Source organism: Pieris rapae, chromosome 22 (assembly GCF_905147795.1).
Source record: "Pieris rapae chromosome 22, ilPieRapa1.1, whole genome shotgun sequence".
Classification (NCBI taxonomy): Eukaryota; Metazoa; Arthropoda; class Insecta; order Lepidoptera; family Pieridae; genus Pieris; species Pieris rapae.
In genome coordinates this window covers 4,394,711-4,465,148 of record NC_059530.1, presented here as the reverse complement: position 1 = coordinate 4,465,148, position 70,438 = coordinate 4,394,711, and the positions used below count along the sequence as shown (strand labels likewise).

Here is a 70,438-nt window from a genome sequence, read left to right as displayed (position 1 = left end):
TACCATACCCTATCCTGATCAAACATGACTTGTGTAATTCTTGTATTTCCTTTTTTATATTGCATTGCCATTCTAGAATCCGTAAGCTTTTTAGTTTGTTTTATTAATATTTTATTGTATTTACTTTAGTTTAATCTTGTATATTCCTGTATATAACATTTGCTTATGCACTTCTTGCACTTTAGTCAACATATTTTTTTAGTTTTTCCCTTATTAGTGTTGCCTGGAACAGTTCGCTTTATAAGTATTATGTATTAATTTATTTATGTAAATTAATGCAACGAAGTGTTAATAAATAAATAGAGACTTCGGAAAAAATGTTTTAAATTAGACTAGTTTACAATTTTTATTTTGACATATTTTTATTTTTGTTAATTAATTTATAAATAGTAATAGTAAAAAGTCAACTAGGATACAATAAATGATTGATTGAAAACCTCGACTGATTTTTTTGCTTTATTTGGAAAATAATTTGGGGCCACTTCGTTCGCCCCGAGGTCTCCAAAGCACGAAATCCGGCCCTGCTTAACTAACCTTACTCTAGGGAAATGAAGACATTGTATACAAGCCTATATAAAACGTAATGTCAACTTAAACTACATAGTGGTTTGACATATAGCTCTTATTACCCCAAAAGACGTTCATAGCAAAGTTTTAATTGCTCCATACTAAACTGATTCAAGGCCTTTCGGGGGGTTAGGATGGTGCAACTCCCTAACTTCATTCATTATATCGTCGTGTTTGAGTTCACAGCGTTTAAACGAGTGTAAAGTTCCCTAGATTGACATCAATACAGCCTTTGTGTTGCATGTTTGAGACTGTGGCCTTAATTGCCTGCTTAAAATATATTCCTGTATATTCCTGTTTATATATAAAGATTCTTTTACCTGTTTTTGTTCTTAATTTGAAGTTACGGTTGAAGTTGCGTTCCTGGGCCACGTGTTGCGCCATGACCGCTACCACATCCTTCAACTAATTATTATGGGTAAAATCCAGGGTAAACGGCGTGTTGGTCGATGGAAGAAATCATGGTTTCGCAACGTTAGGGAGTGGACGGGTATTACAAATGCGGAAGAGTTGCTACATCTGGCGCAGGACGAGACGCGTTTCAGGAAACTGACGGCCAACCTCCAGTAATGGAGAGGCACTTGAAGAAGAAGAAGAAAGAAGAAGTTCTTTATTTATTTTATTAGTAGAACAGTTATAAGCGACCAAATGCGTCACCGGCCCTCTGTTAGTTATTTATTTATTTACCCTTCGTTACCATGTACCAAAAAGCACATGCGGTAAAGGAAGACACACAGTTGACAATTAGCGATAAGTATGAGTGCTGTGTATTAAAATTATTTTACAACAGAATATTACTTATTACTTTACTTTTAAAATAGAAATCTTCAGGGGCTAGATTCTTTGGTTGAAGCATCCATTGACCTTTTTAAATGGACTTTCTGTCAATAGATGTAGTTTTTAGTAATACAGAATATTTAGTTAAAAAAGTGTAATAGTGAATAACGACGGCATCCAGTGATAGTGCTGAACACCTGGATGTTCCACGACTGAGCATGTTTCTAGGTTTCAAATTCTGCTCAGTACCACCACTGTATGGAACCAGCTGGCCACTGCAGTATTTCTGAACAAATTCAGCTTAGGGTCCTTTAAAAAAAGGGCGTACCAAATCGTAAAGGACCGACAACGCACTCGCAAGCCCTCTGGGTTTGAAAGTGTCCATGTGTGGTGGGGGTTATCACACATCAGATGAAACTTCAGTCCTTGTTTGTTTTAAAAAAGAAATGCTTAGAGTAATCATGTATAAATCAATTAAATGGAATAAAGTTATAATATATACATTTAAATTTATAATAGCATAATTCTGAGCAAAATTTGTTGATTTGAAAGAGTAACGATAGACTGGTTCTAGTCCGTTCTACGCCCTTGATTTCCGATCTTATTTTAAAAGCATTATAAAAAATCCCTCTTTAATCGGCCCCTCATGTCTGAATGTCGTCAGCATTGCAACATCTGGTCAATCAGTTTCGACCGGTTTCTATCAAACCCCTCTCTTATGACAGTATACAATTTTAAGGTTAGTTATTAGGTATATTAAAATTACTATATGTAGAATAAGTTTTTTTTTAATTTCAAATTAATATTTGTTTTTTATTTGATTCATCTTAATGTCTGAAGGGGGGGAAAATTAACGGAGTCAATGCGGCTATTGTTTCACTAAGAATACTCTAAATAAAAACGTCGTAGTTCCGTCTGCAAAAGCAAAGTCAATAGGAGTCTTTATAAATATTACTTAAATCCTTTACCCTAAGGGCGTTTGAATTAAATTCGTAACAATACCTCGTTACGAAAGAATTATGAAAAAAGAGCTCTCTGGAGCCGTCAGCGAAAAGTGAAAACAGAACAAATCTTCAAGTTAAATTACCTCTTAAACCGAAGAATGTAAGGGAAAAGATGGGATAATGTATTCAAAGCTTTGTTAGATTTCTTGTTGAGTACAAAGGTCGAATATAATATAATAAGTACGACTTTCAAAGCATGTACTTATTTAAAAAAGATCTAAATTCTAAATATTAATATACTATTATATACAACTTGAACATAGTTATCTATTTTCATGCCACCTAGAACTAACTTAACAATGTTGAATTCAGGTGTCGGTGTGCGCGCGCATCGTAAAAAATCACTATTATAATTTTTCTCCATCGCGCCAAAAGAAGTATTACTTCCAAAACGGATTGTTTAAAATGACATTATTTTAATGCAAACAGCAAGCAATAGCTAATACAGTTCTTAAAAACTATAATTATGTGATTTAAAAAGCGAGATATAGAAATGATAAGCTACTGCAGCATTTTGGAAAATATAGCTCTGCGAAAGTTGGGTTAGAGAGGTGGAAGAGATGAATTTCGGCGGCAAATTTATTACCTAACTTATATCCTAAAAATGGCAGCATTAGAATCTAGGACGGTTCTGCGGAAGGCCAAAGGCTTTGATAGGAAAATGAGGAAAAAATATTATCTTTGTTTATTGTAGGGAAAGGGTAATGATTTGATAAAGGAATTTTGCTTAAAAATTTACCTTTACGTAATTTACCTCAATCAAATTAAGCTATACATAAGATATTAAACATGTTTTTTTTAGATCTTAGAAATATGTTATATTATCGTAATATATATAAATTGCGCGACCCTTTCAGTGCATGCAGTTTCACCTAACTTACATAAAGCTTACTTGTATTTATAATTCTGCTGTATGTGTGTGCATGACTGAACTCCTCATAAATGGCTGAACCGATTTGCATGATTTTATTTGTATGCGTTTGGGTGAAGCCTAAATGAAGGTTGACATTCGAAAATCAGTCGCAGAAGGTGCTAAAGTCAATACTTTCATAGTTTAATATCCCAATTGCTTGAATAGATATCATTTTTAATTTTTATTTCTAACATACAAATATACAGTATATCCCAGGTTTCGGAAAGATTTGCCTTCAAACAGAGCTGGTATTTTTAATACTTTATGCACACATTCAGAGCAGTGTCGCCCTAGTGTCTTTGCGTCCGACCCTTATCTCTGAGGTCGGAATACTTTTACCAATCCTATGGTGAAGGCAAACATCGCGTGGAAATTCGAAAAGCTATGACATGTGACTGTGAGACACAGAGGATCACTTGTCTATAAGTTAAGGTTAGAACCTTTGGGGTTCTAGCGCCAGTTGATAATATTATTATTATTTGAGATACATATCTAAAGTTTGGAAAACGTTATAGCCAATCGTGCAAAGCGCTTGGATATATCAAAAGAGGAATGTCTTATCAGTCAAAGGCGATTTTCTTAGAAAGCTCTTGTGACTAAGCTACAAAGCACAATAAAGCTCGTACAAAAGAATCATTGTCCTGGAATTTAAGCTATATATATAAAAATATATGAGATAAGGTTCTATGTATGTTATACGATTTAAATTCAGAGACAGACTTCAGGGTAACAATTTCTGTATTAAATTTATTTATTTATTCAAATTATTTAGTATGATAGTACAAATTAAATATATTTTTACTATTGATTATTTCAAGCTTCATAAAAAAATTAAATAGAACTATTTTTAGCCTTTTCTGCTTAAATGTAAGTAAAATTGTTTAATGATAAGTTCAAAATATATTTATTAATTTAGATAGTAATTAAATTAATAGCCTCTAAATTTATATTGCCACACTTGAAATTAAAGTCATTGCACGTTATGTCAGCTCCTCTTAGTTTACTTGGGGGTATATTATATTTATAGTATATGATATGTATATAATAAGTATACAGCGTTTAGTAGTAAATTATTCTACTTACAGGCGCATTTCAAAAGTGTTACACCACACTATATAACTAAGAGACATTAAATGTATTATGTAATCACTAAACAAACGTTATTTCAAATAATCCAATTAATTTAAGAGAGACTAACTTGTTTAAACTAAAAAAAAAATTACCTTATTTGACTCAAAACAACTACTCTTAAGAATGCATCACATCGATTTTATTCTTCTGTGATAAGACAGCGTGGTTTCTTGTTTTTAAATATTTTATTTATTCTATATCTAGTAACAGCGTTGATATAAGAAAATAAATACAAGGCCTGTATAGAGTTCAATCATGTCGACATAAGAGTAATTCGAAATATTTTCAGTAAGATAAAGGTGTGTTCTCTTGGGAAATTACTGCCGAAATCTCACCGCCTGCCTATAGACAGCTGCCTTCCTCCTTTGTGCACAGAATCAATTCCCGGGTCTTATCTGCATATTTTATATAGCGAACGTTGCAATGCTAATGTAGATGCCGTAATTAACTTATAGGTGCAAATAACATCTAAGGTATCAAGCGTGCATACAGAGTACTCCGGGGAGTATAATCCTTCACAATTTTACTATTTCATTGACGTACTCATCTACAGTACGTAATATGACACATACATACATATATAAACGTAGTAATGATATGATATTATTATTGATTATTATTTTGGTAACAACGGTAGGTGATTTTTTTGCAAACAATCAAACCCAAGACGGCTAAAGCGGAAACTTAGTAAGGTAATCATCGAAAATGTTCATTATACAAGAAACATAATATTTTACGCATTTATTTGAAAATTCACTTAAAGAGAATTGTTTGATCTGGCATGTTACTCACACCAACGTACTCGAAGACAGGTTCATAATCTTGTTAACAATTTCCTGTTGTTTTTTGTTCAATGTGAAATATCATTTAGGTTAAATGATAATATTCCAGAGACACTCCAACGGTCGTAGATCTTGGTTTCAGATTTCATTTGTTTCTTTGAACAAACCGGTTCCCCGTGATACTTCAATCTATTGCTTTCCTTAAAGAAATCTCTCATTTATGTAGGTAGATGGACTCATTTTCCGCAGTTAGACTCAAATTTGGTCCGTTTTGCGCAAAGTCCTGGCTAATTTAGCCAGCCTATCTCCTTCCTGAAGCACAGAAGTCTCCTGGGTACTTCAAAGGCTTCACGGAGCGACCTCATTGTTCCGAGGATTTCCGTCCATTGTTTAGCCACAGCCTCGCATTCCAGGACTACGTGGGTGACTGATTCCTCTGCGCTGAAACAGCCTCTGCACATAGCTGTCCGTACCTAGTATAAAAAGATTTTTATTAAAGAGACAATGGACCGTTATTGTCCCTATCATTGTTCTGAGCTTAGAAGTCGCTTTGTCAGTTGCGGGTTCATTGCTAGCAGAGCCAGTTTGGACTGTTTGCAGTCCGCACTTCGCGATCATCGTTGATTCTGGATTTTGAAGGTTTTCGATGGTTGATACTGATTTGTGTGATTGGGATTATTACCACTTAGTTCGTATATCAATAAAAAATCTATTAATGTGTGTGTAAAATACCTTTGCTTCTGTCAAAAAGAATGCTTACTGTCGGCATCTTTTTACTATGAAGGAGCTCTTTGTGTGCAAAATCACGTTCTGTTTGCAGCCTCTGTGTACTTTATCGCTTCGGGGGATTTCTTTTTTACTTCGCAAATCACAAAACTTGTAAATATGAATATTTTTGTGTCATTTTTTCTCGACTGTATTGCGATGTTTCCTTTGTAGGCAGCTCTTTGTATCTTTATCGTCAATTAAACTAATATTTCAATATGCCTTCAAGGCGTAAACGTTTTTCATATTATATCCAAAACTATAGAAACAATTAAATCTTCCGCCGTAATATTAGGGTAGTGTAAAATTAAATATATTTTTAACATTTAAAGAGATGTAAATAGATGTTGTCCATTTCGCAGACCTAACACATATATTCACAAATTTCACCAAATTCGGTTGAGCCATTTCGGACGAGTATAATTACAAAATCGAGATCGAGAAATATATATATTAAAAGAAACCTATAAATTTCATTCAAACTAAAAGCAAAAATTTGCATGACTGACACAATAATTAGTTAATCTTATATTAATATAAAAAACGCATTACATTACGAAATGATTTATTTTCCTTAAACTTTAATTAAATAGACAAACTCGCGGGCAGCAGCTTGTGACATTGTAGCAATTATTTTACGCATTTCTTACTATTACGAATATTAATCTCCATTTTTAAGATTTATGCTCTCATTTATTTCGATAAAAGGCCTTGTTGCTCACTCATTTATAAATGAATGTCATTAGTCATCATTTAATTGTATCACACTACGAAAGCGTATCAATGGTCTCGTTTTATTTTTTAAATGAAGAACACGGAAGTTACATAATTGTGAAATGCTATTTTTGAAATTCGAATACTTAACATAGCCATATGAAACAAACTCTTCAAACAGATACTATAATTTTTGAAATTCGAATACTTAACAGAACCATATGAAACAAACTCTTCAAGCAGATACAATAATTTTCAAATTCGAATACTCTGCACTAGAAAAACGCCGTACGCAACATAAAGTTTCCTCGCAAACTTTCCTCTCCAGGTGAAATAAAATGTCCACAGATGGAAGCGCACGGTGAGTGCTTTCAATATTGCAACACACGTTCCGAGCTGTATACAGATGAGTAAAGTAGTCATACTTGGTTCGGTACAAAGCCCGCGCTAGTGCGATAAGTCCCGAGGCGTTAGCGCCGTTTTGTTGGTACCGCGTTCTAACTTTTAGAACCAACTGGTGCGAGTCGGCACCGCAATAGGATTACCGACAGACCTAGGAGCGTGCGCCCGCCAACTAATTCAATTTTATTGTCAATATCCAACTCTTTTTAAAGCTTTCAACTTTGCTTTTAGATTCAACACCGCACACCAAAAATATTTAAAGTTTAAGCAAATATTTGACGTTCCGTAGACATGTGGGCTAGGTCTTCTACCACAATTCCCATGGAGAGTATTCAGAGGAGTAGTTTGGATTGATGGAATCTGCACCTGAGTTTCATCATCAGACGTCAACATAAGAAAAAGAAAAGACACGCACTCGCGATCACTCTGGCATTGAGAGTGTTCATGTATTGCTCCTGCTGTTAGCTTCCTGCCCGTTAGTCCCCTATTCTATAAAAAAATGTATAATAAAACTGTGAAATAAAAGATAAGTTTCGTATGCAATAAATACAATGGACAAGCGAGCCGGGTACAGTACATGTTGAGAATGACTTTGTCAAATATTCAATTTCAAACGTGTGTCAGGACGCCTTTGAATTCGCCAGAGAATGGGCATGTTCATTTCTAGTACCGATTGCAGCCAATCAAAGCCTTTTTCGATACGAGAGCCGAAACAACAGAGGCAATGAATCGGCCCATCGAAGTGAGCAATCGTTGTTAACCAATACTAAACTTTTTCGAGTGTATCGCTCTGAAATTGTTGCTTCTTTTAATACACTTTCTCTTTGTGTTGTACTTCATTACTAGATTCGTGTTGTGTTAATAATCTAATAATTTTCAGTGTAGGAAAATTTGAATTTTGAATTACATTGCTTTATTTATTCTTTATTATTTCTTTATTCCAACGGACCTATTAAGAGTGTAATTGCGGAAACGGAGTCCCCCCCCCACACACACACAATACATTGCTTTAATTGTGTTTGATAAAATTTCTATTCTTACACGTAATATGGAATTGTGTTTCGATTCAATTTCCCCCCCCCCCCCCTCCCACGTCAATTATGCAAAAAACTGTAGTATTGCGCAGCCTGGATATACAACCCGTTTTAAGGAATTGAGTTGTTTAAGATACACATATAAGATATGGGTTTTTTCAATGAGCTATGTATTTGATGCTAGATTTTTTTTGTCCGTTATATTTAAGACGCTGTATGTAAATACAGGTTCACTAGGTTAACCCTTTTCTCATTTTCGTCTACATTTTCACCCTTTTCTAACATATTATATTATTTATCGTTTTATGTGTAGGCGTACTTTTGTAAAGAAGTCTCGTATTGATCTTCTGAAAATAGAATATTTTGACAATCTATAATCTTACTTCGTAAGGACTGACTTATCAAGTTATTTGTACTACTCCATTAAATTTGGAATACGTATCATGTTCCCGTTTTGTTTTCTGCAGATTTGCAGAAACAATACGAAAATATTTTTTTATATGAAATTTTTATATATAAATGACTAGTCACGTTGTTTATCCGCTATAGACGTCTAAACTATCGACACGATATCAATCAAATTTGCACACCATGTGCGGTTTCATCTAACTTAAAAGATAGGATAGATCTCAATTTATACCCGCAATTTTATTTTATTGTTTGATACAATTCTAACAGATGGAATTAAAGTACCAACGTTTCACATAAGCTATCTATCTTTCCCATAAGTTCTCCTACAGTTTCCCTTGAATAGTTTAGAACTATGTTATATAACAAAAAACCTTAGCCACAGCAACGCTTGGCCGAGTCTGCTAGTAGGTATATATGCCAAGCACATCTGTGTGTAGCTTATTTTGTTTTTAACGGACCAAACGTTGAACGTGGTGTCTATATATTAAAATGATCCCTATTTCAAATAAGAAAATCGCACAGAAGATAATAAAATTTAATTAAGTAATCGGGACTTTTGTTACAGCAAATTTGTTTTTCAATGTTTTACAATTCAAACTTTTTTGATGTATTATACAGATTGACATAACATTGAAGTCCATCAATCCGTCAAAGAGAAAGTAAGAAAAATTACTATTGTTAAAAACAAATGCTTCGATCGTAGTTAATGTAAATAAAATACGTTTAAACTATTTACAGTCGGTAATTGTTTGTGGCATTAATCTTGGTAAGCCATGTTTTTCACATGGTCAGTTATATGCCGCGTGTTCTGTGTCGGAATACGATCAAAACTATTTATATACGCGCCAGAAAAAACAACTAAGAATGTTGTATATATATTTTTTTCTCTCTTTATTTTACAAAATAATATAGTATATTACAATATGTTACATTAGAAAATCGCTGTGGTTTGTTTTAAGAGGGCCCTTCCCCATCTGACGAACTTCAACGCGAGCATGGCCAAAAAGCTTGTTGTTTCATCCAGCGCAATGTCAGAACAAGAGGTAAAGCGAAAAGACAGAGAAAGCGGATGAGCACTCGGGGGCGCTCGGGCGGTAGCGAGCCATTCATAAACATAATCTCGTATCGCGCACGTGCCTCGGTACGCGCGCACGGTTACTAACTATAGTTTTGTACATTTCTCTAAAATAATGCAGGTGTTGTATTTTTAATATTTTATATTTTTAATAACACACGCACACAGTGTTGTATTTTTACCAATCTAGGTACCGAACGTTCTATTTTGATAACATGGAAATTATTTATAACATAGTATTTTCGTATTTTTTGCATATACCTAAGTACCTACCTCATGGGCGAACAAAGAAAGTCAGACTGATTCTCGTAAAATCTTTCTAATAAAAACTGCGCTACTAAGATTCGGCCAATTCGCTGTAAGTTCACTTGGCGACACATAAATTAGTAAAATTATATTTATCTCTTTTTCACTTGCGATACTTGAGTCATGCCATCCTATTTTAGCGACACATCGTGATGTAGTGTGTATTGCAATATTTAGATATTCATGTGTGCGTTAGTGTGCCGAATGCCGATTTGAAGATAAAATGCCGTGTAGATAACTTATCGATTCATTTATAATATCATTGATATCTACAAATAAATGTTTGTGTAGGTTAATTTGCACCGTAGTAAAGGCGGTTGATCAAATAAAACAGTCTAAATACCGTTGGTATTTTTTATTTATTTCTGAACAACTTTGTTACACTTTATAAAAAATACATAAAACATATCGGTTGTCGAGAAGATTACGATTTCCTCCAAAGACGAGTTTTTCAAATTCAATTTCCAGTATATGTCAAATAAAGCATTAGTATTTCATTGATTATTGATGTGCAAGGAGTTGTAAGCTTCATTTTACAATTTACCCCAAGATCCGTCTGTTATTACGGTTATATACGGTATTCCGTCCGTGTCGATATCCCCTTGATCTATCGCCAATTGTTTTTCTTCTTTGCCTGCTTCAAGAATGTGTTGCACAGCGAAAGCTGTGTGTATATCACCTAACTTACTACAAATTTTGATATAATAATGCACAGACATATTAGCATATTTGAACAACATAAATTACCAGTAAATCTGTGACTAAGAAATTAAAAAAAATATATTTAAAAAAACTCAGGTATCTTTTTTTTTACTAATAATGGCTTTGTTTCTTTCTTCATATTAAATACATATATATTTTAATCTACCAATATCTATAATATCTTACAACTGTGCTTTATGTTTCTGAGAGGCCCGATACGAGAGCCGAGCTGCCGTGCGCCATTCAACTCCCGCGTCTCACCCCGCCCGCCCCGCTTACTTCCCGCACATGGCTAAAAAGCAAGTGAGAACGCGATAACATTGAAAATTTGTAGTGTTAGGAAATTTCATAAAACTTGTTCAAAGAAATACGTGTTTTTTCGTAAGCCTTACAGAATTATACAAAAAAAGTTTTACATTTAGAAACTCCATTAAATTTGCAAGGTTTCTATGCAAATATTTTTTTCAGGCTTCAATTATTAAGTACGTTATAAACGCCCAAACTTCACATAAAATTGGTGCAAAAAGCTGATTTTTGGAGGTCTGTACTGAATTTGTATATTAAAATTTTAATTTTGCGTTTTGATAGAAACCTAGGTATAGTGCAAAAGATGCCTATTAGTTCAAAAGTTTCAAAGAAAAATCTGTTACAACGCCATAATCACGTAAGAGCGTTTGTATGGAAAGATAGTCGGGTTGGGCGCTCTTAATGTTACCACAGCAGTCTTGTTTAGGAGCGCGACAAATGCATGTTAAAGTATTTTATTAATTTAAAATTAAAGTTGGTTAGTGTTAGGCTATCTGATCATAATTATATATGGTAAAGTTTGTTTCTCAAATATTTTTTTAGTTATACCAATTCGAAACCAATATTCATAGTTAAGACAGGACAACGTGTTGGGTTCGCTAGTTTAGTTTATATATTGTAGAATCTTTAAATAACCAGTTTAGGCAGTTCGAATGAGAAATTAGTAATAGTTTGACCAAAGTACGTTTCATATGTGGAGTTTATAACAACAAAGGCATAGTCATTAAACACTTAGATGCATTTGCTTATGTAATGGCGGACGACCGAGAGACTTTGTGGAACTTCATTATACAATAATGACTCGCTTTGAAATTGAAATTTGTTAAAGGTATATTTTTAAAGAAAACACTTTTTTACGGATTATAGTTAGGTATGTATTACTGTATTTAAACTTATAATTATTCAGACATAATTTTACTGAAGACTGAAGACAATTATAAGTTTAAATACAATAATACATAACTATAATCCGTAAAAAAAGTGTTTTCTTTAAATGTGTAAAAGTTATGTTAATAAAAGACAATACTAATGGTATATTTATTTGTCAATAAATCTTATATATAAAATTCTCCTGCCGCGGTGTTTGTGGTCTCCTCCGACACGGCTTGACCGATTCTCATGAAATTTTGTGTGCATATTGGGTATATCTGAGAATCGGACAACATCTATTTTTCATTCCCCTTAATGTAGGGTAGTCCACCCCTAAATATTTTTTTAAACTTTTAGATAAATTTTCATTATTTTATCAACTGTATCACCAACATTAAAAAGTACATACAACCCTAAATTTTCAACCCTCTACGATCAACCCCTATTTTTTATTATAAATTATATACAAGGCAAAACGACGTTTGCCAGGTCAGCTAGATACATTATAATATTCTTTGAATAATATTTGTTATTACCTTTTTTATAATAATAATAATAATCAGTGGCACTACAACCTCTCTAGGTCTTGGCCTCAGATTTCTGAATTTGTTTCATGATCATTTTTTAAATCTAATAGGCAAGTAGGTGATCAGCCTCCAGTGCCTGACACACGTCGTCGACTATTTGGGTCTACATGACGAATATTTGGGACGACTATTTGGGTCAACATGTCGGTTTCCTCACGATGTTTTCCTTCACCGATCGAGCAAATGTTAAATGCGCACAAAGGAAGAAAATCCATTGGTCCACAGCCTGGGATCGAACCTACGACCCCAGGTATGAGAGTCGCACGCTGAAGCCACTAGGCCAACACTGCTCTTTTTATTATCTTTTTAGTATATATAATAATTAAGACACTAAATTCCATACTGGTGAAAATTACATGTCGAATGGGTTTTTTCGAAATTTTAAAAATTGCCTGCTGTGGATGTGCAGGTTGCTTTCAACATTTTCTCGCTGTATTGCGATACTTATTCGTTGAGGAAAAGACCAGCTCTGAGGTCACCAGTACTATCTACTAGGAGCCAACTTAAATCATTAATTAGCGTCTGTGGGGTTCAAGAATCTCTCCAAAGGGAATCAAATTAAAGTTTGAGAAAGCATATTTTAGATTTTAAATATGTGAGGTTTTTTTTTCATTTATTATTACAATAATTTACAGTAATAAAAAGAATTTGTCGCATCACAAAATATTGATTATGTAAAGAAAATCCAAAAGAAATCCGCTTAGCATTATAACTTTTCTCCTCATTACAAAAATATTGCAATGAAATAGTTTATATCTTTTATTGAAATCGGTCTGAGAGTGGCCCAGTTGGTTGAAACTTTAATAATAGAAAGAGTTCGATGGCTAAAGTTGGCTTGGGTAACGACGTTTATTCGCAAACTTAGACTATCGCAAAATAAAATGATGTGAGCACTAGTTACTGCTCGCTTTTAATATCGAGTCGAAAAGAAACAATTCTCATACAATTATACCTAATAGCCTGCAAATACAGGGGTCTAGACTCTGAATATGATTTTGTCCCATTCGGTGTCGAGACCCTTGGTCCGTGGGGTCCTAGCGCGTTAAGGCTTTTTAGGGAATTATCAAAAAGGTTAGTCGACATCACAGGAGAACGAAGAGCTGGCAGCTACCTCGCACAAAGAATTAGTCTAGCTATTCAAAGGGGGAACTCTGCTAGTATCTTCGGAACCTTGCCTAAAGGGTCTCCTTTTAATAATATTTTTTAATTGTTATATTTTAAGGTTAGTTATTAGGTATATTTTTATGTATTATGTTATTTGTTTTGAATAAACCTATGTAATATTATACCTATATGTGACCGAAAATCAGCTATTTTTCTACACAGCTGTGAGTAGTCTCAGATTTTATAAAAAAAGAGATGAAAAAAAAATAGAATACTTCATTTTATCAAATTCATATTTGATAAAATTTGTTCGTATACACGTATTTATAACTGAATATAAAATTCTCGTCACAAACGAAATGGCTCGACCGATTCTTATGAAGTTTATTATGCATATTCAGTCTCGTCGGTCTAAACATCGACTTCTCTTTATCTTTCGAACCTCTTAGTAATATAGCATACAAAAATACATACAACCCTTAATTTTTCATCCCATCCCTCAACAATTAACCCCTATTTTTATTTGTAAATTAAAAGCTTGAGTAAAATTCACAGAACAACATAAAAAGTTTTCATTCCGGAAAACTGAACAGCCTCTGGGGTAGAATAGCAAATTGTTCTAAGTTGGTATGTGCTAAAAAGGTGGGTATTAAGGAGAAACGAAGTTCGCGCAGATAGTAACTAAATATTAATAAACAAGTATTTAAAATTCACACAATTCATACAATAACGTAATTTGAAAATAATGCCCCTTCTATTAGTCTTTTGGTATTTATTTGTTTGATTTTGTTCTGTATTTTTTTAATTTAAATTTAATAATCTTATTATAGGTACTATATTTTTGCATGCCGTTCACACCTTTTACCGAGGCCACACAATGAATCCAGTTTGTAAAACTATTTTCTTTTATTTTATTACTATGACTTTGTTGGTGCCAAAGCTAAATCGCTTTTAATATTATTAATGGGATAATAGGATAATTTTATATCTAGTAAATATATCGTAAAGTCGCGCGAGAGGTTTCCGTAGCGCTCATCGTAGAGGTTTATTATAAGAACACACTACGGCGTAGTACTAAGCTACGCTCGTAGCATTTCAATGGTTTTGTGCTGTAGTACCAGGTGTATTTTTGTACCTTAATGTCCACGCTACAACTATCTTTTTAACGCTACTTCATACGATTTCATCCTATGCTTTGCAAATTAAACATGAGAATTTCAACTCATTGAGACTATTATAAAATTTTCTGTAACCAATATGTGTTCGTATTCAAATGTCCGCCAATCTTCATCCCTCTTTGAAGTATTTTGTTTTGTTGTATTTGGTCAAACGGAACGTCAACTGACTTTCAGTTTTTTTTTATATACTACTACCTGGATGACCATTTTTTTTAATTGTGTTTTTTGGAAATTATATTTAAGTACGAATTACCGATCTTACTGACATAATAATACAAAAATATGAACTGGTTATTTAAAGAAAAAACTCATGAGTGCATTTAGTTTATTTAATATTATATTAGAAACAAATACTTAATTGTTTACAGTTTATTAATCCCTTACGCAAGTGTATATATATATATATATTTATGTCATCACAGTTTAAATTTTGAAATCGGATTTTATTTCTAATACTTCTTTCCTCACTATATGGCGGGTATGTATAAGTTGATAAAACACGAATAAAATTTTCTAGAAATGATTCCTAGCTAGATGGATTTATCACCCCCGAAACGAATTAAAATCTTTGGAACCGATTCCGTGATTCCAATTATATGTATACAAGAATTGCTCGTTTAAAGATATAAGATTGGTTTTAATTAAATTTGGAGGTCCTAGTGGACAGTAAAACAATTCTTAAGTTGCATCACACGCTTGACAAAATATTTTTTATTATAAATATAATTAAATTTACGAATAAACACGTCTTTTTATATTAAGTTGTATACCATTACTTGACTCCGTCATTAATCTATATACAAATTGTGGTTCTGTACCAGGACCGGCGAGAGAAAATTCATACCGTCTTATAATATTGGATATTAAACCTTTCATTGCAGCCCATGCGAATCGAAAACCTGAAAAATAGAAAGCTTTATTAAAGCATTTGAAAGTATTTGGCATTGATTTTGATGAAATGGAGAATGGCAGGCCTCCATAAGACTTGTACCCAAAAAGGGTGTCCTTACAAAAGATACAATATTATTATTTAGTTCGTAGTAATAAAATTGATGACTAAAATAAGATTAGAAAAATGTTTACCAGTATAAATCTTTTCTCAGAATATATGGGTACATGATTAGGTATTGTCCATTAGTTTCGTCCAATAAAATGTATATATTATATTCTAATAATCCCTAGCACTTTTGAATAGAAAGCTGGCGAACAAAATATCATTATGATTTGCTCATGTGGCAGACTTTTATAATAGCGATATTTATACGATAAGGAATATTAAGGATCATGTCTGCCACCATCACCAGCGCTGCGTTGTTATTGACATCCCAATACTAACTATATCATATGTTCGTGTCGGCCTTTAAGGCTGAAGAAACCTTGTCAAATTGAAAATAATCAAAAAGGCAGATCATCAATCATCTTGGACTCTGACTTTTCAAGTTATGAATATTTTAAGATTTTTTAATGATTAAAAAAAAATTATGTCAAGAAACACTCTGATTATCAGGAAATGTTAAATGATCTACGTGTTTGATTTTAAAGTGAAACTTTTATTACATCGTCTCAAACTTTTTGGTCTGTGTGGCGCATGTCGCGTGACGGTCGGCCGCGGAGTAGGGATATTGTGAAAGGCGCTCGTCATAGTAGCCAAGGTCAATATGGCGGCGCACATAGTTCATAGCAGCTGACCGTGTAGTGTATAGACTATTATTCATTTGTGCCAGTGCTCCAGTTAAGTATTATATATGTCGTACTCTCTAAGATACAGAATTCAATAAAAACATTAATTGGTTGGAGACTCTCTCAGATTTTTAAACCTGTTTCATGATCGTTTTTTAAATCTAATAGGCAAGTAGGTGATCAGCCTCCAGTGCCACGCCGTCGACTTTTTGGATCAAATCAGATCATTCAGATCATCGATAAGACATCGGTTTTCTCACGATGTTTTCCTTCACCGTTCAAGCGAATGTTAAATGCGCACATAGAAAGAAAGTCCATTGGTGAACCACCGGGTCGAACCTACGGCCTCAAGGATAAGAGTCGCACGCTCAAGCCACTGGACCAACACAAAATTGTCGACAAAAAGTTTGCTATATTATTTTTTCGTGTCTTTGACTGTTGTTTACATTGCTGGCGTTTAGATTAAATATATACAAATTTGACATACCTATACAATTACGAGGTCCTGAGCTAAACGGAACAAATGCGTAATTATGTATCGGTGAGAAGAACCGGTCGGGATTATATTTTTCAGGTTCTGTTAATAACTTTGGATCTTGGTACATCCCTTTGAAAAATATTACTACGGTCGTATTGGCTGGTACCACTCGTCCATCTGAAAAAATAATAACATCTTGTCTAGTTTTGTGAAAATATTTCGTACGAAAATAAATTAACTAAGAATGAAATAAAAACGCGTTTAAAGAAATACTAGATGTAGTTATAATTTTTTACTTTTTTATGGTGTTTTATCTAAAAATGAATTCCATTTATAAGAGATATGTACATTTATTTATTCTTGTTGGCGTTGCAGTAAATGTTGGTAATTTTTTTAGATATAATTGTGAAGAACTAGACTAGACATTTTGCAGAAGGTGCATCTCTCTCACCTTCGCTGAGCTCATGTATAGTACATATGTTGTTTATTTCCTTATTTAAATATACTATGTTCCTAATTTAATCTAAAATTTGAGATTGAATTTTCTCGTAACAATCGTGTGTGAGAATTGTAGGCGAGAAATTTGATACGTTTCTAATGCCAATTACTACAAACTTTGCAAAATTTGTATACACAGTAACTCATACAATACACAGGAATGAAGTCAGATTCCCTTTACATCTCATATACTCTACAGCTTTGATTAACTATAATGATAAACATGTTCAGGGTAATCACGAATCGAAATATCCCGTACGTCAAAATCGGTGACGTTTTAACATACGGGAATCATTATTCGCGTTGTTTCAACCCTAATGCTCCATGACGATCAGACATTCGTTATTTTATAATAGTGTGAAAGTTTATTTGTGTCGCAAGAAAAACTATGTGGAACCTGCCCACTGAAGTATTTCCGAATTCAACTTAGGGTCCTTCAAAAAAAGAGCGTACTAATTCTTAAAAGGCCGGCGGCGCACTCGCGATTCCCCTAGAGTAGAGTGAGTCCATGCGCGGCGGTATCACTTAACATCAGGAAATTAGGACGGCTGATGGCGACGTGTTTCTTGTCATGTAAAAATACATTTGTTTGTAATGAATGTTTGAATGTTACAAATATGGCAGTTCGGGTCATATAATATAACCATATAACCAATTACCGCGTTGCGTTTTAGTAATATACAATATATATTACCTTTGAGCTGTAAGTCATTCTTAAGATGTCTTGATATTTTGGTGATCGCTGGTAAAACACGAATACTCTCCTTAATGACAGCTTCTAGATATTTCATCTCATTTATTTCCTTATGATTTGGTTTTTTGAACCTGTCATTACCAAAAATTAATTTTTGTTCCTGTAACACCCTGTGTTGGACTTCAGGAAACTTTGCAATGAAGTACAGAGCGTGGGACAACGCTAATCCAGTCGTATGATGACCCTAAAGACAATAAAATCATAGAAATTCTTGAAATTCTTAAACTTGTAAAATGTAAATGACATTTCAAAAACTTTAACATAAATAATTATGTATTTGTTTCTTACGACTTACTTTTCCAAATTATATATATTTACTAGCGGATCCGACAGACGTTGTCTTGTCTATACGTCTTTAATTTGAAAATTTCAAACTTTTTTTAATAAGCTAAAACATTCTGGACCATTTTGATGAAAATTATTATTCAAATGTTATGACAATATCTAACGATCCAGCACATGGTCTACAATAACACAATGATAACAAATCTTTTTATTAATTTGATCGCAGCGCTAACTGTCGGGACAGACTAAAATTAAAATTCGAATATTATTTAAAATTTGACAGTGCGATGGTAGCGCCGTCTGTCGGATCCAATGTTAAACATTCCAAAATCAACAACTACTAATTAATTAAAAAAAACATTGTCCAGCGGACAAAATTGTGAATCTAAACCATTCTCGAATCTCCACGAACACACACAAAAAATTTCATCAAAATTTGTCCAGTCGTTTAGGCGGAGTTCAGTCACATACACACGCACACAAGAAATATATATATTAAGATTACTTAGAGAGTAAGTTTCAAATATACTTTCCTAGTGAATATTTTAACTATAAAGTACATACCAATATTTAACACCTCTGTGGATTCGATGAATTAGAACAGACGATTATACACAAACATAGCCAAATCTATGGATCCATAGAGTATGTTAATGTATTCTCCCACTTTGATTCATGATTATAGTCGTAGGATGACATTGGTAATGTTTTTTTTTTTTTTTTTATAGAACAGGGGGCAAACGGGCAGGAGGCTCACCTGATGTTAAGTGATACCGCCGCCCATGGACACCCTCAATGCCAGAGGGCTCGCGAGTGCGTTGCCGGCCTTTTAAGAATTGGTACGCTCTTTTCTTGAAGGACCCTAAGTCGAATTGGTTCGGAAATACTTCAGTTGGCAGCTGGTTCCACAGAGTGGTGGTGCGCGGCAAAAAATGTATTAGAATAATTGTTTTAGATAGCGTTATATTTGTTTGAAAGACAAAAACTTGCAGCTTTTGAGATGTGGTGCTGGAGGAGAATGTTAAAGACAAGCTGGATTGGACAGAAGACCAACGAAGAGATGCTGGGTATGTTCGGAGAAAAACGAAATCTGCGTACCATTGAAAACCGAAGAGGGAAGATGATTGGACACCTGGTGCGACACGACAATTTCTTTAGGACTATTTTGGAGGGGGAGATAGAAGGCAGGAGAGGACGAGGAAGACCAAGATTGGCTTACATAGATCAGATTAAGGTAAAAGCTGAGGTCGTGACATACCAGGAGTTGAAGACACTGACACAGAACCGCACTAAGTGGCGATTAATCCTCAGACAAGAGCCCATCTTAAATTTTATGATGATGATGATATTTATCGTTAATAAAATACATCAGTAGCGCTACACCATATGCACCTCATATGTATGTGTATATGTGCACCTCAGATTTTGTATGTGTTTCATAATGATTTGTCAATCTAATAGACTAGTAGCCTCCCCTAGCATCCTGTACATACACGCTATCGATTCATCATTGTTTTCCTTCACTGAACCGAATGCGCACGATATATGATTTGTGAACAGCCGGGTACGAACCTACGACTCCAGCAGAATAGAATGGCTGTTCTTATTGTATCTCTAAACCCTGTCTAATTCAAATCTTTACTTACGGTCCAACATACAAGTTTGACTTCTTCGCTAATAATATCTTCAGTGAGCGTAACACCGCAGTACAGTTTGCTCAAAATTAATCTATCCAATAAGCATTCTTTTCCTGTTAAGACATCGTGTTCCATGACGTGGTTTTTATTGTTTTCTGCATATTCAATTAGTTTTTGTATTTTTTTTCTTCTTTGTGCAATAACCTGAAAGTTTGAGACTGTTTTATCCGTGTTGTTTGTGAGGTTAATGATTAAGGACAAATAGGAATGGCAATGGTTTAAAAATAAAAAATATTGCCATTCCTAGCTCTCGTATCAGAAAAAAGTTTTTTTAATAAAAATAATAATATACATCCATACATATTTTCAAACATTCATATTTACTTAATCAAAATTCGCCATAAAAAGTTTTGGTTTTTGGCTGACTTGACTTTGTATCCATTGTTAAGCATTCAATGTTAAAACTACTTGTTATAAGAATTGTTTGCTTATCATGGATATTGCGTTTACTACTTTACAGATCATGGATAAACCAAATATGATCCATATAAATTAAAATTGTCTTTTATGACTTGGACCAAGATACAGGCCACACTTTTCCTACACGTGAAGGAAACTGCTTATATCTTGCACTATCAAATTCAAACCTTCCAACTAAAGTAAGAAAGCTACAGCGATCTATTTAAGATATCAATGTCAAATATTATAAAATTTCTCAATCTATAAATTCTGAGATAGTCAAAATATCCAGATACAAACTCGCAAATCACATAAAAATTACGCAAGCTGAATTGTATTTCTACTATTTTACTACGTATCTTGGTGTGACTGGTTCAAAAAACTAACAGACACCGCGCACGCATTTTTTAAATTATAATAATAATAATTTATTGCAAGAATATGGTACAAAATGTTAAGGTAATCGTCGTGGTCAACAAGTCGTTCGCATACTCTGCCACACACAGTGGCACTCAAATTTATCTTACTTGTAACAACTCTCAGCTACATTCCCAAATACATTCGCCTAAGCATTCACACATACATGTATTGTACGACTTGTGTTCGATTAGTTGTACACTAAAGTTACCTTTGCCAAAAAAACTGTTTTAAACATGTACCACGGAAATATTGTTACCTAGTTGCCCAAAATATAGTGACTACCTTGTCCCAACCAGTCATTAATAAAGTTTATATTATTATTAAAAATTTAAATTATTCTTTAAAAAAAATTATGATATCTGTATATGAATATAATTTGATATGATGTAAAGTTTGGAGTTGATCCATATAGAAAGAGGACAAATTTTTGTTTTTAATTTATTTTATTAATAATATATTATGATGTCACGTGGAACATGCTGAAATGATTACAGTTACGTATAACAACGTAAACTTACGTATGTTTATGTTACAAACAAAAACTTGGCGACTAAAAAGAGTGGCGGAGAGTTTATTGCCAGTTCTTCTCTTCCGTTCGAAGAAGCTTTTCATATATATTCCTTTTTAGACGTTCATAAATATACATTGTGTTATGTACAGGGATATGAAAATGTGAATTTCTGAATAAATTATAATTTTTGAAATAGGTTTACAAATTCTCGTTTATACATTAGAAAGCTTTCTATTTGAGATTTGTGTCGTCAACCAATTCTAATTAACTTAACTTTCCTATTATAACGACATTATGTTAATGCTTCTATTATGTGACGTAATAAAATTAATGACATTTGCATTTATACATGGCGGATTGTGCGGATTTTTGAAATAATTGTATCTAATTGTACCACTATCTTAGCAAATAAACGATTTCATTTCATTTCAGTACAATTGAGACAAATAAGTCTACGTTTTAAAGTTGTTAATTTTATATTATTTGGATACTTACATCATTACTCATAGCATCGAGAATTTTAGCGATGCGCTGCGTTTCCTTATATAATTTTGTAAACGTTATAAGACATGGGAGACTTCTCCAATAGGAAAAGTAATTTTCCGTTATTATTTTCATTGCTCTGAAATTTTTTAAATCATTGTTAATTTTATAATTAGTTAAATAAATTAAATCACAATTAGTCAAATGTATTAAATACTTTTTGTTTGTTTGTTCCCTTTTATAAATCTTTTTGTTGTAAAATGTATCATGTATTCCTTTCATGTATCTTTGGCTATATTCTCAGTGTATTTGTTTGTAATTATATATAATTTATGTAGGAGTACTAAATAAATAAATAAATAATTTTTGAATTATTTAATTTTATAATTATTATTTTTACAAGTACTTTATTCAGCTGGTTTTATTTTGCATGTCAAAACACAATGAATCATACAAAGCATTAATTTTTATTACTTCTTGCCCAAAAGTTGCACAAAGTTTTTGTACAAGATTGTTAATTGTAAAACTAGTTTCAATATAGTATAACGATAAGTTACAAAAATACATTAGAAATTCAAGTCTGTAAAAGACAATCTTTTGATGTATGGAATCAGAAATAGCATTTAAAAACTTATATATACTGTTCGAAACGTTAGATATAATAGTGAAATCTTAAGTGTCTATGTTAGTAAAGTTGTATTATGGTTTCTTAATGAGTTTATTTTCATTTTCTTTAATCTCCGACTCTCCGGCTCTATGTGATTCTTTTAAGAATCCTCATGAAAAGCTACTTATTATGGCTTGATTTATATAATCATGTTATATAATCGAATAAATTAAGAGAGTTAAGTTTAATACATTTCCCAACTTCAATCGATTATGAAATCTTCACCAGAGCATTAAAAACTGTTCCTGCATGACAAAGGCTATATTCTGATTATAATTCAACAAAGATGCATTGTAATATAAATTTAGAACGCCAAGCAAAATGCAAATTTAAAATTTAATTACATACGTGTCACCAGCCTCGAAGTATGGATGGTCTATACTGTCTAGGAATTTCATATCAACGCCCATCAGGGAAGCTGTAAAGAGCATTAATACAAATCTTAAGTATCTAATTCTTCTAATTCGAACATTTACTTTACATTTTATATTTGATTTTAGATAACTGTTGCGGGAAGATGAGAACAGAAAGAGATAAAAAGTGAATGACCCATGTGGAAATGATTGCTTTGACGGGAAATGATGTAATTGTTGGGTTTCTCGATGTCCGTTTTACGTCCGTGCTTTGAGATCTGGCAAATGCAATATAATCAGATAATTTTTATGTTCCTAAATATACAGTGGGGGGAATTTATACTTTGACTTTGGTTACAATTTGTAGTCAACGCGGAATTGAAAGGTCTTAAGTCAATGTATATTTCAAAATAAGGCTTTAATATCATTACTCAACGGGTTTTGTACGGTTTAATCAATAGATAGTATGATTTCTGAGGAAAGTTTAGGAGTATTTTTTAAAGTAGTCGCAAGCATTAATAATCTTAACAAAATGAATCCGTAATACAACTGTGGAAGCTGGTTGTTAATGAATATGCTTTTTGTTAATTGTATATAGTACGGTGAGTGTTCTAAAGAATTGTTTGGATGATCCCTCCTGCCTCGTTTCAGCATCTTACGAGCCACGTGAATACTAAATTTCACCAACATCACCTTGATGGCTGGAAATCTTCCACAGTCCGTTTCACAAATCGAACTAGCAAACTGTGGAATCGACTACCGGCGGGGGTCTTCCCTGACAGATACGACCTCTAACTATTCAAAATTCGACCGTACTCCTCCATTAAGGCTGGCAACGCAACCACTAAAAATGGGTGTCTATGGGCTGCGATGGCCTTATTGGCCGTCCCGCAGTCTGGTTTGCCACCCAATTTTATAAAAAAAAACATCATTAAGAACCTAGACACAACCCTATGCACTTACAACAAACTGTATCCAACATGAATGCCTTGAGGTATTTGTAGGCGTCAATCTTGTCTTGCTCATCCAAAAGTTCAAATAATCGGTCGCAGTGCTGATTAACGGTGTCAATTTTCTTTTCTAATGTCTTGAAGTGAAAACTCGGCGTCAATAATTTGCGTATCAACCGCCATCGTTCACCTTGAAATTTGAAAAATTAATATTTTCTACTGTTTATATTAAATATGATATCTGCTATGAAAGTATGTATAAAACGTCCTTCAATAACGTAACACAAAACCATGCTAGTAAATAGTATCTCGTCTTATCGAAATACAGTCATTGCGTTTTATTTCGTCAGAGACTATTGATTGATATATAATATACTAGCTGCCCCCGCGAACTTCGTTTCTCATTTAATAAATTCGATGTAATCATGATATTGTAGCTTATATGACACGTTTGTCGGTTTAATATAGCAGTGCCATCTATTGATTACTTACTCAATCTGTTAGAATCTTTTGGAGTTAACAGATAATTGTGACTGTCAATTAATTATAGACAAATAATTTGCAATAAAATAAAATTGCGACTGTAATTAAAGATCTAGCTATCCTATCTCTTAAGTTGGACCAGACTGCTCACGGTGTGCCAATTTAATTTAAAATCGGTTAAGTAGTTAAGGAGTCCATCGCGGACAAACATCGTGATTGGAGATTTATATATATTAAGATGATATGTGAAAACGATAATTGACACGTTGACTTGACGTTATTATGTATGTTTACTTATTTGCTGGCATGGTATGTTTCAGGATGCGACGCCATAGGAAGTAAAAGACATATATTCCATTTCCATGGTGGGTAAATGTTCCTGTAACTTATGATGATTATATAAATAAAAGTAATTTATGATTTCGAAGGTATGCAAATATTTTTATGTCACCTCAAGAAATGAATGTATTAGTGTTACCTGATGACTTTATTGAATTAAATTTGATATTTGAGTGTGTATTTAGGCTTCCAGGTTCTATATATAATTTACACATTTCCGAATATAAAGGTATAGAGTTGCCTTTGTACCTCGGTTTGAATCAGGTACAATAATACTTAGTAAACAGTACAAGTTTTATCTAAATCAGATCAGAAGTTTTTGATATATGGGTATTTCTCGAGGGAAAAAATAAATTCTTTTGTTAATTTTTTCCTTTTCTGTAAACTGATATTTCAACTTTAACTTTATCAATTACTGTTATCTTTAAAATTAAGTTGTTTTGTTAATAAATGGCACTGTTAGTTTTTTTTAGCGAATCTGAATCAAATTAAAAATTAAAATTCCAGTATTTAATATTTAATACTGTAATTTTGATGTATTAAAAAAAATGTGACTGGCGGAGAGTTTATTGCCAGTTCTTCTCTTCCATTCCATGCCCTTGATTAGAACTGGCAGTAAACTATAAATGTTATTTTAAAACATTTAGCATTTAATATGAATTTCTACTTCGAAGTGTACATTGTGTTACCTAAATAAATGAATGATTTTAATTTGATTACATAATTTAATTACCTTCAGAAGTTGAAAGGGAGTTTCCAAAAAGGGGTTGCATTCCTGTGTTCCTCTCAACTTGCTTACATAACTGAGTTGGATGATTCAGGATGGTCTAGAAAAATAATTGTATTTATTTATTTATTAAGTCTTCGTTGCATTACATAAAAGGTAAAAAAATATATTAAACATAATTTAATGAAAAGCAACTGGCGGCCTTATCGCTTTAGAGCGATTTCTTCCAGACAACCACTGTGAGTAAAGGAAAAAACTAGTGTGAGTATATTACATACGGTAGGCAAGAAGTGCAAAGAATACATATTACAAATAATAAAAATAGGAAAATAAATATACTTAACAGAAACAAAAAGAAATAAAAATAAACTAAACTGATATAGGATACATAAAAAAAAAACAAAAAGTAAACAGTGCACATGAATCATGATAATCTAATTCAGAAATATTTAGTGAATAATAATAATAATAAGCCTTTATTTTTCCACATCCTATTTACATAGATTAAATAAAATAGATATGAATACAATTTTAACTAAGATGCGGCCCCTGTCTGGGAGAAGGCCTCCTCCAACTTTTTCCACCCTAATTTATTTTGTCCCATCGTCATCCAATTTCTTCCAGCTACCTTCTGGATCGCGTCAGCCCATCGCTCTATTGGTCTTCCTTTGTTTCTCGTTCCTTTTGGACCAGTCCATTCGGTTACTGCTTTAGACCATCTGTCATCTGTATAACGTGCTATACAGATGACAGATGATGAGATTAAAACTTAATCTCCATTTAAGTTTTAGGGCATATTGCTCAGGGATTTATTTAGCCATTTATTTCGTGAATATTTTCAACATAATTTATAGGCAAGTAAATTGATCACGTTGTTTATTAATACACATTACGACATATTTGTTTGCACCAAGTTCCAACAGCGAAAAAAACGTAACGATTCTAGTCGGAGATGTCGCAAAAAAAAATACATTGGACTAACTTCCAGGGCAAAAATATCATGCCTAGAAAGGCATGTGATTTTTCAGTAGTATAATAATGGTGATATACTGAATTCAAGGCTTGAAACTCCCGTGAAAACTCTATGAGACATATATTCCATTGTATTTAGAATTCATAGTTTATATTATTTCAATTGTAATTCATGAAACCAATTCGACTTAGGGTCCTTCAAGAAAAGAGCGTACAAATTCTTAAAAGGCCGGCAACGCACTCGCGAACCGTCTAGCACCGACAGTGTCCATGGACGGCGGTATCACTTAAAATTTAACATCAAATGAGCCTCCTGCCCGTTTCCCCCTGTTCTATAAAAAAAATTCGAGTAATAGAGTCATTAGAACAGGTCAGACTTGAAGTAATCGTTATCATTACTTTCTTGATATCATCCACGTTCCTAACTGGTTTTTATCACATGTATGTACTGAATCCATAAAAACATAACAATAATAATGTATTTGCAATATGGAAGAAAATATTATGGCTGTACAATCTAACTGCATATTCAGACACGCAAGTGTGAAATTTTTTAAAACGTTAATAAAAGGTAGAAATTTATATAGTATAAGAATTTTTATATAAAGTTACATTTAAATATCTTAGATGTAAATAAATAAATAATTAAAATTTATAAATGACAACATTACATTATTTTTTCGCTACATCACATTATTAAAATATATTATTACATAACAAATGAATCTTAATTATAATCTTTCACTGAAATAACCGTTAATCGTAGATGTTTTCTCTATAATTTTTTTGTAGGAAGATCATTAAGTGTATTTTAATTATAAACTTTGATGGACATACAAAACAAAGTACCTGGATTGCCGAGCTTTGCTCGGTATTTTAATTTTTTTATAAATTGTGTTTTTTGGAAATTATATTTAAGTACGAATTACATACAAATAAAATGATGAAATATGAACAGTATAGAATATATATGCTGAATTGCTTTAGTGTTGTTGTGTCGTTAAAGCAATTTAAACAAAAAATAGTATTATTATTCGCCGATAGATGGTAGATACATTTTTCAGTTTAAATTGGGACTACTCAAACACCACCTTTTTGTTATTTTCTATCATTCATTCTTACTGCTAGATCGATTTATCGCCCCCGAAACCCCCCGTATACTAAATTTCAAGAAAATCGTTGGAGCCGATCCCGAGATTCCAATTATATATATATATACAAGAATTGCTCGTTTAAAGATATATAATTTAAAGATATAAGATATATACAAAACATATATATCCTTATATTTTCTGATTATTATATATATATAGTCACCGCGACATCATCGGGATTGGTCACTAGCAACCACTCTTCACTGCCGACCGTCATGCGAAAATTTTTCATCCCATGTTTTTTCCACAGTTTAAAAATCTTATCGGAAGATTCTGGAACCAGATAACGTTTAAAAAATAAATTATATTACAAATAATTATAACCAAAACGAAACACATTTAATAAAAAATAAAAGGGACTAGTTCTAATGACTCATACATTATACATACATACATTGAATCGTCGGTGTATATACCTAGATCAATAAAAAACCTCTTTATTGAGAAAAATTAACTATTTATTGGTTTCTTCATAGTCACAGGCCTTTGCATTCAATTTAATCGAATTTCGGTTTAAAACGTAAAATTATTATTAGATTTACAACTATACCCTACACAAGCACTGCTCGTCACTTGTTTAAAAAAAATTAAGTTGAATCTCACACAATAATTAAATTTTTAAATTGTATATATACATTGAATGTTTGTAAGTTAATATTATATAATATCATAGTTTCATACGACATTTCAAAATTTTAATTAAATAGATGAACATTTATAATAGAAAAATAAAGTTATATTACTCTCTGAATCAAATCCCAATTGTAAGCCATTTCCGATGATGGGTAGCCGATAGTCGCCAGGATATTCCCTTAGCATTTTCCAATTACGGTTGCATCGTTGTAGGACGCAATAAACACATAATAAAATCGCTCCAATCACCACGAGCAAGTAGAACATGTCAGATCGTCTTCTGCGCGTGAAACCGAATAAATAAATAACTACTGTTATCCGAGACGAAACCTTCACTAAAAAAATATTTTACTTTGTATTTGCTTATAAATGCCTTAGTTAAAAAAATGTTAAAAATGACTTAGTTTAAGGTAATGTTATTTAAAATCATACAACTATTGTTTATCACCAATCAACGAAATCTTTAATTAAACCATATTAATTACAACAATTACATACGATCTTTTTTACCTCGTTAAGCAACTTGCTTTTCTACCGACTCACGCACGAATTGTACAAAAATTATCAGATGTATGCAAATAGACGGTAATCTACCTTGAAATGTTGGGAAACGATACGGGTACTCTAATTTATTTTAATAATTATTATTAAAAACTATTTTAATATCTAAGGGTTCATTCAGTAATGCATTTTGGAGATTTGCGAGATTTTTAATTATACGATCGTCCTGCAAGAGCGTACCAATTCTTAAAACCGGCAACGCACTCGCGATCTGGCATTAAGTGTCCATGGGCGGTATCACTTAACATCAGGTGAGCTTCCTGCCCGCTTATCTAATAAAAATTAAAAAAAACTTTTTCCCTTCGAGTGACTCTCAAAGCGTCAATTAACAACACACATGGATGTATAACATTTAAAATGTATATCGTTATATTCTCGTTTTACAAATCATCAGCTATGGGTGCTATGTAATGAGTGACAGATACATAAATCGCCAAAAGTGGAAATGGGTGGGACATACCCGCCGAATGGATCCAAATCACATTGCCAAGCAAGCCCTCGACTGGACACTGCAAAACAATACGTCGGTCCCAACTCAACGTTGTCCAATGTAACGTGGACTGGTGATTTTCTAAAATTCCCTCTGTTCCACTTGGGGGCTGAAGGCAAGGAAGTTGAATACTTAAACTAGACATTCGTCATCACAACTTTTAAATTTGCCGTGTAATTTATTAAACTACTAGAAAAGTAGGTAATTCACAAAACTTGACGCTGAATTATAAATTACTTACACTGATATAATGTAATAGAATAGAATATAAAAATTTTTGATGATAAAAATGTACGAAACTCAAACCAGAGGTTAATCTTTTTATGTCTGACTGCCAGGGGGATCGCGAGTGCGTTGCCGGCCTTTTAAGAATTGATAGATCTTTTCTTGAAGGACCCTAAGTCAAATTGGTTCGGAAATACTTCAGTAGGCAGCTGGTTCCAAAAACTGGTGGTGTGCGGCAAAAACTGGCTTGAAAAATAGGAAAAATAAATACTTCGAAATCACAGTCTCTTTTCTTCACAGCGTAAACACAATATGACAAAAAGGGGCGGAAGATTACCAGTAAAATAGCGCAATTAGACTGATACGGCTTAATGAATAAGGAGGCAACTTATAATGAGAAAAAGTATAAACTACCTGCCCCCGTGCCCCCTTTCACCTTATTATGAATATTTTTATTACCCTACCTTGTTAGTAGCTACATATGTATACGTGGAATGTTTTGTTATGCTACCCCACAGAGAAAAAAAATCAGTGGCGCCACAACCTATTTAGGTCTTGGCCTCATATTTCTGAATCTGTTTCATGATCATTTTTAAATATAATAGGCAAGTAGGTGATCAGCCTCCAGTGCCTGACACACGTCGTCGACTTTTTGGGTCTAAGACATGTCGGTATCCTCACGATATTTTCCTTCACCGTTTGAGCAAATGTTAGAATACATAAAAGAAAGTCCATTGGTGCAAAGCCCGGGATCGAACCTACGACCTCAGGTATGGGAGTCGCAGGCTGAAGCCACTAGGCCAACACTGCTCTGCTACCCCACAGAGACTTTTCTCTTTTTTGGAATAAAAGATATTTATTTTTCTCCGTACAGTTCAAGGAATAAATTTAAAAGATGCTCCCATCGGTACATCAAATTTCCGATTTTGCATATTTTGCGAGTATATTTTATTTTTTCACCGTTAACCTTAAAATAAAAATTCTATAACAAAAATTAGATTTATTTCTATTTCTCGATAGTACGAGCTCATTTTCTAGTTCTTGGCGTATCTGATTGTAACTTTTCCCATTGACTGCGAAAAGTTTAACGCTAAATCAGACGAATGAAAGTAATCTGTTACACAAATTCAACTGATAAGACATGAAAAACATGATCAACACTTCAACAAAAATGTTATACATTGTTTTCAATAGAAGGCGTTACTATTACCACGGTTGAGAGGGCAATAGAGTACAAATCTCTAATAGCCGCGCCATGCGATAGGATCGTTAACCATGTCTTGTTAAAGGATCCCAACTCGTTCTAGTTCAGACCTTAATGTGACATCAAAGATTTTTTGGCTTAGGTAGAAATCGATATTATGACTTTTTGAATGCATATATCTAAGCACAGTCTTTGCCTTATTGGTCTTTGTTTAACACATGTACTACTATAATATATACGTATTAGGTATTGCTGGCAAACGGCAAATATCGGTGGATGCCGCGGAGGCGCACTAAATTGCTCAGTCGATGATATGGTTAACATTTAAAGGTAAAATATTTTAAATATTATATAAATAAAGAATAGCATAATATAGGCGGAAAAGTTCGCTATTGAGTTGAATGAAGTCAGTTATAAACGGACCCGACAGACGTTGTCCAACACATGTCTAATATCCAAATTTAAACCATTCATCAAAATCGTTCCAGATTTAGTTTATAACATACTAAGTACTATTAGTATCACCTTGGTACTAATAGTAGTGTGTTAAATGTTTTGCGTGTGCAGTGAAGTGTATAATATCAATTAACTATTTTATAATCATTATTTACTTAAGATGTCATGTGGAAAATGGTGCAATGGTTGCAGCTCTTTACAAACATTTTGTAAAACGAAAAACTTGGCGACTAAAAAGAGTTACGGAGACTTCTCTTCCGTTCTACGCCCTTAAAAATAAAACTAGTGTAAATGTAAAAGTGTATATTGTGTAACCTATATAAATAAAAGATTTTGAATTAAATTGACTATATGTTATGAATACGAGTATGTCATAATAAACGTTTATAATAAGTTTACCTTTTATACGTCGATTCTCCAACACAGATTCCCAACTTAAAATTAAAAGCACAACCATTTTTGCGCAAAATATCTCTTACCCATCTGAGAGGACTGCCAGTTTGTTGCTTATATTTTGTGTTGGAATTAAAAAACTTTCCGTTTCCATTTTCTTCTCAAAGGATTTTTTTACGTTGATTGTGATTTTCATATAAAATAAAAGAGAATATTTGAATAATGATTTATTTCATAACAAATAAATATTGAAATAAAATGATAATGTGATTATAATAAACGATAAGGTTATGCAATCGTATACCTATTCTGTTTTATTTACATATCATATAAATTAAAACTACATTTCTTTAAATAAATATTACATAACTATTTACTTTATTTTTATAAACTAATTGCTATCATACATTTTAATAACAATAATTATCTTTTATGTATCACAAGCCTTTGAATATTCATGCGTTTACTTTACTAAACGTTAAAATAAATCTCCTTAATCTAATTTTTAAATATATTTTAAAAATACAACGATTAATTACTTAATTGGTATTACAAATTCATAATCATTCTTCATCGATACTTCAGTGTAAAATGAATAATTTAATTACCTTTTTACCTTATCTGCTAATATAATACTTGTTCGTATCCGTTCCGTGACTTTATACGTTAAATGCATATCTAATTCAACTTGGCAAAATAATTACGTGTAAAGAAAAATTATCAGAAGGAAAAAAATTATATAATACGTACTATTATAGGCACGTAAGTCTAGCGCTGGCCGATACTTGGAGGGGATTGATGCGCATGTGTACTGTGGTGCGGGGGCCGGAATGCGACTGGAGAGCCAATCGACGCTCTTCATTCCACTAACCCCCCTCATGTACCTTATTTTTTACTTCTTCGCAATAACGGTCAGCGCTAGAGTTTCGTGCCGCTTCTTGTATCAATAAACCGCTGCGATTATATTATAAAATGTTGGCATTTAATTTATATAAATAAATAAGTGTTTAGAAGGTTAATTATATATAAACGCAATGACCAGAGCCAAAAGAAATGGAGACGGACAACTGCTCAGAGGCCAGATGGGAAAATGGTCCAAAAAAAGTATTTGAATGTACACCTCGCTACAACACCAAGCGGAGTAGCGCTTCTTTAGAAAAGTCTGGTCTTCTGTGGCAAAGCCTTGGGAAAGGAAGCTTTGGAAGCACCTGGCCTTTGTGCCAGAAAGGCAAGGTGTACAAGAGATCAGCTGTGAAAAACCTTCTTAAATAACTTTTACATATAAAACATTTTGTATACTTTTCTCTCGTATTCGTTGAAATAAAGAGATGAAATTGATATAAATAATAAAATTGACGCGTATCTCGCTAACTCATAGTCAGTGAAATTTAATTTGTAAATTCTCACAAGGCAATCGTGTGATTACTGAGTATATCTATTGCTTTCCGATTAATCAAATAACATAAACATCTCCACAATTTTAACCGCTACCAAATAAGCATGGATCAAATTGTAACCTATTAATTTAATAAACAGTTCTTTTTTGCCAACATTTGATAGGTACCTATGTTTTATAATATTATCAGTTATATTTATAAATTACTAATCTAGTTATCGTAATACGGAACTGGTACTTAACATTAATTTAATCCATATTATATCAAAAAGCCTATTTAACCATCAAATATTGACTTGGTCAGAAGGTTTTAGGTCTATCTATGGGTCTAGGTTCGTTTCTTTAGTCTAAGCTGTAAACCATTTTTGGATTCTGTTACTATTCTGTATGCGAATTGTGGTTCTGTCCCGGGACCGCCAAGGGAAAGTTCGTATCTCCTGATAATATTTGATATGGTTGCCTTCATTGCCACCCACGCGAACCGGAATCCTAAAACAACAGAACGTCGTGAAAATCGGAAGCAAATTAATTGTTTTTTTTTATTGGCGTCGAAAAACCCGTACGATATTCACACACACATGTAAAACCTATGTTGTTAATTACATATGTGGTTTTTAATTTCTTTTGTCTGTTTGTTATCACTATATATATATATATAATTCCTATATTTATTATTTACTCGATTTTTCAGACTATATTCATTTATTTATTAAAATTTATCACATCGTATAATGCATTTTCTACTGTATATTGGATTTTATAATCGGTAGCATATTATGAAATCCAATAAATTTTAGATTTTACGTAACATAACAAAACGCGTAGTAAAATAGTGTATCAGATAGGCTATTTACAATGCTTTTTTTTAAATCGCTCAGCCCACATATAATTTTTTTTTATAGAACAGGGGGCGAACGGGCAGGAGGCTCACCTGATGTTAAGTTATACCGCCCAAGGACACTCTAAATGCCAGAAGGCTCGCGAGTGCGTTGCCGGCATTTTAAGAATTAGTACGCTCTTTTCTTGAAGGACCCTAAGTCGAATTGGTTCGGAAATACTTCAGTGGGCAGCTGGTTCCACAAAGTGGTGGTGCGCGGATTACTTCTTACATACTCTTTAGTCTTTACCTATGTCAGTATTTTCATGTTTCGTTGTCTCGTATTGTGCATATATATCAAATATTCCTAAACTACACTCACCTAAACAATTCCTTGGTCCGGCACTGAACGGAACGAAAGCATGATTGTGCATTGGCTCAAAGAATCTTTCGGGATTAAATTTCTCCGGTTCATGGAAAGTCTTCGGGTCTTGATAAATAGCCTCATAAAATACTATAACCGTTGTGTCGGCTGGTACTTTTCTACCATCTAAAATAGAGGAATAGTGATTCTTATAAAAAAAATGTCTGTAGTAATAATCAATATTTTTGTTAGACATATTTCTATTTGCAACTAAATACACTTATTTCATTTTAAAAAGTAAGAAAAAATTTCTATACTAATTTACTAAGCAATTATTTGCTTATGGCGGTGAATCACATTTTGGGTGCAAGAAATTGCTACTACTGTAAAGACTTTTAAGGCTTCTAATGTAATGGAAGATGGTTGCTGAAGCAACCAGTCACGGGGTCTTTTGGTAGAATGCTTACGCGACCCCAAATTACCCCAACAGTGACGTGATTGGTGGGAGGGGTTTAGTGGGTAGGGCTTTTAGAGCGAGTCCCACACTCTGTGCCGAAATCCATTCCCCTCAACAACAAAAAAAGCAGTTATTTGCTCAGATGCTTATGATTTGAACTAAAAACTTGCGCTCAGTGCCAAGTCATGGCAATTTATAACGCCTTACGAAAACTTATCCGCAGAAACATTTATCAATTCTTCATATAAAAGACCTACTCATACACCGTGTGACGGTCACCCACGCGTATGTCTAGCACCGGCTGAAATGAAATTTGCGGTCTAAACTTAACAGTTGGTTTCATATATCTATAATCATAAACGTAAATAGCGTGGTCCTTATCGCACTCGCAAATTTGCAAGCGCATAAACGAGACAGGTAGCTTACAATGTTTAATTACCTTTAAATTCTAAATCATTTTTGAGCTGCCTTCCAATTTTCGTAACCGTTGGAATCGTTCTAATACTTTCTTTGATAGTTGCTTCGAGATATTTCATGTCTGTCAATTCAGTATTGGTTGGTTTTCTCGTAAAGTCCTTATTATAAATAGATTGTTGTTCTTCTAAAATTCTCTTCTGGACCTCTGGGTACTTGGCTATGCAGTATAAGGTGTGTGCCATCGTCATTGTGGTCGTGTAGTGACCCTGCAAACATACATATATAAAATAAAAATAAATAAATCAGTGGCGCTTCAACTTCTTTAGGTTTTGGCCTCAGATTTCTGAATTTGTTTCATGATCATTTTTAAATCTAATAGGCAAGTAGGTGATCAGCCTCCAGTGCCTGTAGTCTCAGTCTAAGACATGTAGGTTTCCTCACGATGTTTTCCTTCACTATTCGGGCAAATGTTAAATGCGCAATAAATAATAGATAGAAAGTCCATTGGTGCACAGCTGGGGATCGAACCTACGACCTCAGGTATGACAGTCGCATGCTGAATCAGTAAATTTGTATTCTTGTTAGCCCATAATGAACAACTTACAATACTTTATTTCATTAGAAGTGCATAATTATTTTAAGAAATTGTATTTTAAAGAATTAAAAATGTACTTACAGTCCAAGAAACGAGCGTTATTTCGTCATTTATCATGTCTTCAGGAAGTGGCTCTCCATTATACATTTTGGTCAAAAGGAATTTATCCAAAAGACACATATCATCAGACACTTTGTTTCCCAATATCTCCGACAAGTCAACATCAACGTTTCTATTGTTGTTTTTGGTGTCGTCAATTATCTTCTTCAGCTCCTTCTTCCTCTCCGATATTATCTAAATAAACGCGTGAAAATTATAACTAAATATTTTTCCTGTAAAGCTATTTGAGCTCCAGAATACATGGTTCTATTTCACCATGCCTCCTGCTGATAGGACAAATCTTTGTTTTAAATTTATTCTATTATTATTAATTACTTAAGATGTCATGTAGAACATGGTGTAATGGTTGCAGCTCCTTACAATCGTTGTAAAACATAAAACTTGGCGACTAGTGACGGAAGTTTATTATATTCTTCTCTTCCGTTCTACGCCCTTGATGGGAGAACTGGCAGTAAACGTAAAATTACAAGCATTTTATGAACATTTCTTTTTTGACATTCATAAGTGTACATTGGGCCACCTATATCAATAAATAATTAATAGTCCTTGTCTCTCTTATACTGAGAGCTATATCCATTGATAAGACTAAGAAGTTTTTTGGAAAATATTATTTCTTGCAATTAATTATTGGTATCGTTGTGTTGAAAGTTGAGAGCAAATATATCGGTATAACCAATTAAGTGGGGAAATAATGTATAAAGGTCTTTGCTGCAAGCCTCTAATACAGCAGGGAGCATATATTTCTGCATTTAATATTTTGAATGTAGTTGGCTCATCCTTGATTATCTACTGTTTCATGTCTGTTAATTAATGTATTGTTTAAAGAACTTTATTTCTCATTACAAAAACAAAAATATTTTATTTACATGAGAAACTTTATATGTATATACGAGCGAAATACACGTCGCCATAAGCCGTCTTAATTTAAGTCAACTGTGTTCATTTTAACATGCATATTTACTGCCTTTTTTGGAATTTATCAAACACTCCAATATCGCAAATTTGAGATGGAAATTGATTAAATAATTGCACACCGTCATACCTAATAATATTTATATTTTAATTTTAATAAATTGGTATATAAATAAGGCTTGGTTATTAAAAAGTCTTTAGTTAACGTATCTGAAGAGTGACAAGGGTAAAGCGTTTGATAGCCATTAGCATCCTTTATGAATGTAATAATGTGATACCATGATGATCTTATGTTCCAAATAAACGCATTTCATTTCAAACCAATACAAACTTGATAAAGAACTTACAATAGTGCTTGTGTCTCGAATGGTTTTTATGGTGTCCATCATTTCCTTGTAAAATGGTGTTAGTTGGAAAATAAACTTGACGTTTCTCCAATAAGAGAAAAAGTTCTGTGTTATGATATTAACGACTCTGAAAAACGAGATAATTAATCATAAAAATATGAACGTTTATAGTTCAAAAAAATAATTCTAATTTAGATATGGAATATTACTATTATTAAAACGACTGGTGTTGCATAAAGCAGGAGATATTAGATTCAATTTAAAACTAATTCTAAAACTTTTAGTAGCAGATATTAAGTAAATTTGAAAAAACTTACTTTTCACTGGCTTGTAAGTAAGGATGGTCCGGAGTTGAAAGAAGATCCGAATCGACACCCATGAGTGAATCTGAAAACAAAGAAGGATTATGAAGACTAACAATCAATTAAAGATGCCCTAAGTAAGGAATTTGGCATCTTTAAAAACTCCCTCGCGCTTTAGCTCGCACGATCCCCGACTGGGAACGAATGATTCTTCTGACTATGCATCTGACATTAGCTCGTAAGATGAAGGAAACCATTGCCTCTCTGGCACAGTCAGAATTCTGCTCCTCTTATTGCTTATAAAAATAATCAGTATGCAAACTGAGGGACTATGGTACATTTGTCTTATGTTTAACTTTCTGTGTAAAAAGGACTTCGATTGGCGTGAGTAAAGTTCGTAATGGACCTCGCCTTTCTCGGTGAAGGCCGTTTTTGACTCCTTTGATGTTGCCACGGGGTTTTTAATTTTTCATTAGCTATTGAATCATCCGAACCGTTAACACATGTTAAAAGACCGTAAACCCAGTCAAGATTATACATGTTTTATATATAATAAAAGGCCGGCAAAGCACTTGCGAGCCCTCTGGCATCGAGAGTGTCCATGGGCTTATCACTTAACATCATCACCTCCTGCCCCCTGTTCTATAAAAACACATACTTACTGCACAAAATATCGAACATATACGGTCTCAGATAGCGGTACATATCGACGACAGTACCATCGTGATCGTCTAAAACCTTCAGCAAGCTGTCGCTGTGTTTATTTACGTGCTCTAGCCTCTTCTCTAGGGTTTTGAACTGGAAACTTGGTGCCATCAACTTGCGTATTGTTTTCCAACGTTCGCCTATGATTAAATTAAATTGCTTATTATGGTGGAATAAATAAGGATCAACTCGTATTGAAAGTTATTTTAAACAATTATAAAATGATCTATTGAGTATATTATGCAGGGTTTATTTATAATGTTATGTTAATTTATTAGTGCGAAGGCACTAAGCGGGCATAATTGTAATATCCTTTCCCTACACTAGATTTTGAAATTTAAATTTGCTATTTTTTACATATTGAAGCGAACTTCGCGCTGTTTTGTCTCTGAATCTTATCCTAAGTAAATTAATTTATCTAACTCAGTTAAGTTAAAATTAAAAATCTAGTACACTAGAATTTTTAAAGGGAAAGGATATTACAATTATGCCCATTAAAAGACCGCTTTCTGTCTTCGCAATTTCCATTTATCTTTAAATTTTCGTCAACAAATTATGTTTTAAAAAACGAACGATTTGCTTTCCGGTTTCCGTTGGAAGCCTTATACAATAGGCCTTCCTTTAAATGTGAAAATGCGTGGGAAAATCTGATCGAGATAAACAAGGATTGGTAACAGTTTCAGTAACCGCAGTCAGACACAATGACCGCATATTGTAAACTGTTTTAGCATTCACATGGTGTGACAAATTGCTAAATTGCTTTAAACTTAGTTCACAACATTTATTTATCTATTTCAAACCTACACACATTATCTTTACAGCCTATGCCAATACGACAATGTGGAGAGAAATTTAATAAAAATATAATAATGTACATAAAAATTAGACACATAATTTACACAATATCGCTACTGTGAATTTACTATGCGAACATACAAATATGTCGATAGTATCGGAGACAGCTTTTAGCAACATATATGTTGGTATATATAGCGACCAGTCCTGCCTTTGGCTGTATTGTTTTATTATAGCAGGCTAATTGTTAGGAATCATCTTTACTATAAATGCAAGAAATTTAAATTTAAACACGGCTCAAAACGTCATAAGAGCTGTTTTTCAAACGAATTAATTTATAAAAATATAGCTTATAATAGCCAAAGATTATCAAACAAGAATATTTTATAATTTCAACACTAAAGAAAGATGAATAAAATATGTTTATTATGGAACATAATATACAGGTATCACTTGTTCCACGTCATTAAATTCGAATCGGTAGACATCCTTACTCATCGGCAAAGAAGACAGAGGGCGTAGGCCGAGAGAAAAAGCCGGCATAAAAAACTCTCGGTACTCTTTTAAAATAGCAAATCATTACTTATTTTATAACAAATATCACAAAATATAAATAGTAGCCTGCCTAGTACTAGTCCCAGGCCCTTTAATCAACTGGATCATTGTTAATTTTATAATAAGCCTGTTTACACAGCTTTTCTTTAACACATTTCTTACATTTATTATAAAGCAGAGATAAAAAAGTATACCTTTTCCCAAAAAAGAATTACTAACTTTAGATAGTCTAGTACGCGGAAATTGCAGCCTGCGTTTGTTCCGAGTATTAACATTGTGCGTATGTTCTATTCTAGTAAACTTATCACCATTTTTGATTACGTACTTAATATTCTCATAAATATATAGAGAGGGAAAGGAATATAATGCCTCTGCATAAACATTATTAAAAACTTTCTATTGAGCCAAAAAACCCAATTGGGTTTTTCGACGTGTAATTTTTTTGTCAATGTTGGCAAGACACCGCAAGAATTCGGTGCGTTCAGTCCAGCAGATGATAAGCATCCAGTTTTATGTTTTTTTTTTTAAATTAATTTGCTTCTAGAATCTATTGTCATTGATCCGTTGCCATTCAAGTTGATAAAAGTTCTCGATAATTCTGCAATGATTTGTTATTAATATCTAATTGCCATGTTGTAATAATGGTTAACCAATTAAATGAAAAACTATTTTAATAAACGTATCAATGAATTATGTAATGATATAATGTAAGTGCATTAAATAATAGGACATTGATGCACTTAAGTTATATAATAGTCGCCTATGTATGTTTGACAGTTCGAACGAAAAATATTCGGACATCTATTTGGTGCGTCCGAAATTCAACGTTGATACAGTTGAAAAAAAAATTATTTAACAATTTTAAAAAAATGTTTAAGGGGACGGATGGACGGACTTCCTTTAACATTTAGGGGGATGAAAAATAGATGTTGTCCGATTCTCAGACATACCCAATACGCACACAAAATTTCATGAAAATCGGGAAAGCCGTTTCGGAACAGTTTAACCACAAACACCGCGACACGAGAATTTTATATATAAGATTATATTATTTCACTCTAGTCTTAATCAGAGATAAGTGAAAAAATATTGCTTTTATTACTCAATTATTTAGAAATTTAGCATATACCATAACACAATTTTTAGTTTCCGTTACAAGGACATTATTGATATATCTTACCTTCTGAAGTTGAGACGGAATTTCCAAAGAACGGTTTCATTGCTGTGTTTCTCTCGACTTGCTTTCCAAGTTCCGTTGGGTGATTAAGAATAGTCTGCAATGAAGATTATTATAGAATTATACATTCGAATTAAATTTACACTGGAATTGATCTGGGGGAATTGTAGTGAGGTGTATGTATTTGCAAATAGCAACAAAAAACACTCCTAGAAGGTTTAACTAATATTATTAATACTTTGCGCATTTTGAGGTAGATGATATATTAACTTATATTAATTGTTTCATAACAATATAAGAAGATCCATCTGTTGATCGTTACCACCAGGGGCGTGGGACAGTATTCACACTTTTCAGTGTAATTTTTTTAAATTATGTATTTAGGATCAGCCTTCAATGCTAAGCAAAGCAACATAAGAAAAGAACCAAATGTATACGAAAGTGTAGTGTATATAGAGGTGTATCTATTTTTTGTATTCTCTTTCATCTGCAATCAGCCATAATCAGACACTTTCTGAGGATATTTTATTTTAGATTAGTTTTTCTGGTTTAGGCGTCATCTCTTTAGGCGAGGTACATGATCTGCTGGTGTTAGCAGATTCTTGGCAGTTTTATTTATTTAAACTTATTATGAAAGTCTAACAAAAGTTTAGGCAACAAATACAAAAAGGGTCATAAGCTCTGTAAATATAATATGGCTTACGAAAATAGGTTTTATTGACATTGAAGTGGGGTCACTCGCGGGCCATTAGGGCTAGGTTAAGTCAAAATGTTGTGAATTTTCTATTGACAATTCGTAATGTATAAACTTTAATTTGATGAAACAAGTACTGTAGAAATGACATGTTTTGAAATTTAGAATTTTGGTTATATATATTTATTAATTCCATATTATTACTATTACTTACTAATTCGATAGAACGACACATTAATACCCACATGGATTATCCAATATATAAAAAATTATATGTATATATCTAAATCTTATAACTAAAATATATATTACTATTAACAAAATATATATATGGGTGATACAGAAGTTGGGTAACTCTTGAGGATATTTTGTTTATAATAGTCATTATCTCATTTCCACAAATTTGGGTTATGATTATATATTTTTCCAAATCGGGCTAGTACCTTTTTTAGTAGATTGTAAGAAATATGAAATTTTCAGAATTTCACTGCTAAGGGATAAAATACACATTTAAAAAAAATTATAATTATATTTAATAAAAATGAGTATAGACATTGGATTTAACGATGTCACATGTATTTTGTGTTCAAATCTTTAAACTTAGTAATAATTAATAAAATTATGAATATGTAATACAGGGAGAATCAATTATCAAAACAGATTTTATATATATGTTATCCCGGTCTCTCAATTAGCTTATCATAAATTATATACAATTGTAATTTAAATGTATGCTGTTTGTAATAATGCCTGGGGCGTTATAAACTTCATTAGTATAATTTTTTATAGTAAACGACGTTTGTTAAATAAATGTAATGGTTTTATTTCTCTTTTTAACAGATGTCAGTGCTAATACGCATATTAACGTAATATCTATTTCCCTACACAATTCTTAAAAGGCCGGCAACGTACTCGCGAACCCTCTGGCATTGAGAGTGTCCATAGGCGGCGGTATCACTTAACATCAGGTGAGCCTCTTACCCGTTTGCCCCCTGTTCTATATAAAAAAAAAACAAACAAATGGAGGTAAAATAAGTCAATAAATTTAACACCATTGCAATTCATTAATATTGGCATTGTAGTGCTAGCTTGGAAGAATTTAAAGAATACGACTTTTTAAGATGTTCAAAGGTGTCGTATGTGTAAAATTTTAAACGAGTCGACTTGATAGATAGATCAGTTTTTAATGCTTTTATGTATTTAAGGAAATACAATTATTTTCTGTAAGAAATTTTTAGATCAACTCCATTTTTTTTATAACAAGTTAGTTGCCAAGGCAACGTCTTGTATGCCAGTGTATACATACTTCACTGTATGAATATATATATATATATATATATATATATATATATATATAATCTCAATTATATCTGTGTGCCGTGTAAGTACATTACTAAACTTAAGGTAAAAACCATAAATATCATATGATTTTGTAACGAAGCGGCCCACGTCAATCTATGAACAGCTGTCGGCGTCATTAAAGAATTTTGTACATTAAAAAAAATAACAGAAATAATATAACCTATCATAAGAAATGAGTCGATATATAAGTTGCATGTATGACGATTATTTTGTGTATGAAAATTATTATTTTTTGTTTTATGAGTAGTTGTTAAATCATACGCTATTATTTATATGTTATTAGGCTGTAGATTAAAATGAAATACAATATTGGTACATATATAATAATGGTATAAAACTACAGTTTTCAAGGAGGTTCTTACCTTTTATGCGGCACTTCTCTTTAACGATTAACATTAAGTTATGTCTAAGAAAAATCTATTTGTTATTAGAAAATATTCATTGACATTTATTTGTACCTATAGTTAATTGGTTTTTCTACTCCAAAATTCTTTTTTTTTTATAGAACAGGGGGCAAACGGGCAGGAGGCTCACCTGATGTTAAGTGATACCGCCCATGGACACTCTCAATGCCAGAGGGCTCACGAGTGCGTTGCCGGCCTTTTAAGAATTGGTACGCTCTTTTCTTGAAGGACCCTAAGTCGAATTAGTTCGGAAATACTTCAGTGGGCAGCTGATTCCACAAAGTGGTGGTGCGCGGCAAAAAAGTTGTTTTTGTGAAAAACTAAATCATTATTATAGGCTTTAATATAATTTAAATATTTCCTTACCGCAATATCATCAGGATTTGACAGAAGCACCCATTCTTCAGATCCCACTGTCATTCGGAAGTTGGTTCTTCCATGCTTCTTCCATAGTCCCATTAACTTGTGGGAAGAGTCTAAAGGAAACCACAGAAATAGGTCTGCTTAGATTTCTCTACTTTTTATACAAGTAAAATAGATTCTGTCGTTTACGCATATTATGTGTATTGCGATTTCCGGCGATGATTGCGTCAGATTAACACATTCTGTCACTTAAAAAGATTTTAAGAGACAGTAATGCCTCTGCCTGGGACGACATGAGTTATCAAAAAGGCTTTCAAATATCTATCTATAGTTTAAAGAATAATTAAAAAAAAATTCTAAACTGTTTTTTTTTTAAATCAAAATCAAAAAAATTTATTGCCAGTTCTTCTCTTCCGTTCTACGCCCTTGATAAGAGAACTGGCAGTAACTTTAAAATAAGAACCTATTACCCAACCTTACGTGGGCTTTGAACCGTGTAATGACAATTTTTTGTCATTATGTTTACCTATATAGGTAAATAATTGATTTTTGATTTTGACTTTAACTATCTATAAAAAATTCGGACATATCAATAACTTCAATGAGGCTATTTACTTAAAAAAAACTCACCGTCAGCATCGAATCCCAATTGGAACCCATTCCCTACGATCGGCAGTGGATAGTCCCCAGGATACTGACTTAGCATCTTCCAATACCGACTGCGCCGGCGCATAAACTCATATGTGCACAACAATGCCACTACAGTCACCACAAGTATGAAAAACATGTTTACACAGTTCCTAACCCACAGAAGTGTTGAGTCCAAATAAATTGTCTTACATGAGACAGATTAATTTATAGCGAGCTATCATACTGATGACGCAGTCATGCTGTAGGTACATTCTTGTACCTTCCTTAACACTGGGAAGCCCGTTTAGTTACCTAACATCTGTATTTTATTATATAAGCTAATCGATAGATATACTAAATTAATAGGCATAAAAATAATAAAGGTCATTTTAATAGGTAAAGAGTTGTTTTAGTAAAAAACATTGCAATGCTACAGTAGTTTTGTGTCGTAAAGAAAAATATTATTTACCACCAGTTTGTTTATTTTAATTGAGTCAGGAAAATTGTGAAATTTGAAGATATATTACTAATTTTTTACTCTATTTTAAATTTACTTGATATAATATTATAAATCGCGCAAATTTGCAAATTATTTTTATCCCCATTTTGAATTGCTAAACCAAGCAATTATGTTAATTAGTATTTTTTAAAGGCTTAATAATATATTTTGTGATAGTGAAAGTATTGTTAGTATTATTATTATTATATGTAAAATAAAATAAATCAGAGGCGCTATAACCTCTTCATGTCTTGGCCTAGATGTTTGAAGCTGTTTCATGACCGTTTTTTTTAATTCTCATAGGCAAGTAGGTGATCAGCCTCCAGTGCCTGACACATGTTGACGACTTTTTGGGTCTAAGACATGTCGGTTTCCTCATGATGTTCTTCTTCACCGTTCGAGCAAATGTTAAATGCGCATATAGAAAGAAAATCCATTGGTGCACAGCCGGGGATCGAACCTACGACATGATGAGAGTCGCAGGCTACAGCCACTAGGCCAACCCGGCTCTATTATTATATGTAGGTTAAATTATAAATATGTTATATGTGTGTGTTATTAAATTCAATATAGATGTTTTAATATAATACATTGACGAGTGCTTAGTAACAGGAATAATTATTTATTTTTATATATTGATTAATACTGCGTTGCATACAGAATTTTTATACAATTGACATAATTAAATCAAATGGAGGTAGAGCGCTTTGAGCGATCTCTTCCAGGCAACGACTATAAGTAAACCATGAATTAATTAAGGATAATAAGATTCTTATGATTGTGTTCAACATATATTTGTAGTTTTAGCTTTAGGGCTGGTACGAGTGCTTTTATATAAATATTCACATCGCTATTGAAGTTACAATAATACAGAATACATTTAAAGTAAGTAGTTGACTCACATGTTCTTTCACGTTGTTTATCCTAAATTATTACACGCTGTCTTGGATTAATCAATAATATTTCCTTAAAAATGAGGAAAATCTGCAAGTTTGTAACGTGACTTATATGAGCTAAAATCATAATTGTATCATAATGATAGCTATTAAGAATTGTCAATATTACGTGTTGAAAGGCAGGTCTCACTAATGGCCCGTATTAAATGAGAAAAAAATTTAATTGTATGTTTTTTTTAATTCCTATTTTTAGCATAAGTTATGTTTACATATATTGTCGTACATATTATATATAAGATTGTATAAAATTATCAGTTGATTTCGTAATATGTATGATGTTGTAGACTTAATAAATAAATAAAAAAATAAAAAAATGAATGTGTGGCCCGAGACCGGAGGGGACTACTGACTGGTCGCCAAACAACAAAAAAGTACATTGTTTATTTCCATTTTTTGTCATCGTTTCGTAAAGTAGGGCGAATGGAAGAAATATATGGTAATGTTTAGTAGTTTAAGTAATCATTTTGAAAGATCGATACACGATTTAAATAATTTCGCTCGATAGAAAAAATCCAAACGTATTTGGATTTTTATGACACCAATTTTTGACAGTAAGAATTCATTTTATAAGAAAATTTATATAGAACCTGATTTTCAAATTTACACAATATATCCCAGGCCAAGTGATCCATTTCAGAAAAAAATATTGACAAAATTACATTAATTTAATGCTTTACTAAATTCCGAAGCTATTAAGAAAATCTATAAAATATTGTTTCGAAAACTATTTAATACATAAATGTCCTAGGAATTATGCACATTACAAAATTGTATGCAATTCCCATATCGTATTAGGAAATGTATAAAAATAACCTAATCTAACCTACGTCCCCTCGCTTCGCTAATACGCACACCCATTGATATCATCAAACATTTACATTTCCGATAACTATTTAGACAATGTATAGATTTCCTAGGGAATATGTCTAAAATAATCTATTTTCCACATTTCCGTGTGATTTTTTTTGACATATATTCCCGGTAGCATATACAAAAATATTCATATATACGAAACGAAAATCAATAAAATTATTCAATATATTTAACTAAGTATTCATTTGGCTGTGTTGTGTGATGTGAAAGTCAGTACGTAGTGTGTATGTAGGATTTGCTTCAGATAGAACATATGGGGCTACGGATATTCTCAATAATCCTTAAGTTATTCCTCGATAGCTTATGGATTACCATCTTGAGGAAAAAGACCACTAAAGAAAGAAGAAAATAAGTTCTTCTTTCCCGAGAAAGCATAGGTAAGTTTTCAGGTTCTTTAAATCTATATTAAATTTTCAATAGGTGTTTTTAACTTAAAATTTTAAAATATGTATATTATTTTCTGCTTTAACCCAAAGTGTTTTTAGATGAATCTAATAACATTTTTCGTTTCGTGATATATAATGTAATTTGTATAAAAGATAAATATAATATATTTTAGATAAATATAAATGGTTCGTTTTGTGATTAATATAATACCACCTTATTTTAATTAATAAGATAAATAATACTTTGGCGTTGTCAAGGACACGGGAAGCACTAGATAGATTGCGATGGCGAAGTGTAATTAAAGGAGGCTAAGGCCCACAAGGGGCTGTATAACCATTGATGATGATGAAATAATACTTTAAACTCCTCGCCGAAATAGAGCAAAGTTTAGTAAAGTACAGTCTCGAATCTTTTTCTGTCTATCTCTACTTCGCATGGTTACAGCGGGACCTAATTTTAACTAACATACGATTTAGTTCCTTTGCAAAAAAAATTGCATATTATTTATTAATGGGTAATCTTACAACATATTATAAAACAAAACACTTAGACATAATACAAAGCCAAACAAGATTATAAAGATATACAATATATATATATGAAACACATAATAGGTAAGTACTAAAAATAGACACAAAGAAAAATAAAAAGTTAAATAAATGTAACATTAAACAAACGGCAATCTACACTTAATATTTTTAATAAATACTAAATTACTACTGGTAAACAAAATCTAAGTCTCTCTTCAAATATTTCCTCGCATCCATTTTTTTGGTTAAGCATATGAACATCCTCGTTATTTAGTTAGATAAAAGCCTGAAAAATTGGCGAATTATGCAGGTATTTTAAAATATTTTAATTATTAGTAATTTTACCCTAATCTGATTCAATACTCATTGCAATATTTAAAATCCGATACTAATTTTAATTAAATCTAGGTTATATTAATATTATAAATTAGCGTGAATCTATTAATGAGGAGTGCAAGGATTAATTTAATTGTATGTAATATTAGATCTTGTGTTTTATTATTACAAATAACTTGTTATTATATTGTATTTCGTTGTAAATGAAAAATGATGCAGTGTAAACAATAGAATTCAAAGATTGAGTGATAAAGTGTTTGGCTATTTCACAATGTTTTTGAGTATTACATCGAAATGACGCGTGACTCTCCATAAGTACATAGAAGTTAGTAAACTACTTAATATAAACTATTAACTATTCCCAGTATAAATAATTTTTATCAACACATAAGCCCATTTTCTTCGTTCCAACGCTTTTTCTTTATCCACTTCTTAAAAACAAAATTTTCACTGACGATTCAAAAATTATAAATTCACCAACTATCACATACGATGTGCTATGCTGAAATTGTAAGAAGTTCTTGGGCAACAGTAATTTAATTGTGTAATTTATCATTTCTCTAGTTCCGTAGAATCGGGACATTTTCAACTGCTAAATGTTCCATCAAGAATTCGTAGTATAACCAAATGTCTTCTACAAGGATTTTTGTTCTCAGTATTATTATTATTATTATAATTTCAATTTAATACATTTCGATTTTATACATAACTGATTGCCTCATACTTAAAGTGAACATTTATTCTTTGACGGGATATTGATTTAATTTTGGTCAATCAATCAATAATGAATGAAAAACTACACTTTTCAAGGTAAGCGATGTTATACTTCTTTTGGCGCGATGGATGGATGGATGGATCACAAAAGATAGGTACCCAAAATGTTTACTTATATTTATATTAATCAAGAGAACAACTTTTTTTTTCATAATAAAAAAAAATATTATTATGAAATAATATTTCATAATAATATTTTTCAGATCAAAAAACTTTTGGCACGTTTTTTTTATGTTCTGCTACTCACATTTTCGCGCGCTTTCTGAAAACGGAACAATTTTGCGTCCTACAGTTCATTTCGGGGACACCGGGACTCGTAATTGTAAAAGGGGCAGTCCCGTTCAAAACGGGACGTTACATCACATGTCCCATACTATAATAAAGTGCGTGTGATACAGTGTAAAGTTTTATACACTTTATCATTAATTATATTTATTGATACTGTTATACATTTGTCATTGAATAACCGATTAAAATCAAATAATTATTAATATTGTTTACTAACTTATATTACGAGAAATTAAATTAAATTTAAACTGACTGTCTACCAGAGGTGCCGGCAATATCTAGGCCTTAGATATGTTCGTAATCATTTGTAATTTTTATAATAGGCTTGTAGCTTTAGCCTTCCTTTTTCAGTACCCTTTAAACCTAAAAACCTTGAAGTGATAACTGGTTGAATAGAACCCGGGAGTATGGAATAATAAAAAGTCACAATTCTATTACGTTCGCTGATATTCAATGATATTTAACAGGCAACACACGTTGGAAATGGGTAATTGATTATCTGTGGCGTGTGGGCAATCCGACTATTACATTAGCTTAATTATGCACAAGTACCTGTGGGATAGTTTCAACTTTGGCAGATTCTAGAATTTATGGACGTTATTTTAACTGTCACTGTCTAATTAACCAAAAGTTTACTGGTAATAATTTGGTCACACATTATTAAATTATATATTAAAATAATCTTTTTATCTCTTTACAATAACTAACTAGTCATTAACACATATTAACTATAAACTATGTTTAACAAAGTACTAATTAAAACATCTCAACCACCATAGGTTTTTTGTTCAACTGGCCACTACTATATATATGAATTAAATAATACATACTGATAATAATCTATTGGCGCTACTACCCACACTACTACATAATGGTCTAGTTTATATATCGATCGCAGTAAAGTATTTAAATCGACATATCTGTCTGTGCATTCGTTTCTTTGAAAAAAATTATATCATAGGAAAGTAGCTTAAGCTTTCTACCTGAAACATATAGGTTTTTGGATTTGATACATTCCGGATTTCTCAAGATGCTTTCTTCCTCGTACGAAGACAGAATGTATATTGGTGCACAGCCGGGGATCAAACCTGCATTCAGGGATGAGTGTTGCACGCAGACTCTACTACATTAGACATAAGATTTTATATTACAGTACTTATAAATATCGTTATACCATTTTAGTCCGCATTATACGCGCATTAGCGTAAAATTTAAACATGCCGGTTTCCTTACGATGTTTTCCTTCACCGCACGAACGAGTTTCGATGCGCGCATAGACAAAAAGTACAATTTACGACCTTATTGATGAGAGTCTAGACAACCACTGCTTTTACTTTGGTCACTGCTTACACTTACATCTGGTCATGGTCAAAAATAATCAAAACAAATTACTGGCGCTACAACCTATATAGGTCTGGGCCTGAGATTTCTGTATCTTATAATCATTTGTCAATCTAAAAGACCAGTGGGTGTGCTGTGCCTGACATACCTTCGACTTTATGGGTCTAACGCAAGTCGGTTTAATAACGATGTTTTCCTTCACCGTTCGAGCGAATGTTAAACGTGCAAAGGCAATGTCAATTGGTGCACAGTCAGGCATCAAACCTACGACCTTAAGAGCTTAAGCACGCTGAAGCCACAAATTCACACTAGGTCAAAAATATTCATTCTAAAAAACTTATGATATAAATACGTGCATGCGTGTTGCCTTAATGATAAAAGTATCCGAGTTAAAATGTTTTCAAATTCCATCTATATACGTCTGCATATTTATAACAACGTAAGCGATGCAATGATTCACTCACACACCTTGTATAATCGAAAACGCCGTTAAAGTAATTATGTGGGCAGAGGAAAACGATAATGACGTCATGTTACGTCATTATTCATAATTCGGTCATCGGCATGTCGGGTTATACATATTGCAATGCCGAAATATAAGGATAGAGAACATTTTATCCTGTAATCCGAATAATTTGCATAAAGTAATTTCTCAATGCCTTTATCATATTTTACTGCATAAAAAATTAAGACTGGCAATGCATCCGTGAAACTGGCACTGAAAGTGTCCATGGGCAGTAACACTTAACATTGGGAGCCTCTTGCCCCCTGTTCATTAAAAAATATATATTTGCTTGCTTAAATATTTTATGTAGGGACATGTTTCGATTTCATGTGAGTTAAAATAATCTAAAAAATCGGTAAAGTCATAAGACGTCGACGTCATAAGAAAATACTGATGGAATGGTTGCATTTAAAAAAAAAATTGTTTGATAGATATTTTGCATGGATATACAGAATGAGGTAAATGGCAATCACAATTGCATTATTCAAGTTACATTTATTTGTAATTACGATTATGTAAATTTTTCACGAACGAACGTTACTGAACCCGTAGGCCGAATATGCCTCTTCTGCTCGTTCCACGCTCTCGCTTACACTTCAAGCCTTAAATGGAACGCCTCATAGCGAGGTAACGCCGCATGCATCAAGAACGAGGAAACGCCGTATGCGCCTATAATTGGGGTAGCACTAGGCTTGTGTTTGTGATGTATTACATGCATGTATGAGTGACTTCTTTGTGGGGGCAAATAAATAAATGTCTCCCAGGAAGTATGCGCGTTCCGTTTCGTTTTTAATTACGCTTAAACCAAAGCTGACCTGATTATTGTAAATAAGGCTGCATGAAATTTTATTTTATAACATCATACTGTCTGCACTTAGGAATTTCCGAAGTTAGTTCTGAGTCCAAACTGATCAAGTCGAAGCAGCACGTCCTGACTTGCTAACACTCATTAATTTCTCTCAAATCTCGGCTCCGACTCACAACTTTGCCGCCCCTTCTCTACCGCCAATTATTGAGAAATAACTTCGTCCTAATTACTTGAAAAACATGATTTAACATTATCGGGGTTAAAAAATATAGTTAATTAATAAACATTTTGAATTTTTAGAAATCTTACTTAGAGATAATTCGGTTTTTTAAGCTTTTTTAACTTTTATATACCAAGGGAAGTTCAGAATAGAATAGTTGCTTTCCAAGATATGCTGTACTTTGAGAGTATTGTTGTACCAGGTAAGTAAAATCTAAAATAAGACCTATAGTTGCTTAAATTTCTCAAAGCATATACTGTGTTATATTATTCAAGCTCTTTAAGCTGTTATATTATTTAAGCTCTCTTTTTCGAATTGTGTTTATAGTGTGATAGAGACAGAGTATTGTAGTTATACAGCAATATTGGTTAGTTATGATATTATGGGATTCAATTTTCATTTATATCTAAATATTTGATTCAAGTATTCTTCCCTGCACATAATTTAGGCACAAAAACTGCGTAATTTTTCCTTGGTAAATCCCTCAAACTTCTTGACCATAAAATTGACAATTTCATACTCGTGATAAATGTCTATTGATAGTTAAATAATATTATAACAGTTGGTAAATGAATTGAAAAGTCAATTTTTATGGGTACCTATAAAATATATGTTTTATTAGCTGAAAAAAGATAAAACCATATAGTGAAAATGTGTTACGGAAAACACATAAGGGAAGTAAATAGTAGAAGCCGCTAACGAGATCGAAGTTTAGTTCGCATTTCCCAAGTGCTTGTGGTAATATCGTTGCCTTCGTCCAATAAAGTTTAAATCGTCATGAAACATTTCAAGTAAAATATAATTAACATTTTTGTGTAATCATTATTTTTGTTTATATATTTACGAATCTTCCTTTTCATAAATCGGTGTGTAAGATTATGATTTCAGGGATCGAGATTAATGCAACAAGTATTTTGAATCAAAATTATATTATAGTTCTGAGATTGCTATAACGGCGTAGAACGGAAGAGAAGAACTGACAATAAACTCTGTCTTAAGTGTTATATAACCCGAAATGATAAAAAGTATTTTATAAAATTGGCAGACGGACCACACAAATTTCGCTGTATTGAACATCATGTGCCATTTTAATTAACCTGAAACACAGCAATTGCCTTGCAAAATTACCTAATACCGGGCAAATGAGACAAAACACAGTACAGGTAAACATTTTCCATTCCCAACACGCTCGGACCGAGTCGGGCCTCAATAGCTAAATAGGCTCACTTAAATTCTGGATACACCTTCACCTCCCGATCATTCCTATCGTATATGAACCGCACACAGTAATTACAAAAGAAATTGAACTAAAGGAAATCCTTTGTGCCAAATAAACCTATTTAAAAGGTCTCAAAAAAAAGAAGTACTCAGTCGCAAAGACTGGTTGTTTGATTAATAAAAAAAAAAGAGTTTGAAAGCTTAAAATTTTCATTGTCCTCATAATTTCTTTCATCACCTCTTGCTTCTGCTGTGATAATTTCGTGAGGAATGATTTTTAATATATGTATATTATTACATAATACACATATTATTACATAATACAATCTAAATCGTGGTGTATTTGATAACCACGATTTAATGTAAGAATAGCAATCTTGTTAGGTGAAATGACCAATTCGACTTCAAGAAAAGAGCGTACCAATTCTTAAAAGGTCGGCAACGCACTCGCAAGCCCTCTGGCGTTGAGAGTGTCCATGGGCGGCGGTATCACTTAAATCAGGTGAGCCTCCGTTTGCCCCCTGTTCTATAAAAATAATGTATATAAAAATAATTCTTCAAATTGTCTTATTTGTTGCTTAACGAAAAGCTAATTACTGGGTATACATTAATTAGGCGTGGCAGCAAATACCTCAACATTTGTTTAAAGAACTTTATTTCTCATTACAAAAATGTATCTTATTTACATGAGAAACTTAATATACGAGCGAGACACTAAGATAAGATAAGTTGTTTATCGTCATAATTCTGGTAGATTTTATTAGTATGTGTTCAAAAATTGTATCTAAATAATGATTTTTTTAATTTCTTTATGTAGTGTATATGTAAGTCAGAAATTTTTGCATGTTGTAATAAAAGAAATAAATTTAAAATTAAAAAAAAAATTGCATAATTACATAAGATTAGATTAATAAAAAGTTCCTACAACTAATGAACTAAGCAATCGATCACGACTGAGAGGACACGTTGGTGATTTGAGTCACGGAGGCTGTGTTGCAGACAAGCCGGCTACAATGACTCACGCGAGAATTAGCACGCGATTTCCACGTGGCAAAACGATTACCTGCTAATTGCAATGTGGTATTAGGTGAGCCTCCTGCCCGTTTGCACCCTATTTTATAAAAAAAAAATACGTTTCATAACATACTTAAATACTGTGCTCTGCGATTCCAAGCGCATTCATTCTTAGCATATTTCTATCGCCTTCCTTGGTAAAGTAAATTTTAACTTAGTTTTTTGTAGATATAACTATTACACTGAACATGACTTTGTTATGTTTCTAATAATCGTAATTAGTTTCGTTTCATCATATAGTAATAAATATTGATACAGATCTTTATTTATTTATTTAGTAATCCTACAGCTAACATAAATTATATATAATTACAAACAAATACACTGAAAATATAGCCAAAGATGGAATACATGATATATTTTACAACAAAAAGATTTACTAAAGGGAACAAACAAACAAAAAGTATTTAATACCTTTAACTAATTATGATTTAATTTATTTTACTAAGCCTAAATCTTTAGTAAAAAAAGTATTGTATTTTTTCAAATTACTCTAAAAATGAATTTCAAAGCGTTTGGAGACTTTTCAACTATTTACAATTTTCTGAACCTACATAAATGGTAATAATTAAAATTAATGAAAGGAAAACTAAAACAAACTTAGGAAGTTTGGTCCCTGTGGCATTGTATTTATTTATTTATTTATTCACACTTCGTTGCTAGAAAGAAACACAAATAACACAATATATATAAATTACAAGGTATGCAACGGGCGGCCTTATCGCTTACAAGCGATCTCTTCCAGGCAACCCTAGTAAGAAAAGAAAGCAATAAATAAAAAATGATGAGTGCAAGAAGTGCATAACCAGAAGTTATATAAAAACAAAATATATTAATCTATAGAACCTTAATCTAGAGAAAAAAAATTAATATTAATAACTAACTAAAACTAAAAATCTAATCTTAGAGATTCAAGAATAGCAAATAGTATTATTATATTAATTGTACCTTTAAGGCTGGCATCATTTCTTTGCTGTATTGCGATACTTAGGGCCTGTTTCACAATGTCCGGATAAGTTCCAAATAAGCTATTTATTACTTATTGGTAGGATAAATAGTATTTTTGCGTTTCACGACTGTCAGATAGCGCTATACGTCATGAAATTCGAAGTATCTTATTTGGAACTTTTATCTTTCGAATAATTTATGTGTTGCATAGCTATTTGGCACTTTATCCATACATTGTGAAACAGGCCTTTTTTCCTTGAGCCAGGAAACCAACAGCTCTGGGTCCCCGATACCACCAGGGGCCAGTTTAAATGTTTAATTAGCGTCTGGGTACTTGAAACCCCATTGTAATATTAGTTTAGATAAATACACTAAACACTCGGTTGCGTTATTTAACAAACAAAGTCAAAGACGCTTTTTTTTAATGTTTATGTTTTACGAGTGTGATTAAGCTAACAACATTTTTTTATTTAATTTTCAATTTTTATTTCAAAAATTATTTATTTAATGTTCAATAACAATGTCCAGTGTACATTATATCCTGGAATGTAGCAAACTTATAACTAAACACGTTTTTTTTAAAGCCGTATTGCTCTTTTTAAAAACTTATAAAAATCAGATAAAAACTAAGGCTATAATTTTTCAATTTCATTCAAAATTAAGTTTAACATTAATATCTACAAGGAAACAAAATAATTTTGATTTGCAAAGTCACGAAACTAGAGCGTATGTGCGCAGGATGTTCCAAGTATTTTTCTTATAACGTCATCTAAGCCAATTGAATTTTCCTCAATGGGAAACGATTATTTTATTTGTATTATGATTTTCCCTGAACAAATCTTTTCCTCTGGGATTATTCATTCATGTAAAGGGCTATTTATATATACTATTCATATAAAATTTATAATTTTACTTCAATGGATGAATTTTTTTCTATGAAATCGTCTTTACATTGTTTTTATGATTATGGGGATGATAAGTAAGACGACCACAGACAGTAGAACTACATATTTTTAAAGACCAAAATATAAACTTTACATGGCAAGTCTTTGATTGTTAAACGATGTGCACGAATCGAACAATGTTGCCCAAATCACTCTTGGGTATTCCAATGTTCAACTAGAAATATTTTTTATTTTACAAACAATTTATGGGTTTATTATCTCGGGTACCGCAGGACTCAAGAAACCAAGTTTTGATCGTAACTAATTTCATTATAATAAGACATAATTAACGCTCTAACAAACCTAGGTAACATCTAAATACTAAGATACTATGCTAATACAGGAACGAACGGTCTTCTCAGTCAGATTTTGCGCAGACTGCTTAGTGCGGGAGGGTTTTGTAGTACTCAAGATTATGCATACCCACTAAAACCCCAAGACGCCACCAACAATCGCCTTATACGAGATGCGATAACAGCACAGCCTTATCTATGTCATATCGCTCTTACGCCAAGTATCCACCATGACAGCATGAAGTAATTAAGTAATTTCAGCCACTAAGCATATAGAATTTCTCGGACTTCTATGTCGGTCTGACGGCCTTCGGGCCAGTCAGACTAATCGATCTTTCATTCAGTTGGTTTCGTTTTCTAAAACTATTTACAATAAAGAAAATGTCAGAGACTGCCGATCATAATTAGAAATACTATAGGCTATGATTGAATAATAAATTAGAGACTGGAATAACTCATGGTAATAATTCTGCAGGATAGGATTACCTTTTGTGATATTTCAAAAAAAAAACTCTATTGCGCTACAAGCTCAGATGTCTGTATCTGGTACATTATAATTTATAATATGCGGGTCCAGAGATCTTCTTGGATCTTACGCGATACGTTTTACTCACGATGTTTTCCTTCACCATTTGAGCTAATATTTAATGCGCACATAGGGGCTGTTCAATTACGTAAGCACCATATTAGGGTGGAAGATTTTCTAATTTAGTCATTACGTCAACATTTATTTACTTTTTACACATATTACCCATATTTGTGTATACTTGAAAAACGAAATATAATATCGAGGATTCTTACAATACTTAATACGTTTGTGAACTATTATTTTTGAGAGCCTTGCATACTTTTGCTGGCAAGAGGGGGGGGGGGATCACGTAATAATGAAACGGTCTCATAGACAGAAAGTCCATTGGTACACAGCCGGATATACCTTAGGGATGAGAGTGGCTCGTTGAAGCCACTAGGCCATTTTTTTTTTAATGAGGTGGAAATGCACTAATGCAGGCCCGCATCAAGAATATCGAACTTGACACGGGGACTGTGGGGCTGGATCTATACTCAAAACCCTCTGCTATTCAGAGGGGTAGCGAGACCCTACCCACTAAAACCACCTCAGCCCATCACACGCCCTTAAGATGGGCCCTCGGGGTTCGCTAGGCATTCTACCCAAGGAAGCCACTAGGCCAACACAACCTTGACCAACACTCCTTTCATGATAAAACCGCGTTTTAATCAACTGATGAAGGAATTTTATGGCTTTTGTACTACGATGCCTAGTACAAAAGCCATGACGAGGACACGCCAGGTGAACAATGTTAATTCAAGGTATGTTTACATCAAAACATTTGTCAGATTAAAGTCAAAATGTATTTGAAAGTTATCGTACACCTAGTGCCTTCGAAGATTTAGGACGTACAAATTCTAGGCTCTAGCAAAAGGCATTTGTTGATGAGAACACATGCACAATGTAGTTCACTATGAAAAGACACGGCTTTTACGCGGAATAATTCTAAAAAGCTGTGGCTTACAATGTAAAATATTCGTCAGTATAGTCAGTCGTCAAAATTAATGTGTAATTAAGCAAAGGAAGAATTTTTTTTTAAATAGAGTAAAGGCAGGACAGGTCTTGACATGAGTCCTGACATTTAAAAACTCCAAGGATCAATTATTGCTTTTTTTATTAAGGTGTTAAATCGTTTGGATTTAATCAATCATTCAATGAAATCAATCAAATAAAAAATCGTTTATTCATATAGGTAACATATGTACACTTATTATGAACGTCAAAAAAATGAAATATACATTAAATGATTCTAATTTTACATTTACTGCCAGTTCTCAAATCAAGGGCGTAGAACAGAAGAGAAGAACTGTACAATAAACTCTCCGCCACTCTTTTTAATCGCCAAGGTTTTTTTTACACAATGTTTGTAAGGAGCTGCAACCATTACACCATGTTCCATATGACATCTTGTAATATACACTAATTAATACTAAAGTTGTTATTTAACATATTATAGTTAATTTGGGATTTTACTTATTAAAAACATTGTACTGTGAATGCAATTATTGCATACCGTCATTTGTGATGTGCTTACTAAACAATATAGGTATGTGTGTGGTTTGTGCGTTAATTAATTTGTGACTGAATTAACCGCATCTTACCTCTCTTTTATGTCACCTATAAACGAATTTCAGCATCGTGTATTTATTCATTATTGTTTACCACATGATACATAGTACTAAATCTAGACCAAATTTTACAAACTTTTTCATCTAAAATTTAAGTATACATAAGTGCTACAAAAAAAGAAAATATACTTTTTAAATACATATATATAAGATAAACTAAGCATACAATACAAATAATAATACCAGAAATTATTGATAAAGCAAAAAATAAATCATCAGAAATTATTGTGTTGTAAAGTTTCATGGATATCGGTCGAGCCATTTAAGAGGAGTTTATTCATAAACACCGTGACACGATCATTTTATATATTAGATTTTAGCGGTTTCGCTTAGAGCAACTTATTAATATTGGGAGTGTTTAAGACAGTATTATAGCGACTTGTAATCTGATTTTACAAGTAAATTATTTTTCATACTCATCCTTATCACCTCGAAACCTGGCGTTAAGACGCAGCACTTTTCAAGGTATTTTCTACCACCTCTTAATGGAACCAGCTGGAGTAGGTATTTCCGAAACGATACGACGTAGAGGCTTTCAAGAAATGAGTACACCAGTCCTTCAAAGGTTGGCAACACACCAGCCTTATTTTTTAAGTGTCTGGATGTAACTGCCCTATACCATTAAAATATAAATTTCATAATATCACATTATTATATGTTATTTGTCCGACTATTTACTACGCGTGAGAACCTTAACAAACAAAACGTAAAACTATTCCCTTATCACTTGATAACAATGATGAAATATTAGTCAAACGAATGATGTAATAAAGTTTATTATTTCTGTATTGAAATAATTATTAAATTTTCATATTAATAGATTTTACTTTATACGCTAACTTGTAGGTGTGGTCTTGCATTAAACTTAAAAACAATTACTACTACTAAATAACAACTAAATTTTGAGGCTGATCTATTTAATTCCACACTGCATGAATTCACAAGGATTGGAATATTTATAATTTGTTGTAAAAATGTAGTCGGTTCTTTTAAATTTTTTATGAATAAACTTATATTTCTATTGTACAAGTATTAAGTTACTGTAAAAATAATACTGTAATAATAATTTTAAAAAAAATATTATCAAATAACCAATTGTAATAGACAATAAAATATAATTAATCTGTCCAGAGAATCTCGAGTCGGGTTTCTTGTACTTCTTAAAAATAATCTTGTTGATCTTGTTAAAAAAAATCTCACTCCCTATCCCGGATGTTTCAACGTTATATCAGTTAGTTAGCTGTGCGTTAGTGGGCAGATGGTTCCACATAGTGATGGTGCGCGTCAAAAACTGTCTCAAAAAACGCTCAGTTGTAGAACGACGGACGTCGACGTGATATAGATATCACACAACTCAGCTGCAGGTCCAAACAACTCCTCTGAACACTCTTCATGGTAATATGGTAGATGATGCAAAGAGTTCGCACATCTCTACAATAAAGCCGCTCCGAGAGTGTTATTGACGATTCGAACCGCCCATCGTTACATACGGTCAAGCGGAAGGAGCTGATACTGGGGAGGTCCCACCCTAGAGGTGTGAACAGTAGAAGTACCGGGTTGCTGAGCACACCAAGCTAACTTAGCCTATTCTTCCAAATGACTACAAACTAGGACAACAGAGCACATATCAGTAACCCTAATATGTATTAACCCTGACGAGCTTGCCTGCGGATTTCACCCAAACATTCAAATTAATAAGAGCCATCTGTTGGATTAAATCCCAACAATAACATTGTTAACATTTCATTGCTCCCGGTTAGCGGAGCCTACAATATTTAGAAGTGCTTAATTAATTAAATTAAGCCGCCCCTTGAGGAGATGCTATTATTATGATTAATAATGCACGAGTGGGGTTAGTAGTATCTGTTCTGAAATTCTTCGTTGTGTCAGTCTTTTATATTTTTTTATAGAACAGGGGGCAAACGGGCAGGAGGCTCACCTGATGTTAAGTGATACCGCCGCCCATGGACACTCTCGATGCTAGAGGGCTCGGGAGTGCGTTGCCGGCCTTTTAAGAATTTGTACGCTCGTTTCTTGAAGGTCCCTAAGTGTATTTACCAGTGTTACTGCCGTAATCTCAGCTTTCTATTATATTTGCCCATATACCATAATCTTAATTAACTTTTTTTTTATTATTAAATTTTACAGAATAATAAAACAAAATCATAATATGTTCAATAAGAAACTGTGGTTTGCGTAAATGTACCTAACCATAGCAATCTTGTATAGCGACAAATGCATATAACAGATATAATACAATATACAATACTAGTGACCCGCCCCAGCTTCGCACGGGTGCAATGCTTATGAAAAGCAGGTTTTTATTATGTATTGTTATTTCCGTCGCTGGAAAGCTCCGATAATATACGCGACATATACCATATAGTCCATCACGGACTTTTCTGTAGACCTTTTCAATGTGTACAATACTTAGTACATTATTTTGATAAAACTCGTAGGGTTCAGCCTGCGTTTGCAATATAAGCGGAAAAAATGTAATTGTATTTACGACATCACATTAGAAACCTCAAAAATAACAGTACTTCTCCACTATTTAATGGATGTAAATATAAACCTTCCTCTTGAATCACTCTATCTATTAAAAAAAACGCATAAAAATCCGTTGCGTAGTTTCAAAGATTTAAGCATACAAAGGGACAGATAAAGCGACTTTGTTTTATACTATGTAGTGATATACATATTCGATTTTTTATGTTGGTTAACGTTTAGCTATATATAACTGACTGGGTAGTCCATTTAATAGCTGCGGTAGCAAATACCTCAACGTTCTCTCGCCATATATGTTGTTTGCTCTCGACGTACAGAGACGAACTTGCGTTACCAATGGGGTCTGTACCTCGTTGCTGGAAAAAGCCCCATTTCGATATTTAATTAATCGCGGAACCCATGAGACCAGATGGCGGTTTATGATTAGCTGTTTATTATTTGTTATGTCATATTAATATGCCAATAAATCGCTTAGTAAATAGGTTTGAAGAATTTATTTTCTCAAAAAAAGCAAAAACGTCACGGATATGAGAACAATACTTCAGGTAAACATAACATTGTAGTCGTTCTCAAATAATCACAAATCGTATTGCAACAAACCTAAAAGTAAAGGTAATCAAATCAAATCAAATTTTAAGAAAATTAAATTAAAAGTAATTTTGTTTGTTCCCCCATCCTTGATTTGAATGCGTTAAAAGAAGTAATATTTTTTATATTTGTGGGTAGTTTATTATAGAGCTGTGCTCCTTCGTAGCAGCTGTTCGCAGCTGAGAGTGACGACATTGTTGTGACGTTAACATTCTTAAAGGATATATTGCGTACTTGCTTCGTTGACGCATGTCTCTAGGAGGTTTTGACAGTTGATGAGTCGGGACATTACGAACTCACTGCCTCGACTCGTTCCTTTGTATTCCAGTGCTTGCATGCGACGGACGTTGATATGTCACTCGGATTGATTTGTTTTATACATTAAATCCACTTCTGATCGTCAAAAGTAGAGTGTAATAAAAACTTGATTTGTACCTAATGTATGATAGAGCAAATCTAAGAAATTTGAGGGAGGAAAGAGAAGTGAGAGGGTTGAAGCCACATTTATCACACCCTATATGAAACCCATTAGAAAAGGAGGGGTATATTATAAAAATGAAAGGAAAAATAATTTACGGGCGATCTGAGGTCGGGAAGGGGATGGGGGTGAGGGAGGAAGGGTAAAAAACGGTTTTTCTGGAATTCCGGCAAAACTAAAAGTCCTATCGAAAAAAAGTCAAATGGCAAAGTTGTAGGTAATAAAAAGCCCTAATTTTCAATAGAATATTCTCACGTCAAAATATTAGCTTTTTTCAAAAATTTGGTATGTTTTCTGTTCGTTGAAATCCTTACTTTTCGATGGTGAAAAAAAAATATATGTTACGATTGTAAATTTTCTCAGAAAATGCAAAAACTCAAATTCGAAGAAGAATTACCTTATCTTCAATTCTAATCAATTATCCATTAGTTTTTGTCTTTTTGGTGGCATATTAAAGAAATAAATGTCAAAATGTATAAAAATATATTAAAAATGTATAAATATATATGTATAAATATGTATAACTAAATTATTAGAAAAAAATACCATAACCGTCGTATATGAAATTGATTGATAAACACCAAAATTATAATTATTTATTCACACTGTTTAATTGTACTGTTACGAAACGTGAATTCTAAATAAAAAAATACTAGAATGTACAACTTGAACATAACTATCGATTCCCGTGCCACCTGGACCTAACTTTACGATGTCGAATTTAGGTGTTGGCGTGCGCGCATCGTAAAAATTCACTCTCATCATTTTTCTTCATCGCGCCAAAAGATATAACTTATCTATATCTATTACTAATTATAACTTCAGAAATATATCAAAAGATTTCGATCAAAACTGAAGTATAAGCAATCAATACAATAATAGAAACTGGTTAAACAGAAACATTTAAAAGTATACATAAATTTTAGATAAATAAATATATTTAACAGAAAATTCTTATCTATATCTTCATGGCATATAATTTTAATCATCACGGGATTTCATTCAACGAATTGCCTTTAATTTGTCTCAAAAGAATCTTATCTAAATTAAAACAAACTTTTCTTTTTAACGTCGTCATAAATAACTTCATCTTTTGAACTCATCTCGGGGAATATTTAATTTGAAATATCTATATTTTAGACACGAATCTTTGCCTGGCAAATTGCAATCATAAAAAATGTTTTTTTATAGTATTCGTGAAAATTATTTTGGATAGGGTCCGGTCAACAAACATAGATTCTCTCGGCCGGCAACGCACTCGTGAGCCCTCTTGCATTAAGAGTGTCCATTGGCGGCGGTATCACTTAACGCCAGATGAGCCTCCTGCCCGTTTGCCCCCTGTTCTATATAAAAATCTAGTATTTATATATGCCATCGGCTACCTTATATCAAAAGAACCTGTGGTGCTATTTTCCTTGACCGTTTACGTTTGGGGCGTAGTTTTCTGTATTAGTCACGACTACATCTGTTTTTCCTAATAGCCAGGATGATCAGCCTTCTGTGCAGTGTATACGCCGTAGATTTTTGTGTCGAAGAACGTTTTCCTCACCATGGTTTCGTTCACCGTACGAATACGCTAGAGAAATCGCATTCAAGTCTCAGTTAAAACAAATGTTGACTTTCACCAGTATAATACTGGAAACAGTACTTATTTAAGCGCACGACCAACCAGGCTCCAGAAGATATACCACTCCCGGTATGAAAATTGTATTGGTACAGTAAACTCCCCAGCGAAATTAGAGAATTATCACTAAATAAACTCAAAGCTCTCGTTATACGTAAACTTATCTATAAAGCTTTTTATAAATTTGACGAATATTTAAATAATCTTTGGGATTGATGGGTTAAACAATTTGTAAGACTCATAACTTAGATATTAAAGTGAGTGGTGGAGAGTTTCTTGCCAGTTCTTCTTGCCCGCTCGTAGCGTTGAAATTAATTTAAATCGTTTTCTGATGTTCATAAGTTATTTTTTGTTAGTGTTGAAAGTCGCGGAAACTCAAAAAGCTAGACGCACTGCTCATGGAATAATAATTTATTAAAGCAACTAAGGTAATATAATCAAAAATTGCATGAATAATGGCCGTGAAGTAACTTGAGCCGGCCAACGTGAAGAGCAAACACGGCCATAAGCTATACTTGGAGAGGATTTCCTTTTAATTAAAGTTCCAGGCAGTATCCGACCTGTATCCTACATAATGGCTTGATTATCTTGTAGAATCGGGGATTTATTAGCATTCAACCTCTATATGTTATTTTATTATTTGTATTTCCTGAAAAAACTATGCAAAAAGATTATGTAAATGGGACTAAAAATGCTTGAAAAATAATTTATAAAACTCTAGTATCTTTTATTAATAATGGCCTAGTGGCTTCAGCGTGCGACTCTCATACCTGAGGTCGTAGGTTCGATACCCGTCTGTGCACCAATGGAGTTTCTTTCTATGTGCGCATTTAACATTTGCTCGAACGGTGAAGGAAAACATCGTGAGGAAACTGACATGTCTTAGACCCAAAAGTCGACGACGTGTGTCAGGCACTGGAGGCTGATCACCTACTTGCCTATTAGATTTAAATGGGATCATGAAACAGGTTCAGAAATCTGAGGTCAAGCCCTAAAGAGGTAGTAGCGCTATTGATTTATTATTTTAAACTGTTTAAAATCAGCATTAGTTGATTGTGAGTTCTTTATTCTGCTTAGTTTCACTGGATTGACGTGGAGTGAAGTTAAAGGATCTCTCTTACATTGATCAGACTGGCATTTAACGCTTGATGCCCTCCATCCTGGGTGACGGGTGCTTGATGATGCTTTTATGTAAGCATTTGTCGACTGTCTTTACTCAAAAATCTACGACTTGTAGCAATTACGATTATTTCGTAAATACCATTACGTATTCAACTTATTGAAAACATTCTAGTTCTCAGCAGAAATACAGGTGCAAAAAATATAAAAATTGGTATGATTTTGTTATTAATTGTGTCAAGCTAATGAGTTTTTAATTGTATGTGTACGTGCGTATCGTGCGGTAGCGTTCATTAAGTAATTGAATGTTATTAAAGAAATGGGCAAATTCGTTTCGAATAAAAATACGTGGAGGTATCAACGTATTGCAGAATGAGTAACATTACAACCAATAGTCATCCCTCTTTCGCAAAATTTAATTCATTTTTATTTTATTTTATTTATTTCAGAAATACATACATTATCTTTACAGCCTATTCCAATACGACAATGTGGAGAAATATGTAATAAAATATAATAAAGTAGGATACTACATAAAAATTAAACACAGAATATACACAATATCGCTACTGTGAATTCACTCTGCGAATATACTAGTATGTCGATAGTGTCAGAGACAGCATTCAGTAGGCGCAACGTACTCGATAATGGGGATCTGTGCAACATACTGGTTCTTGCCTTTGGTATCGCAAATAATCTAGTTCTTCGCCATCGCACATATCCCATAGATACTATGAAGCCCAGTTCTTGGAGTTTACTCAAGAACTGTCCGAACTTCAATCTTATGCACTCATAAGATGCATATTATTGTGATATATGTATCTTATCAGTCATTCCGGCAACACACCCACTAACTACTATATTCAGATGCATGACTGCCTTTTATTACTGTCTCGTAGATCCTATTTTGGCAAGTGAAAGGTGTAATATTTATATTCCATAGTAATAGGTTTAAAGTAGAGTTTTCCTAGGCAACGTCTCTTAGATCGTATGTTCGACTCTGAATTCGCTGTGAATAGTTCACATATATATTGTCTATGGTGCATTTAGCACTCACTCATGGATGCTATTGCCATGCCTTAGACACAAATTAACGGCATGTATGTGGTAGGAAGGCAGATCTTCTTATATCTATAGTATGAAATAATTACGAAGCATCCAGAAATCTGAGACTTAGAACACAAAGGTTGTAGCGCCACTGGTTTTGACAGAAGCCCCACAACAAATACTCATGGAAATAAGAGAGCCGTATCGCACTATTATTAAATTACTTTTTGTCTCTTTCTATCGAATTGTGGTAACCATGTGAGAAACGGTGCAAAAAGATGAATATTTTTTTTTTCAAGAAAACGGAAGATACTCCAATGTATCTAAGAGCTTTTTTTTACCTTGACAACAGAACTTTTCAGAAGAAAGCGGTTTTAAGGCAGTTTTTGCCTTGTAACAGACCAGCACTATGTGAAACCATCTACCCATGGAAGTATTTTGGATTTAACTACTAGGCTGTATCAAGACTACCGATTTTTAAAAGGCCGGCAACGCACTTTATGACACGACACTTAACATCAGTTGAGCTTCCTGCTCTTGTTATATAAAAATAATGCTTTATAATCTATACACATCTTAAAGGCCGACGACGAAACCGTAAACATTCTGGTGTTGAAGATGTCCATGAACTAATCACTTAATTTTAAGAGAGCCGCCTATTCATGTGCTTTCTGTTTTAAAAAAATGCGAAGAAGAACACTGTTGGATTTATTGCAATAAAAAACCTATGGTCTCGTTTTGATAGTTATCATTAATCTGACTTTGATAAACCATGCAATAAGAAATCTAAAGATAAGCCGTATATAAACGTAATATATACTACGGACTAACGTGAACAAAGTAAACTTGATGCAACTTCAAAGAGGACTTACCAATAACGATATTAAACTGGGGTTTGCATTTCGATTTGTATAAGTTTAAATATATCGATATCCAGCATCTGATATTTTTGAATCGTTTTAATCTATGGTAGTGCTCTTCTGAAGTGCCTGAGTTCTTCCAAAGATTAAAAAAAAGAACTGGTACGTTCATGTCTTGAAGGACCATAAGTCGAAGTGACGCTCAGTTGTGAAACAACGGACGTCGAGATGATACTGAAGAATTATATTTGCTTATATCTGAATGTTAAACTAGATGTAATGATGATACCATAGGGGTTTAATAATAATTATCTAAATAAGTATAAAAGGACCACAAAGTAAAATTCAGGCATATGTCTAGCAAACAAAAGAAATAGAAATATAACCTTTCTAGAATTAACCTGTTACGTAAAAAACAATTATGAAATTATTGTGTATAATCTACGTCTTATACGTATAATAAATACCTCGGTCTATCGGGTATCGTATACGTTCAGATTATAACACAAATTACCAGCAAATAATTAATGTGACTAAAAATGCTTGAAAAATAATTTATAAAACTCTAGTATCTTTTATTAATAATGGCTTTGTGAGCCTTCCTTTATATTAAATATATATTATAATAATCATTTAATCATAGAACACATAATTTAGAATTTATTATAAATAATATATACTTTGTTATATTTTTTGTATGAATAGGTAAAACTGTGTTTTATATTTATGTTTGAATGTGTATTCCATTTTTGGCTTTTGTGTAAATTGTTTAACTTAGTTGTAGGAAAACTAAAATAAAATAATCGTTTAACGTTTTTATTTCAATTTATACGTTTAAAAACCTTCACAGTTTTCTGCAAATACAGCCGCCATATGTATTTTTTAAATAATATAAAATTGTTTACAGATATTCGCGAGATAACTGTTGATTGGATTCGTTAATTTTTAGCACAAACACGCTCGAACTTCGATAAAAAAAAACGTTAATAAATTAATTTTTGCGATGAAGTGTACATTTTCATCGATAGTAATTACCGATTGAGATTGAATTAATTACTAGATGATGTATGACTATGTATGCAAATATACATGTTAATATTCCCTTTAATATAAAATAAAAGTTAAAATGGAAATGGACCGGTCACATTAGCTAGAATTCAGTTTGATGAGCAGGATTTTCAAGAATTAGATTGTCTAGGAATCAAAACCACCATGATGTAATGTTTGAAAGCAAAAAAAAAAAATAAACACAGGGATATATTATTTAGCACTTTGCTTTATAAAAGTTATTTAATCTTTAATCAATAATCGACCTCTTCTCAACCCCTATTAACTAGTGTAATATTTACATTTAACTTATTTACGCAACATCGATACGGTTGTTGTATTGAAGCGAGAGAGAGCGTTCTTTACTTGCATACAAAAATCAATAGTTGATCACGAGCAGACAGTTTATTTTAAATAAAATATTTACTTTAAATCAAAATTAAAAGGCCGGCAACACACTCGCGAGCCCTCTGGCATTGAGAGTGTCCATGGGCGGCGGTATCATTTAGCATCAGGTGAGTCTCCTGCCCGTTTGCCCCTGTTCTATAAAAAAAAATACAACACTTTTGCAATAAAAAATAGCCTTCAGGATTGCGCAACGGTACTTGAACCTTCCCCCACATTACCAATTACATACAAATGCTACACGGCTGTAGGCTTTATACAGGGCAGCCAAAAAGTGGTGGATCAAATGAAGCTAGGAGATAGATGACATCAGCTGCAAATAATTGTTCTACGGGAATCTAAACTCAACCCTGAAGTATATTTTATTTTGCGTTTTTACAAAAAAAATATTCTTATTAAATGTTGAAAAAATTTACATCCTGTATCTTTTTTATATAATAGACTAGATTTGTACTGATGGGACCTTTCGTTAGACATGCAACTTACGGTTGTTTATTGAAGATAATATTAAGTTTAACGAAATGAAAATTTCTCAAATACTTAATTATTGTTTACTTCGTAGAATTTTTTTCAGACAGTCTTGTAATTAAGTATTGTAGTCAGACGCAGGAATTTTTAACATTAATTGTAAAATGTTTTGTTTTATTAAAACAATGCTATTTTGTTTTTTCGTCCTAGAAATTTTTAGAATCCCTATTTATTACATACATAATACCCCTGTATTACAATTTTTGGAGCTATATGCTCCAAAAATTGTAATACAGGGTCACTTTTCGGTAAATAAAATATATTTTTTTTGTAATAAGAGTAAGAAGTTCTTTAAACATTATTGTTCTAAACTCAAATAAAAAGTCTAATCGTTTAAATTCAACAACTTCGTTTTTATTAAATCGGTTAAAAAATAAATTATATTTAAAACAGAGAGTTCCTTCTTTTTAAAATTTGTCTCGTCTCTGAATCTAAATGCCAGTTTGAATTTCGAATTATATTCCAAGTTGTAAAATCATACAAATTTGTATAAAAGATGTCTGCATTACAAATAGAACAGTATGAAACAAGAATCAAGTTATTGAGCGCGGAGGAGTATTTGTTCGGATCGACGGTAGTCGTGGCCGCAACTGCAATTACCTAATGATGCGCGCCAGTTACACAATTACCTGAAATGCTCGATTCACGTTTTTAGTTTCGCTGAATCGAACCTCGAGTTAACTAACATTTGTTTGCTCCATCTTAATTAGTTTGCTCTCTTAATCTTCCTTTAATAGGTGCTTTAAAATAATTGTGAATATTTCGATGCAATTTAAAAATGGAACATTAATTTCAATTTAAATTTTGTTTTTTTTAATTTTAAAAATCGAACATATAATTTCAATTAGTGTTTTGTTTTCTTTAATTTTAAAAAAGGAACAGAGTTACGCAGGCTTTTTACGTATTGTGGCGTTTTTTAAAGATTTATTTGTGTGTGAAAAATATAGACAAATGTATGTGTGCAATGATTAAAGCCCCCAACAACGTTGTTCTCACGTACTATGTTTTTTTATGACGCTATTGATGAGGTTTAACTTTTTATTTAGTTTTTTTGGTGGTTTACTTGTATTTAATTTTTTTTGTCAGTTTGAATTTTTATATTCTAATATAAATAATGTGTACGTGTGTAAAATTTGTTTGTTTGAAGTTATATTTCCTTGTATATTTAAGCATACATGTTGTTTTAGGACTTATAAATAAATGTTTCAACAGTTGTGGAGTTTTTTCGCAGTTCTCGCCCGCTCTTCACCCTTGATTTAGTAAATGAAAATTTAGATCCTTTTTTTGAATTCAGATTAAGTCACATACCTATATTAGTTAGGTGGGATTTGCCAGAAGACTCGCAGTTGTATTGATGGTATTAGTTGGTGTTTTTATAAGAAACGTTGAACCACATCGTGAACTACCTGGGGTTAGTACTACTAGTGGAACTAACTACTAGACTACCGGCGGGGTTCTTCCCTGAGAGATACGACCTCCAACTATTCAAAATTCGAGCGTACTCCTCCCATAAAGGCCGGCAACGCACCTACTAAAAATGGGTGTCTCTGGGCTTTATGGCGCCTTTTCTGGGAGCCCAGACTCGTTTGCCCCCCTAAAATATAAAAAAATAAATGATAATATTTATAAACAGTTACACAAAGTGACCCGCGGAATTCCACTTGAAACTTAGACTAATTTTGTCACAAATTAGTGCAGTGTGGACTTTACAAACAAAGTGAGAGAGATGTTAATTTAATGTACGGCGGTGTCACTCGACGCGGACCGTTCGCAGTTTCAAAGGACTAGGGCGGCCACGGATTCTCTATTATGTAAATTTTAGAGTAATTTTCTCGGCAGTGGGCAGACTTTGTAACCCGAGCGGGCGTCTCATTAATGCTTACCTGAACTCCTCGTTTCATAACATTTTTACAATGCCACTGAAAGCTTATGTTTTATGCTTATAATACTGAAATTGCAAGTTAACGGGCTAAGGCTGAAATGTAGTATCCAAATCATGTGGTGCAGAAAATACAATTTCGTAACCACAATATATGTAGAAAACTACGTGCTATCACTATCACTTAATAAATTCAAAGTCCTCGTTAAAAGTAAATAAATTAATAAAGGTTTATATAAATGTGGTGAATACTTAAATAGTCCTTATTCTTGGGATTGATTTGTTCCAGTTCAAACAATTTGTACGAAAGACT

General features: G+C 32.8%; 2 protein-coding genes across 2 annotated transcripts; both read right to left on the bottom strand.

Moving 5' to 3' along the window:
• Positions 1 to 15,117: 15,117 nt before the first annotated feature.
• LOC110996544 (probable cytochrome P450 4s3) lies at positions 15,118 to 28,644 on the bottom strand. The gene is made up of 11 exons (XM_022264278.2): positions 28,622 to 28,644; positions 28,222 to 28,391; positions 27,642 to 27,751; positions 25,359 to 25,452; positions 23,817 to 23,993; positions 22,849 to 22,918; positions 21,846 to 21,972; positions 19,970 to 20,164; positions 17,979 to 18,222; positions 16,796 to 16,963; positions 15,118 to 15,527 (listed from the first exon to the last, which is right to left on the bottom strand). Exons 2-11 carry the CDS (start codon positions 28,376 to 28,378, stop codon positions 15,361 to 15,363), a joined length of 1,509 nt encoding a protein of 502 aa, XP_022119970.2. The 5' UTR covers positions 28,379 to 28,391; positions 28,622 to 28,644; the 3' UTR covers positions 15,118 to 15,360.
• A 3,247-nt stretch (positions 28,645 to 31,891) lies between these two features.
• On the bottom strand, positions 31,892 to 44,035 carry LOC110996555 (probable cytochrome P450 4d20). The gene is made up of 10 exons (XM_022264292.2): positions 43,853 to 44,035; positions 43,226 to 43,335; positions 40,403 to 40,496; positions 37,830 to 38,012; positions 37,183 to 37,252; positions 36,866 to 36,992; positions 35,568 to 35,780; positions 34,914 to 35,157; positions 34,036 to 34,203; positions 31,892 to 33,325 (listed from the first exon to the last, which is right to left on the bottom strand). Exons 1-10 carry the CDS (start codon positions 44,007 to 44,009, stop codon positions 33,165 to 33,167), a joined length of 1,527 nt encoding a protein of 508 aa, XP_022119984.2. The 5' UTR covers positions 44,010 to 44,035; the 3' UTR covers positions 31,892 to 33,164.
• Between the last annotated feature and the right edge of the window lie 26,403 nt (positions 44,036 to 70,438).

Bases quoted from the DNA above. Each gene is read 5' to 3' on its own strand.
- LOC110996544 (XM_022264278.2), bottom strand. From the start codon at position 28,378: ATGTTCTACTTGCTCGTGGTGATTGGAGCGATTTTATTATGTGTTTAT. The intron at 21,973-22,848 runs GTATGTAATTAA...AAAAAATTTCAG, and splicing joins TACTTCGAGGCTGGTGACAC to AGCAATGAAAATAATAACGG. The intron at 15,528-16,795 runs GTATGTCAAATT...TCTATTTTTCAG, and splicing joins AGGACCTCGTAATTGTATAG to GTTTTCGATTCGCATGGGCT.
- LOC110996555 (XM_022264292.2), bottom strand. From the start codon at position 44,009: ATGTTTTTCATACTTGTGGTGACTGTAGTGGCATTGTTGTGCACATAT. The intron at 40,497-43,225 runs GTAAGGAAATAT...TCTTCATTGCAG, and splicing joins CAAATCCTGATGATATTGCG to ACTATTCTTAATCACCCAAC. The intron at 35,781-36,865 runs GTAAGTTCTTTA...GCGTTTATTTAG, and splicing joins TTCGAGACACAAGCACTATT to ATAATATCGGAGAGGAAGAA.